At 39.7% G+C, this 72,089-nt stretch overlaps 1 long non-coding RNA gene across 1 annotated transcript; it reads left to right on the forward strand.

The window, feature by feature from the left end:
- Positions 1-18,871: 18,871 nt before the first annotated feature.
- On the forward strand, positions 18,872-25,987 carry LOC125332230. Its single transcript, XR_007206412.1, has 3 exons — positions 18,872-18,913; positions 23,881-24,036; positions 24,643-25,987. It is a non-coding gene; the product is annotated as an uncharacterized LOC125332230 (long non-coding RNA).
- Positions 25,988-72,089: the final 46,102 nt, after the last annotated feature.

Below are 72,089 nucleotides of genomic sequence, written 5' to 3' on the forward strand. Positions count from 1 at the left end.
GGCACGGGATGTTCCCACACATATCCCATTTGCACTGAAGACTGGACAGCAGCAGAGCCAGCCTGGCCTGGACACTGCCAGGGATCCAGGGGCAGCCCCAGCTGCTCTGGGCACCCTGTGCCAGGGCCTGCCCACCCTCCCAGGGAACAATTCCTGCCCAATATCCCATCCAGCCCTGCCCTCTGGCACTGGGAAGCCATTCCCTGTGTCCTGTCCCTGCAGCCCTTGGCAATTGTCTCTCTCCATCTCTCTTGTAGGCTCCTTTCAGGGACTGGGATGCCATCAAAGGATTTCTCTCTCTCAACACATGAATTAGAGATGTTTTGGCTATGTTCAGCCACTCTCATGGTTCTAAACTAGAACTCCAGAAGTCTTAAAAAAAAAAGTAAAAAAAAATCTTTAATTGCTTATGACCGTTCTTAACATGCCACAGGAATACCTACAAATATTGCCAAGATTTTCCTTCCTGAGGGTTTCAGAGTAGAAGCAGCCTGATGATTATGGGAAAATCATGCAAAAATATGGGGAAAGCAGCTGAATTCAGCACATTACTCTGAAGTCCATAGGAAAGGTTTGAGAGACTCCCAAACCTTCTGTAACAAAGGTGACTTTTGTTAATGTTAATCTGTTCTGCCAGACGAGACAAACTCTGTTAACATTTGATTGTTGTTCATCTCAGCACAAGTAAGCCTGTGCTGCAGGGGAGCTTTCAGAGCAGCTCAAGCATCACTGCTTTGGGTAAACCACACCAAAGAGCTGCAAAGGGCTGTGTGCAGGTAAAACTTGCTGCTAAAGGATTCTGGAAATGAGTTCTTTCTCAGCTCCTTGCAAGATTTGTGTCCCATGCCTATTAAATGACAGATAGGAATTTGCAATAGAAGAACAAATGTTGAAATTATTATTGTAGATATAATGGGAGGAGTGTTTGATTATTCAGCTCTCTTACACCATGAGGGGAAATCTTTCCTCTGACAGATTTTTATAGCCATGATATGCAATCTAATGGATTGCTGCAGTGAAAAGCACTAAGATTGAAACCAGATGGAATTAGACAAAAACCAGAAAACTCTTTTTATTAAAAACATACTGCTAAGTCTTATCTTTCATGACTTTGTGCTTTTATTTTTGTTCATTATTTTAAAGCCTCTAAATTATCAGTCCTAAAATGTTGATTCATATTTGTTAATTAAACACTTTTTCTTCTTTATTCTGCTACTCTGATAATGAAATAACAGCTATTGAAGTGGGTTTAATACAACAACCTTATGAAAAAAAAACCTGGGGAAATAAATTTCTCACTTTTTTCCCTTGATTAATATAAAAGGAATTACATTGTGTGCCTGTCCAGTTGTCTTGCACTGAAAAAAATGAAAGACAAAACCAAAGTAAGAATAATTTCATTAGCTTAAAAGGGTTTACATACTACAGAAAGGCAAAAAAAGAAAGGAAGGAGAATACAAATTGTAGTTGGTTCCTGAGGACTTTTGCTGAATCCCTCATCCAAAGGAACTGATACAAAGATAAAATAGGTGTAAGACTGAAGTATCAAGTAGGAAATGGACAAAGACATTATTGGCTAAATTGTTGAGTTCATAGACTAAGGTGAAATCTTAGAGAGGGGTTCTTTTTTTTTTTTTTTTTTTTTTTTTCGTTATTGATAAAGAATTTTTGAGAAATAGATGTAAGACTCTTGGGTAAATATTACAGAATTCAGGATCCAGAGATGGTGATTTATTATTCCACCATCCTCTGCAGGATGCTCTAAAAGAATTTCCTTTGTTTCCTGCCTTTATAAACAAAGATTTCCATAGCATTGTGCCCTTCTCCGTTTTGAATACTGCTCTGACAGATTTCTACTCTGAGAGAAATTTATCCCCAAGAAGTGCTGATGATCTTTCTTACCATGTATCACGATGCTGAGAGCACTCTTGTATTGTCCCAGGCTTTTCCTGTAGCACTTGCCTTCCCTTTGTTTTGACACTAATGTTAAAAACAGTTTGATATATTTTGAATTCCAGCTGTGGTGATATTCCCCCTCCTACCCTTCAGTCCATAGGTCTCTTGTCATGGCACTTGATTTCTGTTCTGCAGAGAAATGTTATCATTTTAAAGCTGAACATTTATTTACAAGCAACCAAAGAAGAAAGTCTTGGTGCAAGAGAATTAATAAAAATTTCGTATGAAGGACATTGGAAGAGGAGATAAAGTTTTTAAAGCCTAAAGTTTTCACAGCAGGTGAAGTTCTTCCACAATGGAGCTTTAATTTGTGAAAACGAGTGGATGCTTCTGCTGCTTTGACTGACAGTTGTTTTTAGGGGGGGAGTTATCCTTTATATAATCTTTTTTGCTTTGCTCTCCTTTATATTTTATATTGGGGTGAAGGACTAAGGCGAGATTGGTCTGTTGCAGAACAAGTGCTCATCCTTTTGTTTTGTGGCCTCACTCTTTGCACTGCTCTATGACATCACACTTGTTTTTCCCTGCCAATCTATTTCTTTCCCTCGGTTGCCTTCAAGCTCTTCCCTGAGTGTTTTTCCCAATCACCACTTTGCAGTACCGCTGTTTACTCCTCCATGATCTCTCAGTCTCTGTTATGCTTCTCTGGTTTTTGCCAGTTCTAAGTTGTAAATAATTTCTCTCTTCCTACGTGATTGAAACCAGCAGCACAGACACCCTCCACCCTTCCCTATCGCTCTATCCTTCTCATCACTAGAATTCCTTCTGGGATTTTGCCACAGGTTAAGTCTCTTCTGTTGCCTTACAAATGCTGACCTGTGGCTTTTCTTGCACCTCCATCACATTCTCCACAGTGGAAACCTCGCTCATGACTTCAGGGGTTTCTTCACACACAGCTTTGTCTTTGCAAGTCTTGTATTTGACACACAGGAGACAAAAGAATCTTATTCCCTCCTTTCTCCTTCTCAGCAAGTGCTGGAAATGCTGGATTGTCTGAATTCAGTGCTTGTTTCCAGGGATGTTTTTCATATGGGATCATCTCTTTCAAGTTGTGCAGTTGTTTACGCTCTCATTTTTTATAGAAAAGGGGATGTTAGAAAAAATGCTCGATTTATTTTCACACTCAACGCCAAAGAAATAATAAACACTTTTTTTTATGCCATGGAGTTACAAGTGAGAGTTACCTAATTTTTAGTGGTAAACAACGATTTACTTATTGTTTACATTAGCAATTATTTATAGAAAGCATATTATGTATTGTCTCCAGTACCACGCTGCTATATACTATGAGATGTTGTGGGGTTTTGGTGTTTTGTGGGGGGGTTTCTTTTGGGTGGTTTCTTGGAGTTTTTTTCCATGAATATATTTTCAAACAACTTAAAATCAGTTCTTCACTTTTCTACTGATCAAGGTAGTCCTTTAATATTTACTTCAACGTATTCTCTGTCAGACCCATGCTGGAATGTTGCATCCTGAGAAGATACTGGATGTTTTAGTCTGTTACACCAGGGAGAAAGAAATAATTATTTTTTTTACATATCATTCAGTAATGATTAATCTCATGTTGAATAATAATTTTTAATTTCAATTGCTTGGATATATTTATTAATTTACCTCCTGCTAATATGCTGCTTTAGATGCCACTATTTTGAATTTATTTCTGTACTTAAGTATGATTTGCATAATGGCATTAAGAGGTCCACTCCTGAGTATTCGTTGGTGGGATGTTGGACAGAGTGAATAGGTTGTAATTAGTGGCATCTGACCTTCAACTTCATTAATATGCAAATAGAAATACCACAGGGTGCAAAAGCACGGTGCTATTAAAGCAGTCTCTTTTGTTTGTCAGATTTCAGTCACGGTGGTTTGCTTTTTATTTATTTTCTATGATACATAATGTTATGTGATTTTATAAGATAAAATACCCATGTAGAGGTGAATATATAAAGTTGTGCACGTGCAGAGGCAAGGAGGGTGCTTGTATTCCATAGAGATAATGAGGAAAGCTAAATAAGCACAGTATGGACAGAGCTCTTTTTGGGTTTTCTCACATGAATCTTCTTTCCCTGAGATCCTGATTAATCTAAAGCCCTGCTATGACTGCAATTCTACCACAGCTTTATACAAGCAAGATTGGGAGTGGATCACACTGGTTTGTTCAGCTTCCCCAGCAGCAGCTGCTCACAGAGGACTGAAAAATGTTTTTTCTCATCTTTATTTTGGGCCTTTCTCTCTGGATGTTTTGATGCCCTGTAGGTAGATCAGACACATATCACAGAGCCCCAGGATGGGTGAGGCGGGAGGGGCCCCCAGGGGCTCCTCTGGTGCCACCTCCCTGCTCCAGCAGGGCCATCCCAGAGCACAGGGCACAGCAGTGTGTCCATGGGGCTCTGCAATATCCCCAGGGAGGAGACTGCACAGCCTCTCTGGCCAATCTGCTCAGGGCTGGGCCCTGCCCAGGGCAGAAGTTCTGCCTCCTGTGCAGGGGGAGCTCCCTGGGCTCAGGCCCTGCCCGTGGCTCTTGTCCTGTTGCTTGCTCTTGATGCTCAGGAAGAATTTAAATGAAGCAGCTAAGGTTATGGGATAAGTATTTTATTTTTCTTCAAAGCAAGTTTCTTAATTGTTTAGCCTATTCCCTTATTTTTCAGACAGCCCCTTGGGTAGGGCATTAAAGGCAGTGTGAGCAGCACATTGAGAGAGGTGATTCTGTTCCTCTGCCCCACTCAGGTGAAACCCCTCCTGCAAAGCTGCCCCCATCCCTGGGCCAGCATAGGAAGGACCTGGAGCTGCTGGAGCAACTCCAGAGGAGGCCACGGAGCTGCTGAGGGGACTGGAGCCCCTCCCCTGTGGAGCCAGGCTGGGAGAGCTGGGGCTGCTCAGCCTGGAGAGGAGAAGGTTGTGTGGAGACCTCACAGCACCTTCCAGGGTCTGCAAGGAAGCCAGAGGGGGATTTTTCATCAGACACTGGAGTTGCAGGACAAGGGGGAATGGCTTCAGACTGAAAGAGGGAAATTTAGGTTACAGATACAGAAGGAATTGTTCCCTGGGAGGGTGGGCAGGCCCTGGCACAGGGTGCCCAGAGCAGCTGGGGCTGCCCCTGGATCCCTGGCAGTGTCCAAGGCCAGGTTGGACATTGGGGCTTGGAGCAGCCTGGGACAGTGGAAGGTGTCCCATGGCAGGGGTGGGACTGGGTGATCTTTAAGGTCCCTTCCAACCCAAACCATTCTGTGATTCTACGATGAGAAATGTGCTATTCCTCAAAATTTCCAGTCCCTTGAGTACTTCATCTCTCATAAACTTATTTAAATGCTGAAAAAGTGTCAAAAAATGTTTGGTTTTCATTTTTAATGACTCTATTTTTGGAGGGCTTAAGTGGCACGTTCACATCCATTCCAGGCATATCTATCAATCATCTGTATATATCACGCTGCCAAACTCGCCCTTATCTGCGTGCACAGCAGAGTCACAGAGAGTTCTTTTGGATCAATAAGCAACTTTTCCCTGGAAACACTCCTCTCCCAAGTGGGTACAGTGAAGTTGCTAAGTGACTGCTCTCACTGCTGTGTAGCTGTACTCACATCAGCCTGGCAGAAAGCAAAGCTTGGAAAGAAAGCAAGAGACAGCACAACCAGAGGATGATGATGTGTTTGCTCCCTGGGAACAATATAATTGCCATTTAGAACTTCTAACTCAGCTCTTGCTGAGTGCACTTGCTCTTTGGCAGGATCCACAGAGGTGTATTTAACTGTTATTCCATGAAGTAGAATCCCTGTGCCTGCTCTTCCAGGCAGTGGCAGCACCACGAGAGAAACGAGTGGGGTTTGACTTCTCTCCTGTGTGAATGAATTCACAGCCCATTACTGGTCTGTATCTGGGATTTTCCTTCTTGCTCTTTCACTACAACAGTAGCTATAATTTAAATTAACTTTAAATTAAACATGCTGTGTGAGGAGAAAGACAAGACTTTAAAAAAATCCCATATTCCTGCTAACAGCTGAGATTCTTTGGAATTCTGAAGGCAGTGTGACATCCATCTGCCTGCACCACTGAGGAACAGCAAAAAACTCGTGTTTGTTTTTCCTCTGACACTCTCTCACCCCCTCCTTCAGATGGTTTTGCCTCTGTGTGGAATTAATATAAATATGGAATCAATATATGAGTGGTAAGATGGGGTAATTATCTTTAGCAACCAGCATGGCAATTACATGGCAATGTCCATTGGAAGTTCCTGGAGCAGCCACACAGCCCGGATCCACAACTAAAACTAAAATACTGCTGGAAGGATCTGATGGAGAAGTTCAAATGACAGATATTAGGATTCACATTGATGGAGACAAAGTCTCTTTACACCTGCCAGATAAGATGTCTTTGGATTAAAGGATTTTGATGTCTCATGATCACAGATACTTATGGGCACATTTTATACCTAAAACATTTTTATGCAGATTATCAAATTATGGTATTTGGCCAATGCCAATTTTCTATTTTCACTACAAACCAGAAATGGAACTGGATAATCTGTGCTGAGCAGTTCTCATGAAATCCAGTTCTTAGACTGGCTGGGTGAACTTTCATTTCCAAGCTCCTCTGGTTTTCACTCAGATGAAAGCAAATTATTTGGAAGTTGTGCTGGGGAAATGGAAGGTCTGCAGGATCAGAGACTATATTTTCAATGCAATTACTTCATGCTTCATTGCATAAAGGATATACAGATTTTCTTGAGACTTTTTCTGTCACTTGATGCCAACTATCAATTTCTCCAAGTTACATAGAATGTGAAAATACAGAGAAAAGCTGAAACTCTCATCTGCATAATGCCTTATTTCTAGGAAATCTTTGCATTTTAGATATGATTTTAATTTTTTTATTTAACCTTGCACATGTCAAACCCAAGGAATTACAAAATTAGTGTAGGAAACTGCTAGGAATCAGAGTTCCAATTTAGAGTGTCTGATTACTCTGAATATTTAATTCTTTTGAACAATATGCTTCAGAAGGATGATTATCACACTGAAATCCCCAACATTGTCTATTATTTCCACAAGTGGCCATTCCTGCCGTGTAACCTCAGGCATGGTGAATGGGGTGGTAGCTCCAGAGTGGATGTGTCCTTTTGGAAGCAGGTGGAAGGTCAGTGCCACTTTGGATGCTCTGAATTCTCTAATGGCCTTGACAAAGTTCATCATTATTGAAGAGATTATAACAGCATTTCTTTTGCAGAAAAGTTCAATAAGGGTAATAAAAAATAAACATACAAGTAGAAACGGAGAAATATTTTATGTTGTTGGTTTTAGACATAGAATGGATTCCTGGTTTTTTTTCCAACTCAGTAGTAAATTCCAGTTGCCTTCAGTTTTTCCCAAGATTTCATCCAGGGGCTCTGCACAAATGCAAACATTATGAAAATGCATAAATAATACTTCACATTCTCTGAACACATCTTGTGGGATTAGAAAGTGGCCATGCTTTTCCTGCCTCCTTGTATTATAAGTGTTCCTCCTGGATGTCTCTACAAATATCTGATCAGTTTTTGTTGTTCTGGAGTAAATCCATATTATCTTTGTTCAAGGAGAATTTACTGTTTTCCACCAGGAATCACTGCTACCATCAAATTTCATGATGCCTTCTCATATTTCAGTGTTGTTTGCCTAATATGACATAGTCCAGAGTGTGGTTTTATGCTTAGAAAAACTTTTTTTCTTAATTTGAAGAATTTAAAATAAAGAATCTGTTAAAAATTTTAAAGTTGATTATTGTAGATTCTGTGTAAAATTCTTATGTTTGAAGCATTCTTTAATATATTAAGAGGAACAAATTATAGCTTTAAAATGTTTGGATTTATTTTGTGTGTCTAGTTTTATCCTATGACACTGGCAGATTTCATATCAGTAACATGGGGTTAGGTAACCAGTAAAACTCTGTTCCCTGATCCTTTAGATCACGAGATATAACTTAGATCATTATATCTTGTTTAAATTATTTTAAAATTAATTATGAGCAAGGCAGTGTGTGGAGTAAGATGAAGTGGTAACAAAATTAATGGGTTTATTCTCCTTCCCCGGGAATTTGGAAAATTTCCTTTTGGCTACGTGTGCCTTTGGTTCATGTAATGGAATTGCAGAAATCAAGGAGGAATTTCTAAAATGTTGAATTAACTTTCTGTTAAAGGCTAGGCTTCCCCTAAGACTTGTGACAGGTCAGAACTAGTGGGATGTAAGTACTAATGTAAATTGTAGAATCGTAGAAGGGTTTGGATTGGAAGGACCTCATCTCATTACAGCCCCTGCCATGGACAGGGACACCTTCCACTATCCCAAGTAAATATGAAAGTGCAGTTTAGAGTTGTTTTTCCACTGTGTTCTGTTCAGGAACAGGTTTCCTAAATTATCCTTCTTGTTACTGATAACGCTCTTCCACATGATGGATATTCTGAGAATGTTACTCCCTCAGCTCAGCCAGGAATGCCAAGGATGACCAAGACTGAGGTCATCCCGTGCCCAGGGAATCTTAGAGTATGTTTGGGAAAGGAGAGAAAGATAACAAACCTATGTTTCATCTTCTGGGAGGAGAACTGTGGAAAAAACCCAGGATTTTTGTTAGTGATGAGAGTTGAAATGCCCATATTCCCAAATTAATTCTGGCTGGCACTGGGCTGTGTGTGGGGAACTCTCTGCAGAGTTGGTTTTGCTAATGGGAGCTATGACAGACTTCAGGGCTGTTCATTAGGAGACAGTTTCCTGCCTTTGATTCCTTTTTTCCTGTAGCAGTCTCCATTGATTTCTGTGGAGCTCCAGCACATGCAGATCAATGACAGGATCTGTGCTGGTGATGGACTCACAAAAAGCAACAGTAGGGAATTTATGGTGGCCTGGCTGCTCCCAGCACTTTTCTTATGCATTTTCAAATTGCAGAGGCTTTAGAAAACAAAAGAAATAAATTGCTTTGAAAAAGCCATCATTGTTTGCTTAGGGAGCCATGAGAAGGAAGCAGTAAAGGAAAAAATAGTTTGAGGGAAGGAATCTATAAAGCAACATAATAAATTTTCCTGAAAAGAAGAAAGAGCTGCTCCTGATTTCCTGAAGTTTCTTGTTTTTAAAGGGCATACCAAATTCGTTATCTGCTTCCTAACAGTTGGTAATGAAGACTTGTGATAATTTTGCAGTAATTTTGCGTTAAACATCTGCCATAAATGCCTCTACTGGACATAAAAAAACTTCTATTATGAAGGAATTGCTGCATGCATCAGATCAGCTGAGGAAAACTGATCTTTGCAAAACAGTTTCACAAACTAAGGGAATAAAATAGTTGTGTTATCTAGAGTTGAACCAGTATAATAATGAACTTGTATCTACTCTCTGTAACAGTGCTGTTCTTTTTGTACCTTCACTTGCTAAATTCCCTAGATAATTTTGGAAACAAGGTGTTTTATCTCTCATATAAACTCCTCTATCACCATGTGTTTTAACTCAGTTTAAAAAAGTATTTTACAGATTAACCTCAATACAACTTTTATGTAACTACTGTTCCACAATGACTGAGGTATTTAAAATACAGGTGTGAATCTCTAAACATGCACTTCTACCTATAGGATCTCCAAAGCAAATATTAATGTGTATTGGCATGGGATCTTTTGAGGCACAAGTTAATTCTCTTCTCAATTTTGCACAATTCTGTCATTTTCTGGTAATATAAATGTGATTCTTGGGGCAGCCCTGTGCAGGGCCAGGAGTTGGATTTCAATGATCCCTGTGGGTCCCTTCAAACTCAGGATATTCTGTGATTCTATCAATTTCATTTTATAGGTCTGTCTTTATTTTGCCATCTTCATGTTCACCTTAAATGCACAGAATCACATATTTAACCAAAATTTCCATTGAAGCCATGGTTGCCACTCACAAAAAAAGCAGTTCTTTGTCACAAACCAGTGCATTGCATGTGGGATGGACACGGATTGAAAACAGCTCCTGGTCAGCAGGGCAGCTGTGCACTGCAAAATTAACCACCCCTGGCCTCAGTTAAAGGGCTGAGATGCAAATTTATTACAAAAACCAGAAGTAGATTTGAGAAATACCTAAGTAGTGCATTTAGAGGGACTCCTTGTACCACAGCAGCCTGAGGTTCAAGTTTCCTGCCGATCTGGCTGCATTAGACTGTACAGGAGGGGGAAACAATGGCAAATTTTGGGTTCCATCTTCTGTATGGGTATGTCCTTGAAGCAGCAGAGTAAATCAGATACAGGTGATTCTCGTTTCCTTCTGGAAACCTAAGAAGGCTTTTCATCATCTCCTCTCCTGGCTGTTAATAGAATATCCAGTTTCCCCTTACAACATAAAGAGGTTATAATACAAGTCTTATGTGAACAATTGATAAGTGACACTATTCTTGACATGAAGAATTTCACCTCCAGTTCCAACAGGGAATTGCTGATGCCAGAACGTTTTCAAATACACCTTATAGCACTGTCAAGCCATCTAACAGATCATTTTCTGGCCAAGAATACAGTGGGACATTTTTACTTCTGTGGGATCTCAAGCAAAGATGCCTGAAAGAAAACTAAATCCTCAAGAGGTGACTATTTGGGAGAGTAAATCCATTGGTAGGGTCAAAGCTATTTCATGTGGGTGGGTTCTTTGCTTCAAACATGTTCCTTTTTCGTTTCATTGGGAAAAGCATCCAAGTGTGTGAGTGCTCATTGTGGAGGAATGGAATGTTCCTGAGAGCAGTCTGCTTACATTTCAAGCTGCAATTGGTTTGCTTAATTAGGAGTTAGAATCATGTCAAGCCTGAGGTGTTGCCCAATCACTTTCCCTCGCCCCTCACTCGAGCGATAACAAAGCACAGACACCTCATTTTGGTTCTACAGCTAAAACGAAATCAAACATCACAGTTTGTGTTAATTGTAGCTTTGGGGGATTTTTGCAGTTGTTTGTCATTATTATTGTCCTAAAACACATGTGGTGCTGCCAGGCTGCACAAAAAGAAACATTTGGGGAGCATTTTAGTGGCAAATGGAATAGGGAGAGCGATGAGAGCATGGACGAGTCTGGCTGTGATGCCTGCTTTGGCCACAGTCCCATGCCTGCCTGGGCCAAGGCTGCCTCCCCTCAGCTCTGAGAGCTGAAAGCATTTGCTGCAAGAAGAAGGAATAATCCAACAATTAAAACTGGGAAAATTGGTGTCAGCAACAATCAGCACAGAGTAAGCAAATTTTTCCTGATCCTATAGCAAAACTGACTGGGTCAGGACCTGAATAACCACAAAAGGATGCAGACTGTTAATTGTTCTCTTCACTAAACTATCATTTATAGATTTAATTGCTGGTGATTAATTTCCCATCTGTCTTTGGGACAAGTGTCTGGGACTAGTTCCTTCATGCTCTGAAACTTGTATTCACTGGATGTCAAAATCTACACCCCAAACTGCTGTTCTATGCTCAGACCCATTTGTATTTCTGGATATGACTTTACAAAGTACAGATAAAAGGGGTTTAGTGCATTTTTTAAACATTTTGCATTGAGAAAATATTGTGTATATATCATGTCTACAGCTAAAGAAAGAGATTGTGTTAATAAGAAAGCCAAAAAATAAAATTTATTTTATCTATCTAACTCTAATGCCCAGAAATGTTCTAAATGAATATTATAATTGTTTTGAGAATGTATCAGATATCAAGGATAAGAAGATATTTTATTAAAAGTATTTGTGATGGTAAGAATAGGAAAAGTAGGAATTGTAATTTTTGTTCAGAAGAGAAATGTGACTTGCTCATACTCAGAAAAAGTAGCCTTGAGGGTAAAAGAGAAGTTGAAGGAAAGTTTAAAAGACATTAAAAAAAAATCTGCTGACATATCAAACTAAAATGAATAAAAGTTTCCCTGAGTATTTTCCGATTAAAGAGAATTAGAATAAATACATAAAAATCCAAGTCTTATCTGAAATAGTTAATAATGGGGATGTTTGTGCTAAGGACCAGCACATTCCAACTAACATTACACATTTCAGGTCATTGTAGAGAGTGTTGGAGGCTGATGTGTGCCAACAAAATACCAACAGACTTGCATCAAAAGGTGTCCAAGGCACTTGTTTGGCCTTGTTAAGGCCAGTCAGGTGCTGAGTTCCAATAAATGCAGGTCTAAACACATGTGAGGCATGTCTTTGTCCTCCTGAACTCAGTGACAGCCTGGAGTCTCTTCCCAGTGTAACAAAGCTGCTCCCATGGAGCTGCCTTTAGGTTTGGGTGGGGAGCTGTAACTCATGGCTTCAGCATCAATTAAGAAGATGAAGATATCTTAAGAAAACTGAAGCAGTTAAAATGCAGAACAGCTAAATAATTTATAAATTGCCATCTCTGTAGCCTTTATTAGGCAATTAAATTCATAACAATAATACTTTCATCTGAGATGCCACATTTGTCTTCAAAGGGTCTGACACTGGCGTCACATGGTAGAATCCTTAACTACTTCTGTCTGTTCCCAGTTACTATTTCAGGACTCCTAATTCCTTGTCTCACTCCCATGATCTGACAGGATAAGTTACATCTCTGTTGCTCAGCTGTTAAGTGTATTCCCCCTGCTAGAAATTATTTGTTTCACTGGCACATGGTACATCATCTGTCATGTCCAAGTGGAGGGAAGATCTTCCTCCAGTGTCTTTCCTGCTCTTTAATCTTTTTATGGAAAGCTCCCGTTTTCCCTTCAGGCTGCTAAAGAGAATGCTTGAAGCTCTTCTTTAAAGCTGAAGGGTTCTTCTTCCCCCCACCACCATGTTGGGTGCACAGGAGTGCTTTTGTGTGCTTTGGTTCTAGCACTAAAAGTCAAATATGAAACTTTTTCAGGTGTTTTGGGGTTAAAGGTAGTAACTAAAACCTGAGCTGGGTATGAAAAACACATCAGTTCAAACTTTTCTGGAGTTCTATTGGAATTATAATTATTTTAGATGTATAACATATTAGAAGCAACTCCCACTCCCTATTCGTACAATGACCTTAGTAGTATCTTGCTAATGAACATAATTCAGTGGGTTTGAAGATGTTTTCTTGCTTTTATTCACAAGTGAATGAAAGATGATTTTGTCTAAAGGCAAAAGATCTCCCAAAGGCCTGTTTTTGGGTTTTTTTGGTGGAAGTTTTGGTGATAATCTATTTTCCATACTAGAATTTTCTCCATAATGCTGTTAAAATCCCTATAACTGCCAGCCCCTTTACTGTAATAACACTGCTTTTGGACATTGTGACATGCTAAAGACATAAATATATTCAGGATATTACTGAGAGTACTATCATTCAGATAGTAGTAAATTTCTGGGCAAGTTAACCTAAAGTTTGGTTGGATTTTCCTGTCCCCTCATGTGTTCCTTTATTCCCTGTGAGTCTGCTTTTAAGTTGCTAACACCATGGGAATTACTGTTTCTATTTAATTAAATATTAGCCTGAAAAAAGCCATTTGTAGTATTTTATAATTTAAGAGTGCTATTTATAGATCAGGGGCTCTCTATGGCCTTTGTCTTGGCTGGTATTTTGGTTTTTAACCCTTACTCCCCAACACACAACTTGATAGAATACATTATCTATACTTTATATTTTCTTTTAGATTGGATAATTTTACATATAAACAAAATGCTCAAATTCCAGTTCAATATCACCACCGGCTAAAAGGTACCTTTCTTTCCTTAAATGATTGAAAATTATTATAAACCTTCAGCTCTTCAGGAGAAGTTGAAATAAGTCTGACACTGTAATACAGATGTTTGAGCAGTTCATTTAATTATATATGAACAAGACATATTTTTAAAAACCAGGTTACAAAAAAAGGTACAAATGTTAGTTTATAGCTGCTGTTGCTCACAATGGATGAGATTTTTCCAGGCACTATTTTTTTTTTAAAGTAAAATTACATGTTAAATCACATGTGTAAAATCTCAAACAAATCAGCAAATGCTAAAGTAACTGGAAAAAAATAAAATCATTTTAATTCAGTGATATTGCATACAATACTATCCTTGCCCAATTTTGACGTGAGTAATTGCTCTGTTTTATGTAATTTTCCCTTTTTGTTTCTAATTTTGTGTGACTTAAGTTTGAAACGTAAACAGTCAAGCATGTTGTTACTCTCTTGACTGCAGGAATTGGTTGTGATGTAGTGATTTCACACAGTGTTCGAGCATTCCCAGGGTGAAAATCTGTGGCTGCAGACTTTGTGGCAAAATCCCTGCATTATTTAAGCATATCTTCTGCCTTCTGTTGACATCTCCAGGTACAAAGTACCTTTTTTCTTTAAAAAATTAAGATCATCAGTGCTTATCTGGATCAAAAGTGAACTTGGTAAAGCATTATACTTGCTAATTTTGCACAAACAAAAAGAAATAAAACAGTCCAAATATTAAAAAATATTTTTTTTTTAATCCCAGTCTTTCCTTCCCTTAATTTCTGTAGTTTTTTTTTAAACTACCACCAGAAGTTCCCCTGCTTCATGAAAATGTGAAATTTCATGAGCTGTTGTGATCAGGTTGCCCACAGAAGTTTTGAATGTCCCATCCCTGGCAGTGTCCAAGGCCAGGCTGGACACTGGGGCTTGGAGCAGCCTGGGATAGTGAAAGGTGTCCCTGCCCGTGGCAGGGGGTGGCATTGGATGGGCTTTAATGTCCCTCCCAACCCAAACCATCCTTGATTCTGTGATAAATGTTTTGCTGATTATGTAATGGCCACACAAGTATGAATTTAGCTTATTCTGACATCTCATTCCAAGAGAGGAGGTTACTGGAATTTTAGGGGAAGAACACATCATAGCTAGGGTCATGTTTTCCCAGCTTCTAGGAAATGTGGGTGTCTTGTACAAGATCTTGCACACAGATATCAGTGTTTGATACTTAATACTAAATCTCCATCCTCTGAACTTCTGTAATTCCTCTTTGAAGCCGTACAACCTTTTATCTCTGTGCCTTCATGTAGCAAATGCATCGGTTGCATGAGTTCTTTGGTTTAAACCTGCTGCCCGACAGTTCCCCTGAATAAACCCAGGTTCCTGTGTTTTGTGGAAGAACACATATCCATTTGCTCTTTGCACTCCTAGCAACTTTCAGACCTCTGTTATATTCCTTTCCCAGCCTTTTAGGAAGGAGAGGTTGTGTAACCTATTTAATTTCCCCTCATAGTGAACCTCTTGCGTGCTTCTGATCACACCACTTGTGTTTGTCTGGACTTGTTCTTGCTCTCTCCATTAAACCCGTTGGCCAGTAGTGAAAATAAAGTCACTCAGCAGTTCAGTGACAGAGCCAAGCAGAGTGTAGACTTCGGAATCATTCTTTCTAAATGTGTTATATATTTGGAAGAAATGCAAAGTAAGCACCAGTTAGGGCTTTGCCTGCAGTCTTCAATCTGTAATTATGTCCTGCTGGGGTAGATTAGATACCTAATTTGTATTCTGATCACTGGAGTAGACATACATTTCACCAGGATTTGGGGTTTCTGTGGTCTGGCATCTGGTTACTCAGTGAGAAAATAAAGCAATGAAAGTTAAAATACCCCTAGGAGTATCAGCAACATCTGCTGAAGTGAAATAGATGTGTAGCGCAGGTGAAAATTCACAAGGTGCCCTATTATGAATAACAAGACACATTTCAAAGATTATCTTTGCACTGGCCTAATTTTTTCTTGGTGATATTTTATGTTCTGTAAAATAATGGTGTAATACACAACAAAACTAAACAAAAGAAGCGGCAGTGCCCTCAAGGAGAAGCAGATTGCAGAGTAAATCACAGGCACCAAAGGAATGCATTTGGAGAAGACTGTATTGAGATTAACTTTTTTTAACTGTACTACTTATGTATTTTCTCCAAAGACATAAACAGACAATAAAGCAGCAGCATTCTGGAAGCCATAAACTGAATTAATACCATTAACCCATGTAGTGTTTTTTCATCTGAGTGTGTAGAATGAGCCACACCGAGCAGCATCACACATCTCTGGGGTATCAATGTTTCTGGTCTCTGAGATGATCATGCCGTAAAATGCAAAAATCCATAACTTTAAACAAAGTTTAGATTGTTGAGCTCAGGGTGAAGGGAGGTGAAAATAGTGTGTTACTGTGTTCCTGGTACTGCAGTGCCAACACTGTGCCACTTTCATGTGACCTGGGGTCACTCAAGGCAAGGCACCCCCACGTGAGCTACTCAAGTGCTGGTGAGTTTCCAGTCCCAGTGCTGAGCCATGCCCCACATCCCAGTGCCCTGTTCATCTCCCTGCGCTATCTTATGTCAGTCCACTTTTGTAATACCTACTGGCTTTTCGGTGCTGAACATCTTTTGCCTAAAAGAGCTGGATTTGCATTCCCAAAAGTGTCCACGTGCCTCCTGCACATCTGCAAGGCCAGGCTGGACAGACTGTCAAGTGTACCCAGGCACCCTGGTTACACCCACAGCCAGACAGTGCATATGGTCAGATATTACACAAATGTGGATCCTGGCTTTTGGGAATGTCTCCATTTAAATCCTACCTTCCCCTGTGAAGAGCAGTGTGCTGAGCACTTGGTGTTCCAGGCTTTGGTATTTCCACTATTTTTTTCACCTGCCAACCACCTCTGAGTGATAAAAGTAAAACTTTACAGGGCAATTAACTAGGAAAACTGGTCAAATATGAGAATGATTTACACTTATAGCAAGTGTAAATTTACTTTCTGAAGAGAATTAAAAATACAGATTTCTCCATAATTTGCTGTCAAACCACTTTGGAAAGGTTTAGCACACACAGAGTGGTGAATGCCAAGTTGATCTTGCAAAGATCAGATTTTGAAAATATCATTATTGTTTTTACTTTTAAGTAAGTGAGATGATTAACAGAGCACTACAGACCATTTCTGTTATCAGAAAACCAGACCTGTGTGTTACAGCTGCCCAGAAGTAATTTACTCAGTATCAGAAAACATAATTAGTTACTGTAAATTTGTAATAATTACAGCTCTGCTATCAGAGAAATTTAAAAAAAAACAAAGCCCCAAATTCTTCAAATGAAAGAAAAAAACTCAGTAGAATGATACCTGTTCTCACTCTGCTGTGGTCTCAATGATATAAACACCTCTTGTTTTCCTACAGTTATCGACCATATTTTCCTAGAGTTGCTAAAATTCTACCTGCAATTTACGTGTCCTGGCTTGAGTGATTCCAATATACATCAATGGACTGCATGTGTGGCAGGAATTAAACAGTGATGGAAACTCAGTGTAGGAAAGCATTTTAGGAGAAAGGCCAAATTTTAGGCAAAGAGGATTTCAGGTGAACTTTTCACAATTTACAGTAGGACAAATTATTGAAAAACACATCACATACTGAATTATTTTCTGCAATAGTCTGGGCACAAACTAACCTGCCTGACACCTTGGTTTTTCCTTGAGTTCATATTGCTATGAATACTTGAATTTTAGTGTTCTACCATTACAAATACAGTGCCCAAAATATTTGTCTCTGATGAGAACAGATCTGGGGGAGGAGAGGATTTTTGGGAGGGAGAACAAGTAATTAGTATATACCTGGTAAGTGTTTTAGAAACATAATTCTGATTCCACTAGAACTTATGAGTGGTTTATCATTGAATTCTTGAGGATTAAGAAAGAGTTAGACCAAGACTGAATGCTTTTTGAAATCTCAAACTCTAATTACTTTTGTATGACATCTACAGCAAAATCCTGCCATTGGATTATTTCTGAGTTAACTCAGTAGTGACCCTGTAGTACCCTGTGATTTGGCTCCAGTTAATATTGCAACTAAAATTCTTTTTTTTTTTTTTGGTGACACTAACTTTTATTTCTATTTTTGTTTTTTATTTTTATTCTTATTTTATTTTAGTTCTAACATCTATTCCATTTAAAGAAGCCTGTACTTTTTAATTAAGTATTAAAATCACATTAAGAAAAACAAGTACTTTCAAAGCAAAATATTTTTGCTGCAGGGAAAATAGATTATATGTCCTTTAAAGGAGGGGAGAAGATAAATATTTCACAGTGAGATAAATATGTTGCTCAGTACTTTAACATGGGCTGAAACCTAAAGGATTATGAGGAGTTGTATCAGTATTCTGTTTATTACTGTAAATATTTTGTACCACGCAAGTACAGTTTGTGTTTATTTTTTAACTTGATTCTATTATACTGAGTTATACATAATGCAAAATAAATGTGGATTTTAACTGGAATGTGGGAGTGATTGGATCAGGCTCAGTATTCCCTTCTGGGACAGAATTCCAAAAAACAAGAGGCTCAGCTCTGTTCCATATTGCTCAGCCTGAGCATGGGCATTAGAAGGGTTTTTTCCTGCCTTTTCTGGCCTCCATCCGAATGTATTGGCAAGTCGAGCAATATCAAACAACACACCCAAAGGAGAGAATATTTTCAATTGTTGGAAGGTCTTTCATTTAAAGTAAGCTCGTGCTTTTAGATGCATGTCATCCTGACAGCCCTCTTATTTTCTGTCCTGCAGTGAGACAGATAATATCACAGCCTGCCAGAAAGATAAGGGACTCAGGGGCAACAAAGGACCAAAATATGGGACTTAGATTATTGATGCATTTAGAAATCACTTTTTTCCTGTTACAAGGAAGGTGAAATGGATAAGTTTCATAAGGAGGGGGCACCCTGGATTTAAAGCTTTCTTCTCCCCACACTTCTGTACCTGACTGCTGTAGTAGCCAGTGTTTTGATTGTTATTACTGCAAAAAAAAAGTAGAAATAAAAGTATGAAAATGCTTATTAAATCAATGTTTACCTATGTTCTTTCAAGGAAAAAATGTTGCATTTTTTTTCCTTATGTTTTTTGTTATTATGCTGTGTTTTTGGTGTTAACAAGTTCCTATTTACCACTCCAAGTCCCTAATTAATCACAGTGACAAAAAGAACCTTTCTGTGCAGGCAGGGTTTGCCAAGTGGGACTGCTCAAGTCTTTTGCATTACATCCAGCAGCCTGCAAACCCAAGGTAAGCTGAACTTTCACTGCTATTCCCAAATGCTTTGGGGTTTTGCATTATTTAAAATTCCCTAGCACTTCAGGAAACATGGATTCTATCCGGGAAAGTGAGCCCTGAGTTTGGAACTTCACACTAAAATGTGGGATTTTGATGCAGTACATCTGAGTCAAACTGATCAGGAGCACATCAGTGTAAATGAACTCAGTGCTGTTTAATTAAGTGAAGTATAGAATTAGGGCTGAGGGGGATTAGATCTTTATATATCACTGCAGTTTACATTGCCAATGGTCCTTGATTTACAATAAAAGAAAAGGCAGCTTTTTCTCTTTTTCTTGTCCAGATCCAGAGTATAAATTTTGCAGGTTTCAAGTGGTTGTAGAATTAATTTTGTGCCACATGGCTTTTGCAGTCTGTCAATCCCCTCAGATAAAAAACCAAGGGGAAAAGTGGGGTTTTAGCACCTTGATAGAGGTGTTCACCTTCTGCCACGTTACATTGTCAACATTCAGTCCCAGAGAAGGTCACCAAGCACGAAGAAAATGAAACCAGGACTTTGGTAGCTTTAATTCAGAGCTTCTTCATGGAGAGTATTCAATTACAAATAAGTGTTTCTAATGCAAATTGATTTTACCCTTAATTAATCACTAAGAAGACAATTCTAGATTGCCATAAGCCCAAAAGAAGTCTATTTTAGTAGCATTATACTCTGAACTCTGTAGTCTAGTGTTATTTACAAGTTCTGCCCAACAATTTTTTTCAATTCAGATCTCCTCTGTTGTATTTAGAAGACTAATAGATAATTTACTCTGAAATTTCAGTTTTATGGCATCTAAGAGACCAAAAATAAAGAAAACACAAAGTTGCAAAGGGCTTGAGAATGAAAAAGATTAATGAAGTTAATCCACACATAGGAAATCAGAAGTCTCCAGATATCACGAAGGCTTAGTTTCTCATTGTCCTTGTATAAAGCAATTAAATAACTTTAGAAAAAAAAGAAGTGTGGGAATATTTCCAGGAACAGTCTAAGACAGAACTTCTCTTTCTTTGGTTACTCCTTATTGCAAGTCAAATTTTGTGATTATTTCTAAGTTTGGACACAGATTTAAGAGAAGATAAATTTCATACCTGAATCAATAAATACATTTCCTGGAAAGCATTGCCTTATTTTAGTATATTCCTGTCTTTTAGGTCTTCACAAAAGAACTATTCTTGATACCTGTCTCATGAAAGAGAAATAGCTTATCTGAGCACAGACATGACATTCTCCTGAAAACAGAGCTGGGCCTAAACCAGCACAGCTGACTGCGTGCTTTCATGTCTAAATTAATTGAAAATGGCCCGTTTCCCTACTGACTGTGTGGTTACTGCGTGGAGACAGCTTGCAGCTGACTACATCAGACCTTAAAGATGTGTTAAAAGTCCCTGATCTGCCTTGTCCTCTCATTTGTGCTGCTGGAAAGCTGGGCTGGCTCTGTCAGAGGCAGTGGAACTGTGCAGATACAGACTTATCAAGAACAAAGGAGGTTTTACTATCTTTGAAAGTCAGTAAAATGACAGGAACAAAGATTTGCATGTGTCTGGAAATCAAGATGGGTTCCAGTTTGTAACACATAATTCAACTGAATGACAATCTCCTCTTTGGACACCTCTCATAAAATTAAATTAATTTGAAACCTCTTGCCTGAAAATTGGAAAACCCAAACTCTCTTTATCTGTCATGTTTATGGGCTATTTAAATATGTATTAGAATATATATTTTGTGCATATCATCTCATAAAGTTCATTCCACCAAAGAGTAGGTGGTCACAGTTTTTTCAACCCTTTTGGTGACCTCATTACTTCTACAAAATTATTTCTCCCTAATTTAGTCCATGAAAAGGTGCTTAAAGCCATTGGCATGATTGAAAACATGGAAGAAAAGGAGCTGGCATAGCAATATTCGAAAGTCATATTTCACATTTACCTCTTCAAGTGGCTCCCCATGCTTTGTCACTGAGCACAGCTTGGGCAGTGAAGCAAATCCATCGCCCTTGCCCAACGAGACTGAAGAGGGATAACCAGCTGCCTTACTTCACTGTGAGAAGTCTGGAATCTGGTGCAAAATGTGATGATGTGAAGGAAAAAAAAAAAATACCATGGCAACCTACAGTAGTTTAGAGATATGGAAGAAGCATATGGAGGGTGCAGATTCCATGCACTAAAGCTCATAAATCCCAAATTACCCATAAATACCTAATTGTGTGTAATGACAACCAAGAGGGCTCTTTTAGGGGTTACAAAAAGCTTAGTAATTATATTTTGGTTGCTAATAGCTTAAAACAATATGCTGTGTTCACCAACATTTATTTAAGAGAGGTATGTGTTATGTTTTTTATCACATTTCCTTGGAGGACACATTAATGCTGTTCACAGTAACGAAGTGCAAATAATGAATGTGGAAGTCACACAACTTATTCTAAAGACAAATAGAAATGTATGCAGCCAGGCAAAGGGAGAGGATTTCCTGAATTTTGCTTGATAATCATAAGTTTAGTGATCATATCTATTCTTCTCAGATATAAACTTTCATTTATGCAATATATTTATGGCCTCTTTCTTACTGTCTTCTGACACAGAAGGTGCTGACAAATTTAAGGGCCAGGAAGGCAGTTTAGTCCTCAGAGCACTGAGCTAATGAGGTGTTAAAGCATTTTCTGCCAGCTTTGGAGAGAGGATGAAAAAGTAATTCAAGATACAAGAAGTGATATAACAACTTGTTAATTTACCTAGAGGAGTATTTATTTCTTTCCTTTTCTCCACCCAGTGTCAAGTTTTATTTACAGCTTAACCACTGATCAAGGCAAGTACATGATAAATGAGAATAATTTCAAAAAGGATATCATAGCATCATAAAATGTATTGGAAGGGACCTTAAAGCCCACCCAGTGCCACCCCTGCCATGGCAGGGACACCTTCCACTGTCCCAGGCTGCTCCAAGCCCCAATGTCCAGCCTGGCCTTGGACACTGCCAGGGATCCAGGGGCAGCCCCAGCTGCTCTGGGCACCCTGTGCCAGGGCCTGCCCACCCTCCCAGGGAACAATTCCTGCCCAAGATCCCATCCAGCCCTGCCCTCTGGCACTGGGCAGCCATTCCCTGTGTCCTGTCCCTGCAGCCCTTGGCAATTGTCTCTCTCCAGCTTTCCCGCAGCTCCTTCAGGCCCTGCAAGGCCACACTGAGCTCACCCCAAAGCTTCTCCTCTGCAGGCTGAACAATGCCAGCTCTGGCAGCCTTTCCTCCCAGCAGAGCTGCTCCATCCCTCTGCTCACGCTGCTGCCTCCTCTGGGCTCTGTGCAGCAGCTCCAGGTCCTTCCTGTGCTGGCCCCAGGGCTGGGGCAGCTCTGCAGGTGGGGTCTCAGCTGAGGGGCAGAGGGGCAGAATCCCCCCTCCCCTGCTGCCCACGCTGGGGCTCAGCCCAGGGCAGGGGGGTTTGGGCTCCCAGCGCACACGGCCGGGGCAGGGCCAGCTCTGCCCCGCAGCTCCCCCAGGGCCTCTCCCAGGGCTGCTCCCTCTGCTCAGCCCCAGCCTGGACTGATCCCGGGGGCTGCTCTCGCCCAGGGACAGCCCCAGCACTGGGCCTTGTTAAACCTCAGGAGATTCCCAGGAGCCACTTCTGGTGCTTTTCCAGGTCCCACTGCCCCCTCAGCTCAGTGTCATCTGCAAATGAACTCAGACCAGTGAAGGAGTGGACACTAAGATTCATTTGCTCATTTTAAATCCTGTATTGCACAGTGTTTTCACAGCTTTGGTCAATCATAACAGACAAATGGACAATTACCTCAGTGTCCAGTATCAACTAAGGCCAGATGGTTCTGTGCTATTCATGAATCAGATGATTTGAGGTGGGAAGGTGAAATAATGGCACTTAAATTCAGTAAACGGAATTCTCACCACCCCAGTTCCCACCCCTCCTCCTGAACAGAGATCAGATGAAGAGGTGAAAAGCCACGTGGGCTGGGGGAGGTTGAAAAGATTCCTGCAGCAGGAGATTTTGAAACTGAACTTCATTCTCTGCTGCACCTCAGTTATTGAGAAATGATCCATTCTTCGTGTTCCTCTGCAGGCTTTTGGAATGCTGCTCCTGTTTGTAGTCTTCAGCTCTGGCTCCACTGTCTGTGAAATCTCTGTGTTCATACACTGGAAGCAAAGTGCAAAATGCTGAAACTGTTTCAAAAAATACTTTAGTGCCTTTAAATCTACTCATGTCCTTGTCTAATACATCTTAAAGCTTTAATTAAGAACATACAGTTAATGCCAGCTTTATTATAAACACAGGAAATCAAATTCTCGTCATTAGTGTTAAGCTCTAAAAAAAGAACAAAAGGAAGCAGATGTAATGAAAGTCTTTCTCAAAATCAGAAAACATTGTATTAATCTGTTTTACTGGGTAAGACACAGGTTCTCACTACAGAAGATTAGAAAAAAAATTGTATGAAACTACTCAGCTGGACTTTAGCAGGGTTGTTTCCAGAAGTCGGGTTTGCAGGTCACAGAGGAAGCTGTTATTAGCCATCTGAGTGCATTATTATTAGCATCATTAATTGGCATTATTATGTGTAATATTTAAGTAAGTCATGTCCAGAGGTGTCTACTCTGAGTTTCCCCAGCCTGTTGTTAACCATGATCCATGCTGGGATTCCTCACCCTGTGTTTCTGTCTGCCTCAGTCTGATGCTTAATAAGTTCTAGCATTTGTTTGTGAATGATTACTTCTTGTCTCTCTGTGGAGATGCTACACTAAGTTTTTATGTGCTGAAGTATTCCTCACTCCCAGTCTGTGCTATACCTGTGGTAAAAGAATATTACAGTAATTATTTTGAATATTATGAGTTTCTCATTATTGTCATATTACTCTTCCCATTGCTATTATATTCTTCCCATTATATTTTCAGGATTAAATAAACTGAGCCTACAGTCTTTCTCAATGATCTTCTTGTCAGGTGAAAGTCCATTCTCACCTCATCAGAAAATGAATATACATGGATGTGTGCTGTACCTAAGAGTGACTAGATAATTGCTTCCACTCGCCTGACCACTGGATAAAGTTATCTGCAGAGTTATCGACAGTTCCTGTGAATGCTGAGCAGAGATTAGAGGTATGATTTTCATTTGAAAGGTTGTTTATGGGGAGGCTTGTTCGAATCTATTTTTTCAGAAGATTTGTCTTTTTAAAATGTCAAATTCAAGAACGTCCTCAGCCTTTTTTTATACTGCAAACACTTTGTGGAGTCTCTAAAACTCAGAGAACAGGTGAAGGTGCACATAATGTCTTTGAAATTAGTTTCCACACCTTGTTTTATTTTAAAGACATTTTGACTTTTGTTGAAACATCCTTTGTTTCAATTACTGTATAACCATAATGAACAGGTCCTGTCTGCTCACATCTCTGTTCACTTTGTTGTTCTTTATTCTTCTGTGCCCTTGAGTGGCTTTCCCCCACGTGGCCAGATTCATATCAACACTTGTGATTGAAGCCTGTTTGTTTCTTTGCAGTCCAATGCTCTTTTTGGCTTGGAGTTAAATGACTGGGATTTGAAATCAATCAGGCTCCTTCTCAGAAGTTGTTCAGCACTGGTTAGGTCACGTTCCTTGTGCATAATAAGGCACTGAACAAGTTAAGGTTAAATGGATTTTTAAATCAATAAATACAAACCAAGAGCCAACCAATGTCACAATTTTTCCTTCTATCCCTTTCTTTTTAGAACAAATACTGATGAGAAGCATTTCAATAACAACCCTTTCCGTGGAGAAATTCTTCCTGACATCCAACCTGACCCTCTGCTGGCACAGCTTGAGGCTGTTTCCTTTTGTCCTGTCCATTGTTTCCTGGGAAGAGCCCAGGCTTCACCTGGCTGCATCCTCTATGACTTTTTAATTTTTTTTTTCTAACTTCAGGTTCATTCAGAAACAATCGTTGGCTGAAGCACAGCATCAGCACAAAGTGGATTTGGTGACCATGAAATAATTAAAAGTAAAATAGTGTCGGCTGAGGTATTTTACTTAGAGAAGTAAAATAATTCCCGAGATTACTGCACTTAACTTTATTTTCTAATACTCAGTGTAGACAGTTCCAACTGTGTTGATTTGCTGCCAGCAGTGCTTTTGCCATTTCAGCATCTGGAAGCCTTGCTGTTAAATAATCAATATTTATTATTAAAAATGGAGAAACATTTACTAAACTTTCCTTGGAGATTTTTCTGACATACCTTTGACATCCCTTTGTTAATAAAAACTCTCTGGACTGTTTTCAAAATTTTTTCAATATATTCATACAAAGGAAAAGGCCAGGAGAAGAGACATTTCTAGTTCCAAACTTCTCAAAGTTAACGAGATAGAATAAATAGTGCTTAGCAAGTAAAAAAGTTGAATTTAACATGAGATATTATGGTATTACTTCTCTTAATGTACTTCAACTTTTATTTGTTGTGATTAAAGGAACTGAGGACTGCTCCAATGCCAACAGAAGTTCATGGGAAAAATCCCATTTCCTTTTTTAATAAGTTTCATAAGTAATATTTTTTTTTTATTCCAAAACACACTGAGTGCTTCTGAGTTTTTCTCTGTTCTTTGTTGAAGATTAATAAACTCTTTAAACCTTTCTAGACGCAATCTGATATTTCATAGGCTGGTATTAAGGGACTTGTCATTCCTTCAAATTTCACAATGCAAGTGAAACATTCCATCTTTTCATCTTTTTCCATGAATAAAAAGATTTTGTTTATTAAAAAGAAGAAGGATCATATTCTAGACATCTCTTATCCAGGGCAGATTGGTGACTTTTTAGTGTCACATGAATACTAATATGAGATTTTGTAAAACCGTATTCCAAAATGTGTTAGTAGTATGTGCAGTGTCCGTTTCTTTTTATAAAACTGGAAAATGGATTTTCTGCATAGTCCAAGGGGACACACAGAGTATCCCAATGGCTTTCTGTGAGACTATTTTGGCTATCCAGTTAAATATGTCATTGTGTTTGGGAAAATTCTGGGCTTGACTTTATTTATAGGGAAAAAGAATATATAATAGACTGTTCTTTAACCCGTGAAAAACCCCTTTTGACTGCAATCTAGGTTTCTCTCCTTGTGTGTTGTTTATAATTATATAAATAAAATAATGTCCTGTATACAGATACAGATTTAAGGAGCTGAATTTGTAATGTATGTGAGTCAACACTTAGACTTGTTCTGTCTTTTACATCTTGTAGTGCTGAGGCTCCCGAAGAATCCCATTTTCATCCTTAAGCAAAGGTAATTTAGATAAATGAAGTACAGCTAGATGTGGAGTAGGTTGCATATGTGGAATTCTTGAATAAGTTCCTCATTAAACCAACCCTTTTCAGCTCATGATTTTGAAATCATCTTTCCCTTTATTTTCCCCACCTTGCTCAGATGAAGTTCTGTGCTGGTATCTGCAGGAAGTGAGCAATGATGGGATTAAGAAATGTGGAATTCTAAGGAACCAGCTGGAGATGGAGCTAAATGAAGTATGAGAAATGGCTTTGTGTCCCTACTAAATGTGGAGGGAACCCACCCACTCATACTTTTCATGCTTTTGCTTCTCTTTGCAAGGGGAGTTTTTAAGGTGAGCAATATGGCCTTTGCTGTAAATTGCAGAGAAAGAAGGTCAAAATGTGGGATTGTGAATTTACTAGAAATCCAAAGGATTTAGTAACTTTACTGAGATGTGAAACTTTAAGAATTTGACTGACTCTCCAGTGATCAAGATAACCTGCAAGTCAGTCTTGCAGAACTATCATGAACTCATCCAGCTGAGGCGTGAATTTTGCCCATCTACGCTGTCATGTGGTAGCTGATGGATTTTGAAGAAGAAAACCCATGGTGATATTTTAGTTAGTTCTTGAAAGGAAATCAATTATGGAGCTCACTTGTGGGGGCAGATTATTTTCATAGGATCATCATAGAATCATAGAATGGTTTGGTCGGAAGAGACCTTAAAGCCCATCCTGTTCCACCCCCTGCCATGAGCAGGGACACCTTCCACTGTCCCAGGCTGCTCCAAGCCCCAATGTCCAGCCTGGCCTTGGGCACTGCCAGGGATCCAGGGGCAGCCCCAGCTGCTCTGGGCATGTGTTCATCCATGGAGATACCTCTTAATTTTTGGAAGAGAAGAGGAAGAATTCAAATACCAACAGGTTTAATTGGGTATTTGGTTGCCTTCACATGTGACCAATGGAGATGAGTTTTCTCCAGAATTAAGGTTCTGATTAGAGGGGTCTGGCTGGCAAAGCAGGTTAGTTAGGACAGTGTAAAACCCCGTTTTGAGTTGTAAAGCTTCAGCAAATCCTCTTCATGGATGGGAAACATGATTACCGGAGAAGCATTTTGCAGTTTTTTTTCAAACACTTCAGTATAGGAATGTTTGCTGCCTCCCTTCCTAGTCACAGGTGTATAATGCTGGGATTAATCATTCTCAGGCTAAATCCTCCAGTCACAATCTTCTCTTTTAAAACTGTGCTTACACAGCAGTCCCAACTGAATTTGTCACGAGTATGAAAATTTCCTTTGGGAGCTCCTGCTAATTCAAGTGACTCAAAACAGCTCATTCAAAACAATTGTAGTGTTTATTCACCCAGAAGAACACAGGAAGGCTCATTCCTCTGAGAGCTATGTTAACTTTCCCAGTTTTCTGAAAGTTTAAGAAGCTCAAGCTTGACCCAAATACCTTGAGTTCAGAGCCAGGAGACACAGCATCTCTCTGTATCCATAAAGTTTCCTGGGATATGGCTGTGCATCCGTTCATCCCAGTTTGGGGTTGCTCTGCCCAAGAGACTGATATCCCTGAGAGATGAACCACAATCAATTTCTGCCCAACTGGTAAAAAATAGCATAATTTAGTTTAAGAAAGTCAACAATGGTTGAAAAAAAGTGGTCAGTTTTAGTTTCTTATCAGGTTATTTGTTAGCAGGTTAAATTTAGATTTAGGAGTGAAAAAACATTTTAGACACAGGATTTAATCTACTATGATTACTGAAATTGTGTTTATTTTAGAGAAGAGAAGGCAGAGGCTTATGTCAGCATACTTTTCACATACTGTAATTAGAAACTGCTGAAGCACTTTGAGGCATTTTGGTTGCACCTTTGTGTAATATAAGGGCTTAGGTAAAAGCAAGTGTTGTGGTTTGCTGCTCTCCCAGAGTTCACAAACTTTAGGACATGTGTGTGTGGGTTCATTCAGGAGTCCTTGCTGCAGTTTGTGCTCTCTTAGGAAGTCAGGGCCCATCCTCTCTGGCAATTCCAGTTTTTCCAGGGTTGGAGTCACCCTGACAGCTGTGCCATGCCATCAATCCATCTACTGCTGCCATGTGGGCTTTGTGTCATCCTTCATATGCATCCTTTGACTCCACTATGACACTTAATTGCTTTATTTTATTTTATTTTGCAACCCTAAAGTATCAAAGTTGCCAAATTTCAAAACATGACTGACAGTACCAAGTGTAAACTCTTTAAAAATGTTGTTTCTTCTAGAGAGCTTCTTTTTGATGTGAAATCTTGCACCACCCACCAGGTGCTTTTCTTTCTCATTTTAGCTAAGATCAACATTATTTAAAAGGCAGTGCTTTTAAAGCTTGGGAGTGAAAAACAATTTCATTATACCATTTTATATTTTTTTAAATTAAAAAAAAGAGGTGCTTATCCTTTCTTCTGTCTTCCACACACAAGTCTGGTGCTAGATATAGACAGGAAAATGAGATTTCAAAGATGTTGTAGCCAGACTTACTCTATGGAAAAAAAAATTATTTTCTATTTTAAGTGGTGGATTTGTTTAAGTTAACTTGATAAAAGCTGGAATTGGTGACAAGATGATTTAATACAACCCTTGCTAACAAGTTGCAGCCATTACCAGTGTGTCAAAACAACATTGCCAGAGGCACTCTGGCATCAGGCTGGACTGGTAACTCCAGTGCACTGAAACAGCTTTTTGGCAGCTATTTTATTGCTGAGTGCTGCTGATTAAAGGCAGCTTCAACTACTGCTTTATTTCCCTCCAGACATTTTCATTCACATACACTTTTATTTTTGCTCACAGATGAAAAGGTAAAGATTTTAAAATTAATAAAAAATGAAAATGTAGAAGCCTATGTCTTGACTAGATATGAACTGGAATTTTAGAATTATTTTTTCTTTTACAATTTGTGTGCTGTGTCTGTGTTGCGATCTGCAGCTCAGGTGCACTTGGCAGCTCAGGAATTTTTGGTTATTTGCCCTTTGTCCACTTCCTTCAGGAGATCTGTCTATGATCAAAAAGCTTAGCACTGCTATGGGCATGAATATTCCTGTCACTTAAATAGATATAAAGTAATATTTGCTGAGAGATATATATGTAAATATTTTTTTATGAATAATGTTGGACTTGAATTTTATTCCCTTGATTTTAGAAACCTGTTGGACTAGAATACAAATGCTATGCAAAACCTTCAATTTTGATCTGAAATAAAAGTGCCATTAAATTTTAAACTGTAGTTTGTCCTTTCCCATTTCTGTTCAGGGTGTTGATAATGTCCGAAGATTTCTCCTGTAAGCAAAGATTTTGCAATTAAAACCTATACCTATCCAGTGCTCACAGAGAATGCTTTCTGAAACAATTGCAAGCTTTAGATTAGGTTTTCAAATTATAACAGATTTCACATCAAAGGTGTGATGCTGAATTTTACTCACAAAATGTCCTATTTTGATTACTTTTTTATTTAATTGGGGCTTTATTGTTTTACAAGGGTTTTGTATAGGCAAATATAAGGGAGAGACTTGTGTAAAATGAGATGGGAATTTGTGTCTGCTGGAGCTGGAAGCTTCAAAACCTGAAGCCCTGAGGTCCCTGACAGGAGGACTTGTTCATGTTCTCATCCCTGGAAGAGCACAGAATGGAGAGTAGTGGAATTTGGGACTGTGTCTGTGTGCTTGTGTTGACAACTGCTGCTCATGATGCTCCAGCCCTTGCTCCTGCTGAGCAGGGGGAAATATATATATTGGGTTGTTTGAAGTGTTTCACATCAGAGCTGCTTCCCAAAACTGAGCGCAGCTGCTCTTGAGCTGTGTTTGTGCACAGTGTGGTGCAGCTGCCTGAGCACAGGTACCCGGCGCTGATTTGGAGCACCAGTGTAAGCAGGACATCCACAGCAGATGCAGGGTGGGTGAATCCTCAGCTGGATATTTATGCACCAAGGTGTCGCTGGATACCTGCTTTAGTAATCTCAATTATTTCTCAAAACTCATTCAGAACTAACTCAGGAATGTGCATTAGACAGGTCTGTAAAATATAACTCTTAATAGTCACCAAGTTCTGTATCCAGTTCTGGGCCTCTCACTTCAAGAGAGACCCTGAGGGGCTGGAGCATGTCCAGGGCAGGGAACGGAGCTGGGAAGGGGCTGGAGCCCCAGGAGAGGCTGAGGGAGCTGGGAAAGGGGCTCAGCCTGGAGAAAAGGAGGCTCCAGATGTTGCATCAGTTGTCACATATTTAAAGTTAACTCTTGATATTGTCAAAGGGCTTAATCATCTTCATTTTCCCTTCTCGTTACTGTTTATGTCAAGTAAAATATGACATACTATTTATGTCCCATTTCAACACTGCACTACACATTTGTGTCCTAAAGTTTAACAGATGTGTAATCCCAGAGCCAAATGCAAAAGATGTGTCAATTCTGTGGCATATAAACCCCCCCAACCCCCCCCAAAAAATGAAATGGGCTCTTTACTTGTACTCTTGACTTATCCATTCAAGCATTTTAACTGGCAGACTCCTTCTAATCCCCTGACAGCACCTGGAGGGGTGCTGGTAGAACACCAAAGGGATGGTGGGAGGATATGACATATGACACTGGGGCAGGATCTGAACTCAGACAAATGAAATCTGTCAGCCAGCTCCTCAAAGCCTGCCACAGTTCTTATCACTGCTTGGTTGAGCTGGCTTGATACACAGACTTATTGTATTATTCAGCTGGTTTGATTTTCCTTTTTATGACAACCTTACCCTGGAGACCATCCATCTCCTTGCAGTGTTGGAGAATGACTCTAACTGAATGATATTTCAATATAATTTATAATCCTATACCGTAAACAGAAGTGATGGTTGCTTCTAACCACTGTGAAGAATTCCAATAGGTACAGTTGGACTTTTGTTTTCTTGGAGAGTTGGAAATACTTTGGAATTGGGAAATTTTTCATAGCTTAGGGTACTAAGTCTTATAGCAGAAGAGCTGTGAAATACCCTGCAAAAGACAGGAATTTTTTCCATATATGCCCTGGCAGTTAATGGTGCATGTGAACAACTACAGCTGCAACAAATTATTTGCCAAAAATTCAAACGGTAGCTATTACCAGCTTTCAGCTTAAAAACACAACCACGATCAGACATCCTGAGGGGAACATCCCCCACACTCTGCCCATTCACTGTCGAGTAATTTCAGTTTTAACTCCTCTCCATGAGCAACATCCCATTTTTTGCTCTGATTTCCTTTGGGTCAGACCAATAGAAATAATGATCTTTCAAATGATGAATTTGATTGATCCATTCTTTTTAACTACATAACATAAATAACAGGTTTAGTGTTGATATAAGCTGTGGCTGCCCCATCCCTGGCAGTGTCCAAGGCCAGGTTGGACATTGGGGCTTGGAGCAGCCTGGGACAGTGGAAGGTGTCCCTGCCCATGGCAGGGGGTGGAGTGAGATGACCTTTAAAGTGCCTTCCAAGTCAAACCAATCTGTGGGACTTGGACTCGGAAATAATGAAAAACAAATTTTAGCATGTGGAGTTTTGTTTTACCATAATTGTTCAAGTTTCAAAGTATTTTTGAGATATACCATATAAATATTTTTTTTTAATGAAGCCTGCAGCCTGCACTTCAATGTTTTATTTTTCGTTTTAATAATATAGTTACACATGTAAAGTACAAAGAGAGGCAATGCATAAAGGCTGTAACTGGAATAGAAATGTACAATATAACTCAATAGTAATCCTATTAAGTAATTCTATTTGCAGATGCAATATAAGGCAAGACAAGAATGCACAGTCCTTTTTGTACACATGTCAAATGGCTCTATATTATTTCAAATGCTGACAACTGGCATTGTTCTCTGACTGGCAAACAAAGCAACTATTTTTGTGTTTGATTCATTTTTTTTATTGTGACTGTGTGAAATGACATACTGCATCAAACATTTACATTAAAAAAAGGGAAAAGGGTTTTTTCTATTCTATATTAAAATGAACTAACAAGTGCTGGCACATTCACAGGTACCAACAACTAATCAACAAACACTAGAAACAACTCACATCATCCCCTTGCCTAAATCTGGGAGTTTTATGTGACCAAAATGCTGCCTCCAGCCCTGGGGCCAGCACAGGAAGGACCTGGAGCTGCTGCACAGAGCCCAGAGGAGGCAGCAGCATGAGCAGAGGGATGGAGCAGCTCTGCTGGGAGGAAAGGCTGCCAGAGCTGGCATTGTTCAGCCTGCAGAGGAGAAGCTTTGGGGTGAGCTCAGTGTGGCCTTGCAGCGCCTGAAGGAGCTGCAGGAAAGCTGGAGAGAGACAATTGCCAAGGGCTGGAGGGACAGGACACAGGGAATGGCTGCCCAGTGCCAGAGGGCAGGGCTGGATGGGAGATTGGGCAGGAATTGTTCCCTGGGAGGGTGGGCAGGCCCTGGCACAGGGTGCCCAGAGCAGCTGGGGCTGCCCCTGGATCCCTGGCAGTGTCCAAGGCCAGGCTGGACATTGGGGCTTGGAGCAGCCTGGGACAGTGGAAGGTGTCCCTGCCCATGGCAGGGGTGGCACTGGATGATCCTTAAGGTGCCTCCCAACCCAAACAATTCTATGATTCCATGGAAGGTGAGAGGTGTATGTATTTCCTAATGCATGTTTTCTTTTTCCTAACTTAGTTAACACAAGCACCCCCAAAAACCATATATTTCCTCAAAGACCCCATTCCAGGCTCTTTGCCCACAAGCTGTTCTCATGTGTTAAGCACCCATATGTCACTTAGCTCATGCTGTAATTAGAGAACAAGAGTTAACAATGTTCCTAAATGTCTGATTTCTCTGATTTAGAAGAGTGAAATGCTGCTGAGAGATTTCTGAGGAAAAGATGGTCATGGAATGCTACAAGGTGATATTCCAGCATCACTCTCAGTAGGTTGTGAGCTGATAACAGTCCAGTTCTGAACAGTTAACTCACTGAGGCTCATAAACGAGACAGATCTCTTGATTATTTGACATTTTTACGTATTTGGATGGCAAAGCTCAGCTGTTAGTAACTGCTACGTGCTCATGCATTTGCCTGGTCAGCGTAAATCTTCTTTACAGCTTTCCTCCAAGACCTTTTGTAGTTTCATTCTGGATTTTTTCTCTGAATTCGGTCTGTGCCAGCTACATGCAGACTTCAGCAAGATTGTGTTCAGAGATAAAATAATTAATTAGTAAAGCAGAGACAAAATCAACAAGGCTGACAATTCCCTAAAGATGATGATTCAGATTCAATCTCTTCTCTTACTCTGCCTTAGACTAACTTTTGAGCCAACAATAAAATGCAACCAATATTTCATCTACCCACAGTTCAAAAATTTTACCTCTCTATTTTCTTTGCTTTTCAAAGAGATCCGTGAAACAAAATGGGGCCATTTCTTGTTGCAAATCAAAATCAATTAAACTCCTGAAGTTCTAGAATTGATGAGGAAAAAGTGGAAAGTTTTAGCTTTAATTTGATCTGCATAGTTTTTCTTAGTTTTATTGCCTGGTTCAGTACCTGAATCACAAAATAAATTATTCAAAGACCTCTAATGATACTCTCCTTCAGAACTAAGATTAAGCCATAGTGATCCCTGAAGAGGGACTAACAACTGCACTGCCCAGGAGTGGGAGTAAGCCTCTAAAAATTTGGTATTATTAGAGAAAATAATATGTTAAAGGGACACACCCCCTGTCTACTCTGTCTGGAGAAGAAAATCTGTATAAAAATAAAAATAAAAATAATTGTATTGCTTCTCAGCTGGAACTTATCAAAGGGAAAGTCTGTGTATTTTGTCTTTTTCATAAAAATCCGCATACCATAAAACACTCCTTCTGAGGAAAACTGTTTGCATCTTGTCTGGGAGCACTGGTGCATTCTTGCATAAGCATTCCATACTTGTGAATAAGCAGCAGCTTCTGTAGCCTGGAGTGGTGTCACAGCAGGATGTGTGCAAAATACAGCAAATAAATCCAATTTAATGTCAGCTTTGGGAGCCTTTTCGGACACTTTTATTGCTGTCATGGCTTTATCTGTGGAACGTATCTGAAACTGTTCAATCACTTGATATGTATGGAAGATGATCATGTGAAGAGCTGCTTTATACAGGATGTTGTAGGGAGGGCATTGAGCATGTCAGGAATATTTGAGACAAGGACAGGACTTGCCCCTGGATCCCTGGCAGTGTCCAAGGCCAGGTTGGACACTGGGGCTTGGAGCAGCCTGGGACAGTGGAAGGTGTCCCTGCCCCTGGCAGGGGTGGCACTGGATGGGCTATAAGGTCCCTTCCAACCCAACCCATTCTGGGATTCTCTGATTCTTGCAGAACTTTACTGGTTCCAGTTCTGAAGACTGGGACAAGTTATTTTGGACATCAGAGCTCCAGATAAAGTTGCTTTGATAAGCAATCACAGGCTTTCCTTCCTCTTTACCCTATCATAAATTTTTCTCTGTCTTCTGAGACCACCAGTTAGTTCTGTCCTCTTTCTTTCTCATCAGATTTTAAATTTTTGAGGCAGGGATCATCCCTTTCTCTAGTGCTCTTCTATTTCCTCCCTTTCCTCCCCAAAACTGAGAACAGAGTCAGAACATTAAACTAAAAAAAAAAAAAAAAAAGCCCTGTAAGAAAGAATGCAGTAGCAAATATTCCCTTTTCAAATAGAATCATTACCATAGCACAGCTATCCTTCATCTCCCAGCAGCTGCAAATGGAACAGGGAGATGTTAGTGTTCACTTCCACTGATCTCATTATACAAACCACTAAGAGGAGCAAGGGAATACATTTGGAGAGCTTTCATGTGGTTAAAGCGACAGGGGAAATTCAGGCTTTGATATCCCCTTGTTCAGTATATCTGCCTCACTTTGTGCCTGCCCCTCAAAAGGCAAGGCTGAAAAAATATTAGAGGGTTGTTGAAATGGATTGGAAAAATGAGAAAAGGCTCTAATTAAAAGGACAAAAGTATACTTGGAAAGTGTTTCTCAGTGTTTTTAAGTTCAAAACCGGACCACCTATCCAAATCTCCTCATTAAAAGTCAGATTCAATTTTCATGCTGAGAGCTTGATACCAGGTTTCTACCCAGCTAGACAAATACTTAGTGCTTTGATTTCTATATTACCAAGGTGCCTCACAGGCAACGATTGATACCTGTATTTGTGACCTGATGATCTGGGTAGGCAAAACTCAGCATCCACAATTGCTAATTTGGTACTGAAAGCTCAGAGGTCAAGAGATTTGTCCACAACTGCCTGGAATGCAAAACACAGTCCTTGGCTTTGGAATGTCATGTCACTCAATGGAAACCTAAGAACCTTTCCTTTATTTTTTCTTCCTTCCTTTTTATTTTCTTTTTCTTTTATTTTTAATTTTCATTTTAACACTGTCATCTCTGTGCCTTGCTGACTCACTCCTCTGTTGGCAGGACCAGAATGTTACATGAGAACTGTGGAAAATCTAGGATGGAAAGCAAAGCTGATACTCACCAAAGTTTCCTTGAGTACCTGTGGCAAGGCTTGAGGGAAAAAAAAAAGTATCAAATCCTGTAAAAATAAATATATGTGGAGTCCAGCTAAAGAGGTGTTAAACAACCCAATAACTCAGTGTAATTCATTGCCTTCAGTGTCTGACACTGTATAGGGCACAGCGTATATGAAATGTGGCCCTTTACATTTCAGGCTGCTGCAGAAATGCCTTTCCTTTTGGTTTTGTTTTCTTTCTTCCTTAGGAAATGGAGTTTGTTAAGTCCCTGCACAACTGATTCCTGCTCTCCAGAGAATCCAGATGCACAGCACTTCCTTGTGCAGCGTTCCCAACCTGGGGGGATGTTCTGAGATGTGACAGAACAAGGAGATGTGTACGTGGCCACTGTGATGGGCACTCCAAGGCAGCAGCATAAATAGCTGTGTGCTTCCCTGAAGAATTTAATTAGTCATTTCATTTGAATTATTCACGTGGAAAAAGATGCACTGGGTACTTTTAATCTAATTAGGCTATTAACTAGTAGTAGAAGAGGAACACATCTAAATAGAAGGTGAAGATTGCATTTCAGTCAATCAGGGTACCAGTGTGTGAGGTAATGCACAAAGTTGGGTTCTTCCCATACCCATTAAATAAGGGAAGTCTTAAACCAAAAAACAAACCTGGATGTTAAGCTACACTTTGTGGAATTTAGATTTATGTTGCAAAATTGAGTGAAAACCTTATAGAAGGAGAAACTTTTCTCTAAAGATAAGAATTAAATATATCTATAAGGAAAATATATTGAGAATATATATATATGAATATATTTATGCACTGCCTGAAAATATATCCTTTAAATAGTGTAGCTGTCAGCTCTCATGGGATACAAACAATACCTGCCTGAAAATAATACACCTGCTTGAAAATTCTGTAAGAACTAGAACAATGAGGCTATATTTTAATTTTACTAAATTATTGGGACTTGATGTAAAGATTTCATTTACAGAATAAAAGCATTTAAGCAGGACTTAATATTACTGTTATGTGTCAGTGATAGTAACACTGGGACTTCAGTCTGCATTACTACAATGATTAATTAAAGGCCTTGTTCAGGATGAGTGAACATCATTATTGTTTTTAAATAGGAAAGGCAGATAACCATTACTGATTACTCCTCAATTCCCAGTCTTGCTTGTTAAGGACTAAAGAATACGGAAGTAGGTTGTACAGTTTTCATGAAGCTATAAACGGAGCCAAGAATAATAATATTAATATGCAGCACATACAAAGGTAAAGAGTGAGAGCTGGTTGAGCTTAAAAATTAAGGCTACAAAAATGCTGCACTGCTGTAAGTGCAAACATTACTGTTATTTTTAGTAATAAGGTAAAAGAAATGTGGGCTATAGCTTTCTTTTAAACAATTTTTTGTTAATTGCAGAATTTTTAGAATGCATTCCTGGATGCAGCTGCATTGCTTAAAGCATGTAAATAAACTACATTGCCTTAAGAAAAACATGTAGGGGAATCCTGTAGTCTTGGATACTTTCAGTATATCAATAAGAATATTGAAATACAAACCTGGCTGCCTATTAACTGGCCATTACAATTTACACACGTTGATTAAAATAAAAATCACTGAGAATTGCTGCTGTTGACTTGGCTGAAGTCAGGAATTACAGCCATAAGAAGTTTACAGTCAGGCTTCCAGTGAGCAAAATAATTTTTAGGATGGATTTCTAGGGACATATGAAAGCAGAACTCCAAAACTTTTCTTTAGATTCATCTTGCATGTCTGGGTGGTTGGCTTTGGTTTCCAGGTAAGAGAGCAGGGAGTAGATTTCCTAGCTCAGTCAACTGTACAAGCAGGTGCAAATTGTGCTGGACTTACAGCGCAGCAAGAAATGTATATGCTACACACAAAAGCTTTTAATCCCATGATGCCCAGGATGGAGTTAAAAACTGGGAATTATTGTCTGAGCACCTATGAAATTGCAGGGAATATAAATGAATGTTAGGGAATAGGATTGAAAGCAGCCAAGACAAAGCTGATAGATTTAACTGTTAGAGACATTTGAGAGCTGGGAGAATGTACATTCTTTGTTGTGAGAGCCTTCATACTTCATTTTTTCATGGAAAGGGTGCTCAGGCCTTGGCAGGGGCTGCCCAGGGAGGTTTGGAGTGGCCATCCCTGGAGGTGTCCAAGGAAGGGCTGGAGGTGGCACTCAGAGCTCTGGGCTGGGGACAAGGTGGGGATGGGGCACAACTTGGACTCCATGGCCTTGGAGGGCTTTTCCAGCCTTAAGTGTTTTGCAAAAGTCTGTTGGATCTGGCTCAGAATCCATGGACTCCCATGCTTTACTGAAGAAGGCATTTGTTACTTTCTTTGAGGGAATAAATAAGGAATAGGTAAAAGTCTGAGCTTAATAAGAGTATCACACAGCTTAAATGTGGCCAGAAAGGAAGAATTATGTCAATTATCTGTGTTCTTCTCCAGCAGTTCTTTGACAGCAGGACTCAGAATCTCACTGTTCAGGCTCTCAGCCTCCAGGAGTGCCCTGACTCGGCAATGTAATTGCATATACTGAGTGTACAGCGTCCTGTTGCATCCATTCACCTGAGTCTTGTGTCGTGTTTTTCCCCTACAAAGTCAGGATTTCTTTCTGGCACCGAAATCCTAAATAAGACAGAGAATTAGTGGTGTGGTCCTGTGGTGGTCCTGTGTAACAGCTGTGGAGGGAGTAACTCCCAAAGGCCCCTGTGCCAAAAGAAATCTAATAAATGAAGTGTTTTGCTTGGCTCCAGCCATTTCTGGGAAGGGAAGGGAAGGGAAGGGAAGGGAAGGGAAGGGAAGGGAAGGGAAGGGAAGGGAAGGGAAGGGAAGGGAAGGGAAGGGAAGGGAAGGGAAGGGAAGGGAAGGGAAGGGAAGGGTGTCCTTGTAGTGTAACCAGAGCACAGCTCTCCTCTCCATGCTGTCTTCTGTGGAGAGCCTTCCAGACAAATCACAAAAGCACAGAAGGTCAGGGCCATTTCTAGTTATTACGGTGTTAATTTAGAGCCATCAATAACTCAGAAAAATGCTTCCTGAATGGATCCATTTAAAGCAAACGTGGTCTGAAAAGATGGAATGCCCATTATGGGAGATGCATGCAGCAATAACAAAACCTCTCAAATTGTCTTTTAAACAAACAAGTATTTTGAGAAGACTTTTTGGGCATGTTTTGCAAAGAACAACAAATAACCTTTGTGGTTCACACTGAACCATTATTTCTGTTACTTCTCTTTCATAAAAAAATGAAGTGCAGCTGAGCTGAAGCTACATCACAACAATGTCAGTGACCAAGGATTCAAATTTCAAAGGAGATGTAAGCAAAGAGAAATATCATCAAAAGACATAAGTTCACAAATAAGAAGAAAATAGGCAAGTGATAATGTGTTCTCTGCTGAAGAACAGATTTCAGGACACATAAAATGAAAGAAAGATGCAAGATTCTGGTGGTTAAATGATTCTTCTAATAGGACATAAAAGATCATTAATTGCTCAACAGAGCAATTAGTAATTGGTCCAAGAGAACATTTTTCAAAAAACCCTTAATATTCAGGATCCCACTTGAGTACTCAAAACTTATATCATTGCAAATGAAACCATGAGGTTGCTATTTTGGCATTCTCCTTCCTTCAAATGGAAAAGATTTCCATCCTTCAGCAACACTGAAGAACTGGGAAATAGAGGATATGGACAAAAATCCAGAAATATTTCATCACAAAAGCATGAAATCCTTCAGATATTTGGTATGATACAGGGAAGGATGTTAATTATTCAGTAGCTAAGGGATAATCTCAGACTTGTGTTGGCTACAAGTTTGGCAGCAGATGCAGTTGTCATCCAGTTCTTTTGCTTAATCTATGAAAATAGAGCTGAAATGGAAATTGATGCAGGATTAGGGGAAAGGTCAAGGTCTGTTTTCTGGCTGGTTTTTGAGATGGTGTGTCTCACTACTGACTGGGAGAAAAAATATACTTTTGACCCTTCCTCCAAGTTTCATGGGGAGCTCAATTAATTTTATGGGTTTTATTTCTAGTCTGTGGGGTCACCTCAGAAGGGGAAGGTATTGTATGAATCTCTGTGTGATGGTACTCAAAAATCAACCCTTAAAAGCTTACAAATTATGTCTTTTCCTGACTTTACACCTAATTTGGAAAAGCCATATTTAGATTCCACAACTACTCTCTCAAGACTTCACAGAGTCATGGAATCCCAGAATGGTTTGGGTTGGGAGGGACCTTAAAGCCCATCCAGTGCCACCCCTGCCATGGGCAGGGACACCTTCCACTGTCCCAGGCTGCTCCAAGCCCCAATGTCCAGCCTGGCCTTGGGCACTGCCAGGGATCCAGGGGCAGCCCCAGCTGCTCTGGGCACCCTGTGCCAGGGCCTGCCCACCCTCCCAGGGAACAATTCCTGCCCAATCTCCCATCCAGCCCTGCCCTCTGGCACTGGGAAGCCATTCCCCCTTGTCCTAACATTGCAAGTAAATCCTAAGTTTCTTAAGTTCCTAAGTCTTTATTATACATCTATGAATCTTTGTGAAAATTTATGGTGTATTTTTGGCTTTTTATTATAAAAATTTGGCCATTGTATGTAAATGGGTTATTCAGTGTCCAGTGAAGTCCCTGAAGTCAGTGAAAATAGTAATGCATGTTTAGGGTTTTTTTGTTTTGTTTTGTTTTGTTTTTCTCTAGGTGTTTTGGATTAGATTAGTTGAGTCTGCTCTCTGTTACAATAGAGTTGTTCTTTCCAAGGTGAAATGTCATTGCCACCAGAGTAGAAACTCATAAAATGTGGATATTTTTTTGTTTTCTGCCCCATCCCCTGATATGTTGGATTGTTGGTTTGTTTGGCTTTTCTATTCAGCATCACGTGTGTATGAACAAGATCATCTTTGATACCCAAAAATGAAGCATTTTACATCACAAAAAGCATCTTAATCCAGACAAGTCTGTCCACCTATTTGAGTAGGCATTAGATTAGAATATTCCCTCACACTCTCAGTTTTCAGCACAAGGTGAACACAGTCTGTCACTCAGACTTGTATCATTTGTCCCCAGCAGCATTAAAAAGAGATTTCCCATTAGACTCCAGGATGCTGCCTGGCACATATAAATATTTTTCTTTTTTTTTAGCTTAAACAAAAATCTTTTCATTTTCATTATTGGAAGATTAGGACATTCAGGAATTTTTTTTTTTTTTTTTTTTTTTTTTTTTTTTTTTTTTTTGTGGATTTCTTCTGCCTTGAAACAAGCTCATATTCTGTTGGCACATCAATCAATTACATAAAAAGACATAAAGGTTAAAATTATCAAATTTATATAAAAACTAAAAAGATGAAAGCTGAAAAATGTAAATTCAAAGCCATTTAAGCTCAGTGACTTCCGCTGACTCTAAGTAATGTTTTTTCATCCATTACTGATATATAACCTTCATCATACATATATATAATATTTATATGTCCAGTGATCTTCATCACTCCCCTCAGTTTTCTTGCTCCTAAATAAGAAGGATTTAGTTCTTTTATAAAAAAAATTAGTAAATCTCTCCAGAAATAAGCAAGTGGTTAGTGTTTCATTATCTGTTTCAAAGTGAAATACTGTTATGAAACAATTACCCTTTCAATTTAAGTATATCTTATTTTCTTCCTCAAAACAGCATATTTCAGTGTTTCTGTGCAGTGTTTTTGCATTAAATAGTTTATCTTGTAGTAAATGATGCATTGCAGGCTGCCCCAAGGCAGGGATTTTTTTCCCCTCACCATTTTCTCTCTCCTTTTCCATCCTCAAGTTCTGTTAAAAGTCAACCCAGCCACTCTCCATTTTTAAAGGTTTGGATACAGAACTGAAACTTCCATTATTTTCCCACCTGTAGCAATGCTCACTCTGGAGAGCTAAGTTAGAGCTGCAGAAAAATAGGTTCATTAAATGCTATTTGCACAATAATGCACCATGAAGAACCTATTATTTTATATTTAAATTACTGTAAATTAGAGAAGAAACAGGATTAAAATATTCAGAACAGCTGCCTGGGATGGTTTCAGCTCTGCACTGAGGATGACAAGAGGAGGTGTCTGAGCTGTGCTGTGGTGCTTTGGAGCTGGCAGGAAGCTCTGTGTGATGCCAGTACCATCTTCAGGCAAGTCAGGGCATAACAGAGGAATTTCTCAAAACTAAAGGCCAAGGCATAAATCAGCCCAAAAAATCATTCATTTCACCTTGTTCAAGTGTTACACTTTGTTACAGTCAAAAATGTTGTATTTTGCCTACTCTTGAACCCACAAATGCTTGCACAGCAGTAACAGATTTTTAAATGCATGCACAGTTGAGTAACCTTAATTTTCATTTTTTTTTAATAAGGGGATTAATATTCTATTTTCAAGTACAGACTGAATGCAGACAGACTGAGGGGACAGAGTTGAACATTCCTCATCAGTACTATAATATATTAATTTAAAGTATCTTAAAATTTAACATTTACCTTGCTAAACACTGAAATCCTTTGCTGCAGGATGTACAGTAGCTAATAATTTATTTGGATTTCAAGGTGACTCTGAATTGTGAAGAAGAAACCCATCAAGAGCTGTGAAAATAAAACCACACCTGTCTGAGGAAAGCCCCTCAGTGTGAATTGTTGAGAGAGAACTTTTCAGCTACTTACTCTTTTTTTTTTTTTTTATCCTCTTTCCTAAACAACCAGTTGGAACTAGGATAGTTGAATATTTATTAAAATAAATGGGGCCTTGACCTGAGCCAGCACCGCGTGGGAGTGCTGCTGGTAAGAATATTTTTGGAAAGCATTTGGGTAAAATGGTGATTTATGCATTTTTAGAAGGATAATTGGACAACACACTAATATTGGAAAATTATACTACACAATTTCCTGAGGACACACTAGGTTTAATTCTGTCAATTCAAATATCTCAGGTCAATTGCAGAATCAATTTTGTTTTCATGCTCCCTGTGAGGAAAGCCTTTTTCTACTTAAGGCTTTTTAATTTCGTAATATTCTGTTGTGCCTTGTCTTAGCAACTTTCTCAAGTTTCAGTAAAATGAGTGTTTAAATACTGCTTCAAGAAACAGTCTGACCTTGCCAATCACTTTTTTTGCTGTTGCATAGTATTGGCACCTTCCAATTTCTGCTTATGACTTGTTTTTGAAATGTTCAGGGGGAGAGTTACTTCAAATTTTTGTTCTCTACCCCTCAAATTCAATATTTACTATCAATGTGCTGTGTGCTTTAGGACTTTTAGTACTCTGCATGAAAGAGAACAAGTTTTAAATATATACTTTTTTAAAGATTAACAGTAAGAAACGTTGTACATAAACCATATTGGATCTTCTATGGCTAAGGCTTTATTCTAATTAAGAATTATGGCTATGATGGCTGTTGTTGCTGTATAAAAATGCACTGTCATTCCCTGGAGATTTAGAGAAGCTTTTCAACAGTTGGATCTTGAAGTTTTATTTTCTGTTTCAGAAAGGGAAAACTCATTTGACGCTTTCAGGCTTCAGCGATTTTGAAATTAAGCTGCTATAGAGAACTATCACAGCACTTCTTATCCATGTGGAAGCCCAGGCCAGATGATCCAAGCTGGAATTGAGGTCTCATTTCTCAGTTGCTGGTGTGTGGATTAATATGTCAGAGAGAAACTGTAGCGTCAATATGAACTGCCTTTGTAAAGGCATTTGCCAGCCCTTCCCACTGTCCAATGCAGAGCTGTTTCCTGAAATCCTGATTCATTTCTCCTGCACACCTGAGAACTCCTGGGCTCTGAAGCAACTCCATGCAAGCTGACTTGGAGCTTCTTAAAAGTTTGAAGGAGCCAGACCTCTGCTAAGGGAGTATTTTGCTTCTGTTGGCTCCCTGAGCTTTGTGTTTGAGCTCTGGTGAGGAAGATGAGGAAGTGTGTTGTCGATGTGATCCTTTCACTGTCAGTGGTTTTGGCAGCTTGCTAACCCTCTCTTCCCTACCAGCGCTGCCTCTCCTGCAGCACCAATTGCGTACAAATTTGCCAGATCTCACCAGGCTGTTGTGGATAGTCCTCAATTTAGGTCTGTGTCTAAACAATGGAAATTGCAGAGGGAAGCTGGCAAGGAAGCCATCAGCTACTGCCACATCTTTGACTGGCTTAGAGGAGGACGAGGATGGGGAAGGGTCTGGAGGGGAAGCTGAATGAGGAATGGCTGAGGGCACTTGATCTGTTCAGCTGGAGAAGGGGAGACTGAGGGGAGCGCCCAGCAGGGGCTGCAGCTTCCTTGTTGAGGGGAAGAGGAGGGGCAGGCACTGATCTCTGCTCCGGGCCAGGGACAGCACCGGGGAGCGGCTGCAGCTGGGCCAGGGCAGGCTCGGGCTGGAGACAGGGAGAGGTTCTGCTTCCCCCAGAGGGTGCTGGGCACTGCCCAGGCTCCCCAGGGAATGGGCACGGCCCGAGGCTGCCAGAGCTCCAGGAGCGTTTGGGCAGCGCTGCCAGGGATGCCCAGGCTGGGACTGGTGGGGTGTCTGTGCAGGGACAGGGGCTGGATCAATGATCCCTGTGGGACCCTTCCAGGTTATTCGGATATCCAACTCATGTTATTCTGTGAGGCTGTAAAATGATGCAGGAAGATATCGAAAACAAGGCCTATGTAGTTTCATTGGATTTAGGCTGGACTTTGAGTTTTTCATCCATATACACTAATTTAAAATTCACTTCAAACTAGGATGAATCTGGCTAACCTGTGCCAGCTGTGTCCTGGACACCAGCTTTTGATATCATGTGCTTGATTCTGCTCTGTGCAAACAAGTGTGTCTTGTCCTCCTTTCTGGATAAGCACAGATGTATGTTGAGAAGTTTGGGGCCAGGCTCCCCAGGTATTTGTCTGGGCACTGCCATGTGTGGATCATGCCATACTCTGCTCTGCTGGAAGAGAGGGAAAGGCAGAAGCAGTTGTCAGAGGGACGAAGTGGCAGCAGAACAGACATTTAAGGATCAGCCAGCACTGACCAACACTGAGGCATCAGCTCAAGCTGTGCTTTTGTTATTTAGTTGTTGCACCAAGATTAAATTATTTTGAGGATCAGGACATCTGAGACGCTGCCATGGAAATCCTGGGGCTGAGCTGGTGAGGAAACCTGGTGTGGGTGTGGGCATGAGTGTGGGAGAAGCAGCTGTGGAGGGACCTTGGTCCCAGCTCAGGTGCTGCCAGCAGCACCTTCAGAGTGGGTCCTGCAAGGCTGGAATGAGAAGTTTCCTTAAGTCAGCCCATGGGTACATGGCAGCTTCTTTCCAAAATCTGGGTGTCTTATGCCTTTGTGAGAGCAAAAGCCTCTGCCTTTAGCAGAAAGATCCCCACCTATTTTTTTAAGACCATCAGTTTCAAGCTCCTTAGATATTTATCTGTAGCTAAAAGTGACTGAAAGTAATAGGGAAATATGTCACAATTTGCCACTGCCTGGAGAAGGGATCAATGAATTTAAGATTTACAATGATTACATTGGAAAAAATAAAGCACGCAGTAATTTCCAGCACTATTTTTTTGGAGCAGGTGGGAGGAGAAGGAAAAGGCCACTGTAATACTTGTACATAATGATTTACTAAAAAATAAGCTAAGCAATTGTCTTCCTCAAAATTCGCTAAGAAAGCCAAAGGGAAGAGGATAGGGGAATTTGAATGGAGAACAGTGTCTCTCCATCTTTCCACAGTGCTGGGTAAGATAAGAGAAATCTGACAGTGATGGGTGAATATTTCCATCTGGCCAAAGGTAAATGCTTTCACATTGAGAACACTTCACCTAAGGCACTCGGAGGTGAACTGCAATGACTGAAAATAAGGCTTTTGGAATAAAAATATGGAACAAGATTGACACCCAAGTCTATGACATTACTCACCATTTAAGGTTACTAACACCATAATTTGTCTTAGAATGTTGATAGTCTTAGAATATTTCCTGATTTTAGATGATGCCATAGCTAAACTAAAACAAAGATGCCCTGAAGCCAAAACTAATTTTTCCTTTTCTCTTTTGGTTGCGTTTCCCTTCTCCTGTAGAGAGGAGAGCTAATGGATGAAGCTGCAGGTTTATTTTAATACAGCTCATTAACTGGGGAAATATTAAGGATGACTATATTCTATTCATAGTCCAAATCCAGTTCCTCAGCCACGCTGAGCAGTGCAACTACATGGAGTGCAGGGCATTTTTTTCCTAAAAAGAGAAGCACTTGAATAAAGTAAAATTTCAGAGTTCTGTGATCTGTGTGAGTATTACAAAGAGTAAGAAAAGGCTGTCCTTTGCTTTGGGTCAGTAAAAATGGGTGCCCAGTGCTGGCTGTACTTCAGAAATCCTGGATGACAGTCAGAATAGCTGCACAGCACTGGCTGTCAGAATTTATTTACCAGCAGCATTTCATATTGCCCTGGATCACTGAGACAGCAGAGGACACATCACAACTCTGAGTGGTGTTCCAGTTTAAACAGGGCTCTAAACATGTCCCGTTGCTACAGATTAACAAAAGGATTGTCTTCGGTCTAAAAAAGAACCTTAAATGTGGTGTGAATCCTTCTTAGATGGAAACTAGCACAAAGAATTAAGGTATGGACTGATGCAGGAGGTATTCTTTGTCAGTGTATATTTAAATTTATCAAAAGCACCCTAATGCTGGGGAAGGTTTATTCCTTCAACAGGGTGTGTTTCTTCCCCTGTTGAAGAGAACAGGCTGGGACTTCATTCCTGGTGTCCCTACCTGCCACCAGTGTTACAGGACTGTCTCTGGATCTCCTGGGCTCAAGCCTTGTTCTGAACAGGCAGAGACCATTGGCACTCTTGGAAAGAGTCAGGTGTCCAGTTCAGTTAATTATCAGACCTGCTTTTAGCATAAACCCTGGTTTGAAGGGTAATAGTTGGAGTCTAAATTAACAGATCTGAGGCTGAATATCTTTTTGTATGGGAGGTCTGTCTCACAGATGATATAAACTCTGCTGCAAAGCTCTTTGAAGTCACTAGAGTTTTCTGTTGATGTCAAGAATCTTTGGTCCAAGCCTTTAGAGTCAAGGACACTTGCACTCATTTGTGTAAGGGCACAATAAATCTGTGTTAATGGGCAAGTACAAGAACAGATTGTGTGATAACTGTGTGGTTTTTCTATTAATATATTCTCCCATGACTTCACATGTTGTTTCATTAATCTAAATCTTCCTTAACACCACTTCTAATCTAATCACCAGGCGCTGCAGTAATGTCTAAACACAGAGAAAAGGCAGTCAAGTATTTGGTCGTTTCATTAAATGCCTATTGCAGTTCTTGGTCATGAAGGTATCTTAGTTAAAACCAGTCCTAATTCAAATAAATATTCTGTGGAAATATTGTGAAAGCTCTGATTAATTTAGCAATGGAATGTTTGTTTAATCAAGGTATTGCAGAGATACTTTTACAAAGCCTGATAAATTACACTGAAATCCAAGGTGGTAGCAGCTATAAATGATAGCAACCTAAATATTCAAATGCTGTTATAAGAGACGTGTATACAGAAAATAAGTAGAGCTGTTTCCTTTTTCAAGCCACTAAAACTGTTATTTAATGCAAATGAATTATACAAAGTTCTCAAATGTGAAACTAAATTATTTTATGAATAAACATTTTTAATCATGAGAAAAAACTGTCTAGACTAAAATTCATTGTGATGAATATTGTGATGATACAGAGAACAGAAGTGATGACTCTTGCTATAAATGCTCACTAAATATGCAAAGAATTATTTCCTGTTGTATGTGTGAATGCCTTTGAAGAAATTCAAAGTTTTAGTGTCATGTGCCAAAGCAGGGCTTTTTTTCGGTCTTTTAAAATGCAGACTTGCACTAGAACTTTAATTCATGATGTGAAATTTTCAGAGTTTCAGATACAAACTCTCTCCTTTCTTTGTAGCCTCTACAATACAGCTATGAGGTCATTATTGCTCTTGCTCTGCTTCTCCTAATGACCCTGAGCTGCTGCACTCCTGCAAAACAAACTTATAATAAGTAGAGGCTTGTCAGAAGAGTAAAGGAAAATAATTTTGTTAAGCAACTCAGGGTTCTGTAAATCACACAACTTGGCCAGGCTGCCTTTCTAACAAGAGGAGAATATTCCTGTTTTTATCCACCAAGCTCCTTCTTGTTCTTGCATAAGACCTGGAGCTGCTGCACAGAGCCCAGAGGAGGCAGCAGCATGATCAGAGGGATGGAGCAGCTCTGCTGGGAGGAAAGATTGTGAGAGTTGGGATTGTTCAGCCTGCAGAGGAGAAGCTTTAGGGTGAGAGTTTGCTTCGGTCCCAGCAGTACTTGATAAGTGTTTTTTATTTGGCCCACAAGTTTTCCCACTCTAGTTCTTCCTATTTTCTCCCTCATCCCACTGTGGGGGTGGAGGACAATTAGCAAGATACTAAAATACCTGAAGTTACCTCTCTAGTCCTTATTTTCTGGTACCAAAACTTTCTTGGCCTTTTTGCCATTTTAACTCATATATAAATTGAATTTAAATACATTATTCTGATAGAAAATTTGAAAATTCATGGAAGCAGGAGTTATTTTGTTGTCAAAATCTTCCTTGTGCAGAGGGGAATTTGGGGCTCCTCTTGTTTGTGTATTCTGTCGACCTGGTGAGATGCAGCATAGGAACTCCTCATTCCCGTTAGGGGAGAAGGTCTGCCTCTCTTCTCAGTGGTTAATTCAGTCTGAGCTACAATTCCATGGAATAGGAGGAATTGTTGTTCACCTCCAGCCCAGAGGAGCCTCCAGCCTGTTTCAAGTCTGCAGGCAGTACTGCTATGTAAAATTGCTCCATAAGAAGTAGAACAAATCAACGGAGCAGGAAGAGGCTAAAGCAACTGAAATTCCAGTTATTTTTTTTTCTTCCAGTTTATCCCTTGCTGATAGCAATTGTGAACATTGCAGGAGTGTGCAAATACCTGACAGGGGTAGAAAGGAAGATGGAGCCAAACCCTTCTCAGTGGTATGGAGTGGAAGGACAGGAGGTAATCTGAGCAACCTGAAACACAGGAAAGTCCATCTAAACCTAAAAAAAACCCCTTTTCACCGTGAGGACAGCCAACCTGGAAAAGGTTGTCCAAAGGGGATTTTGGGTTCTCCATCCTTGGAGATACCAGCCTGCTCTGTCTGACCCTGGTCTGGGCAGCAGAGTGGATTAGAAACTCTCCAGAGGTCGCTCCCAGCCTTGCCCAGGGTGTGATCCAGTGGTGGCCCCTCCAGCAGGTCCACACCTGTGAACAGCAGCACAGAAATAAAAGAAGTAAATATAGTGCCTGCAATTAATGCAGGGCAATGTCATTAATGTCCATAAAAAGCCATCTGAAAGTGCCTGAAATGATGTCTTGTGAAAATAAATTGCACTCCAATCACCCAGCTGCAGACAGTTTCAGCAAAAACATTGCTGAGCTGCTATGTGGGTTGATGGTGCTTCCACTGGCCACGGTTTGCAGACCTCCTATTAATTTCTCAACTGAGGCTGCATAGTCATTCATCTTTAGAAAAGCTATTGCAAGGATTTATGGAAGTATAATATGAAAATAAGACTAATGGATTACCTGGAAAGGGCACTAATGTTCCTGTTACTCACAGCATAAATCAGAGGTCAAATGGTCACTCACCTCAGCATGGCTCAGGCTCCCTCATGCCCTCATTCAGCTTCTGTTACCTGTTTTCAGAAATGAGACAAAGTACAAATTCCTGTGGCCTGAACATGAGAATGTTATCAAAAATAACAGCTCACAGAAGGACTGGAACAGAGGAAGGCAAATACACTGAAGAGAATACCTCATGTCTTCCCGTGGGTTTGATCACCTGGAGGAAAATGCTTTTCTTGTACACAACAGCATTTTGTCAAAAATACTTTTTGTTGTGAGACAGTGGAGCAGCAAGAGTTTCAATAAAACAGCTACTAAGAATGTTTTGCATTCCTGGGAAGCAACTAAAATACAGAACATAGCTGATAGGAGTATCACGGTGGTAGAAAAAGGATGAAGCACTCCAAATCCCAATTAGGTGAATCAGAAGAGATTCCTGACGCAGACTTTATTCCAGGTCTGCTGTACATTAAATTGTTGTAATTATGCTGGTCTTGTGCTTTGTAGAATGACAAGAATGAAAATAGTTTGATCATTTATTTTATAGAGATGAAAAACTGCCTCCAGTTTTATGTCTCTTTTGTTTCGATGATTTTGAGGGGTCGTTGCTTTGTGAGTGCACCAAGGGAAGACTGGTTCCAACGTTACAGAAATCCAGCCACCTCTAAGGTGAAATGCAGCCACAGGAACAGTGATTAGCAAAGCCACAAAATGATTGTTGATGGGGAGTTTAAGAATATCATTAAAAACAGGAGATGTGCGATGGTAGTTACTTCAATTGCAAGGAGAGCCAAGCAATCACAGAAGGCAAGAAACTTCCTGAGCAGGCTTCAGTTTTCAGATTTCCTGTGAGAAAAATGCCTTTATAAAGAATCTTTGAGATATCCGGGGAAGAAGTAGCAGGTTAACCTGGACTCTGTGTGGTGTAATTTTACCTGTATATCACTACATTTCCATGAACAATGCTGTGTGTCCTTTGATGCCTGCAGAGAGCACTCCTCCCATCTCCAGATCAGGAATTATCTCTCCTGACAACAGCTTGTCAAGCAACTCTTCATGGCCCCTTCATGTAAACTGAACTATTAGTTTGCTTCTTGGAAAAATAAGTAGTTCAGTAAATAAATATTAGGTGCTTCTATTTCTGGAAATTTCCTTGGAGATCTCATCTTAATGTTCTGTGAGCTTCCAAGTCACTTTGTTCGTTACATATAAACACCCTGCACACACATCCAAGGCTGTTCTAACTTCAGGAGTTCCTTGTTCTAATAACAGGATTATTGATTATTTGTTGGTTATCCTTTTGACTGTCACATACACTTTTCCAAATGCTCTTGCCATTTCTGCAACTGTGAGTTATCCAAAAGGCCCTTTTTTAAACAGACTCAAAAAGATTAAAAATGTAATTCTGCAAAGGACTATGAGATTCATGCCATAAAGTTGGTATGGATCTGTAATTTTACATGTTGAAAGCTTTAATTCTATATTTTTCAAGTATTATTCTAAATTTGACCTGAAATTAAAATAATCTCCCCCCAAAAAAGGTTAAGCTCCTTCATCTTGAGTTATAGAATAACAGAATGGTTTAGGTTGGAAGGAACCTTAAAGCCCATCCAGTGCCACCCCTGCCATGCCCAGGGACACCTTCCACTGTCCCAGGCTGCTCCAAGCTCCAATGTCCAGCCTGGCCTTGGACACTGCCAGGGATCCAGGGGCAGCCCCAGCTGCTCTGGGCACCCTGTGCCAGGGCCTGCCCACCCTCACAGGGAACAATTCCTTCCTAATCTCTAACCTAAACCTACTTTCTGTCAGTTTGAAGCCATTCCTCCTTGTCCTGGCACTCCAGGCCCTTGGAAACAGATTTGTCATATTTCTGTTCTTTGGATTGTAGCTAAAAGCAGCAGAGTCCATAAAAAAAAAAAGAGTCATCAAGATGGTCTTGATAATATTAAAGTGAGGAGTACCAGTCAGAGAGACTTTTCTTATTAAAATTCTTAGATGTGGCAATTTACGTAGCTCAGTGTTCCTCCATGCTGTGCAGGTAAAAATTTTCAGCCCCAGATGTATTGATTTTTAAATTTTTTTGATTTGGTACAAACTCGCTATTGTACTGACGTTTCTAGCAAGGTTATTATTATTCTGATGAAATCATTTTCATTCTGGGAATATCACTTAGTGATAAATCCTATGCCATTTAAATAATCATGAGTCTTTTGAGAAAATAATTACAATATAATGATTTCTACAGAGAGCAATTTAAATTTTGATCAGAGGTTATCGGGGTCAAACATGATGTATTGCCTATCAGCATTTTCCTGATATGTCCAACCAGGAGGGATTTCTTGCTCCATTTTCTAATTTTCTTAATTTTTTTGAAACATTTTCATTTAAGATTAGGACAATTTCTGAAGTAGGAACTGCTTTTCCTTGTCAAACTGTGACTGATACTGATGTATGACGGGTTTGTTTGCTTTTCAGGAAGGTATTCTATATTCACCTGAATATTGATGAGGCTTTTACCAGTGGCTTTAGAAGTATCCAATTTTTATTGCCAGAGATTTTTTTTTCTTATTTAAATATTTGCCTGTCTGAAATTCAGGCAGCAGTGAAATTTCTACAAGTGAAACAATTAATCTCTCCTTTGGTCAACAAATGCATAAGAGACACTCCAGGAAGTGTGAATTCAATGCATGGCATTGGTCTTTTATTCATTTCTACACTCATACTTCCATCAATGGGAATCTGATTTAAGGCTTTCATTCCCCCGAAGTCAGGAGAACTCAAGGCCATGTGTTTAAAGCTAAGCAGTCTGTTATTTGCTCCTCAATGAAGGAAAAATGTGCATTTTCAGATGTTTTCAGATGTTAATTTTTTTTACCCTATTTTTAGGGAAAGCAGATACACCATAAGCTTTCTTCTGCTTGCTAAAGGCAGAGCAAAATTTTAGCCCAAGGATCACTTTTTATGACTGTGAAGGTCAAGGTACTCTGAGAAATTTCCTTTCTTGTTATGAAACCAGTCAGAACTGGGAAACCTTTTTCTTCAAGTTGTGTATCTCAGAATCCCAGAATGATTCAGTTGGAAAAGCTTTCCAGGACCATCGAGTCCAAGCTGTGCCCCATCCCCACCTTGTCCCCAGCCCAGAGCTCTGAGTGCCACCTCCAGCCCTTCCTTGGACACCTCCAGGGATGGCCACTCCAAACCTCCCTGGGCAGCCCCTGCCAAGGCCTGAGCACCCTTTCCATGGGGAAATTCCTGCTGCTGTCCACCCTGAGCCTCCCCTGGCCCAGCCTGAGGCCGTTCCCTCTCCTCCTGTCCCTTTATGTCTTAATCAGCAGCACAGACTAGGTAGAAAATCAGTGTAGGACCCAACAGAATCTTGTTTCTTGTACCATTGGTATATAATGATATCCCAGAATACTTATGATGTGTTGATAACTCCTGATTTATGTCAAATAGGCAGCCTTGGTTCCCTTTAATAGAATTTTTTTTCCTTACTCATTTCTTTTTGGTCCAAAAAAGTTTCACAAGAACAACAACCAAACAAGCATTTGGAGAGGAAATATGAAGTGAATTCTTGCTTTTTGACTGAAATCCCAAACCAGCACCTGCCTTGTGAAGAGATGTAAATTTATTTATTATTTATGTAAATAAATGTGAACACAGTAACCAGGTGTTTAAAAGTTCATATTAATTGCTAAAAACAAACAAACAAACAAAAGATGGATTTCCCAAAAGAGAAAATAATAACATGTTCATGCCAAATTAGGGGACATTTTTCAGTTATTTTAATGGAAAAAATGCCAGGAGGTTTGCAATCTTTGAAGCCCCTTCCAACTCAAAGCATCCTGTGATTCTATGAAATGTCCTGGTCCTGATTTGGTTCTGGACATCAAAAATATTTCTGCCCTTTGGCTACTCACAAGTCTTAATTATCTGGTAACTGACTTATATTTTATGTCCATGGATTCATTAAAGCAGCTTCTCACATTCAGACGTGGGCAGACTGTTCAGATGTATATTTTATAGTTTAGCAGACCTCTCTTGCCTGAAATTACCTTTTCAAGTTTATCATATGCTTACCCTAATGACTCTGCCTTGATCATATGAATTTCTGTGTGGCTGGATTTCTCTTGGTATGCAATCTGCATTCTTGAAGAGATGGAAAATTTTCTCTTTCCCTCAATAGTTTGCTGCTGTTATTCTATCACAGTCACTGTTAAAGCCAATTGTTTTTAGCAGCTTTTATTTGCCAGCCTTCACTTTTCATGTTGTGCTGTTCTTTGCTTGGTTGTAGAGCCCTTTTGTAACTGATATTTTCTCCTCATAAATGTGCCTCTACAACAACAATTTTAATCACTTTCAATCTTCCTTTTGCAAAGCTGAGTAGATTGAACTCTTTCAATCTTTCACCACAAGGATTTTTCTGCAATGTTTATATAACATTATGTCTCTCTCTGAGCCTTCTCCATTCTCCAAGCACGATTTTAAACATGGGAACACCCAATCAACGAGAAATATTCCTTGGCAGAGGAGTAAGATGTTTTTTTTTTTCCTTTAGGTTTGGACTGTGAATTGCTCAATCAGTGTGACATTAACATAAGGACCAGGCAGGGTCTGTCTTTCCCGAGGTGTTCCCTTTCCATTTGTGTTTCTTGTATTTCCTGCCCATGGATGCTCAGCTCTGTTAAAATGCATCTTGTATGAATTGGGCAGTTTTGTCAGACGTCAGGATTAACCTGTAAAAAAACCCTGTTGTAGTTGTTTGCCATTTTGCTGCTTTTTGTGTACCCTACTCATTCTGTCAGTGGTGGCTTAGATGTTTCCAGGTGGCAGTAACTAGAATAAAGTCATAAAAAATAAAGTCAACCCACCTCTTCACCTCTTCTCTTAGCACAGAGACTGGAAGAAATAATGCCTGCACAAACATAAGGCTTTAGGAGATTTTTATGGGAGAAGCAGTGTTCCTCTTCCTTCTAGATCTGGAGGATGAAAAACCTGGTAAAAAGTCTAGTCAGGGCTTACCTTCTCAGGCAGGTTCTCAAAACCCAGCAGAAAACAGGAAGAAGCAGCAACCTGATTTCAAAATCTTTTGCCAAACATGGGTAGAGAATTTTATCTCCAGTTTTATCTACTAAACCACTGTTTCCTCATTTGAATTTTTCATCTGATCAGCTTTCTCAAGGCATTCCTATCAATCTTTCCAAGTGAATTACACATCTGGATTTCCCATTGTACTCTTCTCTGTAATGTTGCATTTTTCTTCTACTGAATAAACTTCTATGCAAAATCTCTTAATTTTGCCTTGGGCAATTCATTCTCTGATATGCAAATATTGTAAATAATGCAAAACTTGGGACTTGTGGATTGTGTGGGGGTTTTTTGTTTGTGTTTTTTTTTCTTGATTCATTCAAAGATAACACTCAGCAGCTTTTATGTTGGAAGCCCTTTGCTGAATAAACCTTTGCAGGACAATCCTGTCTCTAGGGTAGAAAATTTCCAGCTGAGTTATGCATCCAGAAGTGTAACAAGTGCTGAAATCTGAGGAAATCTGTGGTTAGGTGGTGCTCTGTTGATGTTTCAGCCTCCTCCACTCTGTGTCCCTAAAGAGACAGTTATTGATCTGCTGACATCTCAACCCTATGGATAATCTTCCCATGCTCTGCTGGCCAGGTAAGAGTTTTGGAGACAGACAAAGGTGAAACAGCAAAGCTGCCATCACTGTAGAGAGAGCCCTTTGTAGCTACAGGAGAGAAGAAAAAATCAGCTTCCCAGCTAATGAACTCTTTGCTGAACAATTAGGCCTTCAGAATTGGGAATAGGTTTTGATTTTTTATGCAGTGAATCCAAATAATATTATGTATTTAGGAGGAGATTACAAGGTTAGTCATTTGAGTACACAGTGCTGTTGCTCTATTTTGGCTTGCAAAGAAATTTTTAATGTGATTTAAAATTTTAAAATAAATGTCACTAATCTGTGAACTTGTGTTCTGAGTTTCCCTGGTCACTCTAACCAGTGCTGCCTCAGAACTTTTTCCAGAGCACTCTGCAGGGCCAGAGAGCAAGGAACACATAAACACATTAAGTAGGAATATGAGATACAAATTTAATCTGAGACTCTTGTGTTGTGACACATCTTTGTGTGGCAGATTGAACAAAACCAACCCAAATCGACATCTCAGTCTTTAATTCTTCTGCCTGTCTATTGAATATTGTTTGTAGCCAATTAGTTGTGGTTACCTTCACTGTGCTGTTCTAGAAGCACCATGTTCTCCTTGGTCACATGAAAATATTCTTTACCACTGTTTCAGTTTATGGGGTCAGGTTAAAATCCTGTGACATTCAAATCCTGACTTTGCTCTAGGGACAAATGAAGGGTGATTTAGTTTGATTATTTATCCATCAGCAGCCAGATTTCAGCCACTGCATCAGCTGAGGTTGTTACCAGGGAAGGTTTTAGGTGTATGACATGTAATATGAATAATCTAAAGTAGAATCCAGGGAATGCCATTTGGTCTTCCATAGGCTTTCAGCAGGAATTTTAACCTTTCAGTCAACCTCCAATGACACAGTCTCTATAATGAGTTAATTTCTTTATTCAATTTCTTTATTTCAATTTCCTCAGCATAGAAATGTATGGTATGCCCTAAACCAAACTCTAATGAAATAATTATATACATACTGGATCATATACTCAAATAATGTTAAAGTCTACATGCACTGTTACCTTAGAATTGAAAGAACTGTTGCCTAAATAACATTTCCTTTTTTGAAGTAAATGATAATTAAGAGATTTAACTGGACTGATTCATTGATGAAAAGAAAATTACCATGAAGCCAAGATTCACTTTGAGATGAATAATTAGAATTGACAACTGTGATTTTTTTTTACCAGTGTAAGTTGCATTTTTTGGATGAGGCTGAAATTGCTTATAGCGGGTGCTTATGAAACAGTTGGCACTTTGTGTAGCCTTGCTATGCGTGAGCTCTGTTCCTTGGAATATCTCCAGGAACAAGGTATCAGCAAAAGTAACTTGTCTCTAATTCCCATATTCTAGCACATAAAATACTAATGTGTAGTGGGACTGCACAGACAGCTTCTAAATGCAGTGTTGGCTACACTGAGTTACAAGGAGCAGGTACAGAGCTCTCCAGAAACTTGAAGCTCAAAGGATTTCAGGATATTCCTCTCTTAATGGCCACTGGAGTTTAATTGCCAACACAAAAGCTGATGATCCTTTGCCAAGATCCTTTTAAGCGCATAAATGAGATCCATGAGAGTTGGGCTAGGCCACAGGGGTCTGGGACAGCCTCAGTGCAGAGGATTACGGGTTGGATGTGTTACAGAAACCTGTGACACACACCTAGAGAGCACCTTTTGCATCTACAGCAGCTGTGCAGGGAATTCCCAAGGCCTTTTAAGTTATACGTGGTCACTTAAGTCTTCACTATCACAGAATCCCAGAATCATTCAAATTGGAAAAGCCCTCCAAGGCCATCCAGTCCAGCCTGTGCCCCATCCCCACCTTGTCCCCAGCCCAGAGCTCTGAGTGCCACCTCCAGCCCTTCCTTGGACACCTCCAGGGATGGCCACTCCAAACCTCCCTGGGCAGCCCCTGCCAAGGCCTGACCACCCCTTCTGCCTTTTGTACAAAAGGAACTTTTTGTATTAAAGACATTCTTGTACCTCTGTTATCACTTGTCCTGTTCCTGTGCCTGGAAAATTTCCTTACCCTGGTTTGATTCAAATAGTCCCCAATTAAAAGAAAATGTCAAAGCTGCTGATTCTTTCTCTCTTCTTCTTCCATCCCCCTTTTAATCTTCATCTTCTGCATGATGCTCTTTGTTTTCCTCTCCATCACACACAACTCCTGTTTCTTAGTATTTTCAGTCATTTCTGTTCCATATCTATTCATCAGCAAGAGGTAGGAAAGAATAAATGGAACTGTGTCTGTTTGGAGCTGTGTAGATTCAAGTTTTAACAGCATTCCTGGTAATTTATTTTCTGTGAGACCATTGCTCATTTGTCAAATTCAACTGAACTGCTGGATGGACAAATAGATGCTGCAATTACAGAGAAAACAGAGCGTTGTCTCCTCCTTTCCTGGTGACTGAGTAGCAAATTGTTTCGACTTTTTCCTCTCCTCCTCACTATAAAATGAAAGCAGGAAAGTGTAGCTCCTTTGACAGGCTTCAAGAACACCACTTCAAGTCCTTCCTATTTTAATTATTTTTTTATCTAATAATACAGAGATTGCTGAGTAGTATCAATGAATTACTCTAAAAATTGTCAGCTTTAATGCATTGTTGTACACACTTGCAATAGCACCATGATCCAGTCAGACTCTTAGATTTAAGCTAAATTCTAGCCCATGTCCAACGTGGGAAGAGGAAGAGTGATTCCCAGGAAGAAAGTTAAACTTCCAAACAAAAAATTCAATATTTGATGAGCTTTCTGACAAAGATTAAGTGTATTTTTAATACAATGCTAATGATCATAGCAGAGCAGGGCCGTAATATATCAAAATGTAGCAGAATGGAAGTCCTGCAGGTTGGTATAATGAGAACTATTATTGTCACTTAGAAGATTGAACTGTTTCATTTAAGCAGTTCTGAATGCCAAAATGCTGAAAGTAAAATATCAGGAGTTGTTAACTGTAACAATTTTTAAATCAGGATCATTAAACAGAAGGATTACTGCAGGAGCTGGTGATGAAAGCTGTGGCAATAATGCATCCATTTAGCAAGCATTCAAGTTGTAGCAAAGAACATGAGTGTTAAAGTTAACAGTTCATGAATTAGAAAATTTTACTTCAGTCTTGAGCATTTTCCACTGTTTTTGTGTATGACTCAAGCAGTCTTTATTGGCAATGTGTGCTCAATATACCATGGTGGGGTGGGAGCTGCTGTGCAGAGGAGGAGAAATTATACGTTCTCACAGGTCCAACTTTTTTCTGCAGTGAACTGAAAATAAATTAAAAAGAAAATACAAAGCACATCCCCAAAACCTCCTCTGTTGTTGCTCTAATTTTGTTACAAGTTTATGAAGCTGTCAAAACAAGGCACTGTCCATAAAGTTTAGAGTTTTGTGGCCATTTGCTCCTGTTTTGCTGAGTTTTGTATTTACTTCCCAAGATTTGATGTGTTAGACTAATGGCTACAGAATTGCCTTTCTAATCAAAGAAAAGCTCAATTTCTTGTTAAAAAAGACTTCTGCTTTTGGGTGTCTTGTTTGCTATACAGCTCCATGCCACAGATCATGTAATTCCAAATCACTCTGTGGGAGGAAATTATTAAAAGGAAGATGCAGCCTGCATAATCAAGGACATAAAAAGCCGGGTTTAAAAGGATTCATTCCAGAAGGCTCTTGAGGCTGTGTGAGCTTCCTTAACAAAATAATTTCTCCATCCTTGCTCCTGTCCCTTCCCTCTGCCTTTCTTTTTTACTTTGTTTTATTTTTTTAAGAAAATACAGTAAATATTCTAAAATACAATGAAAGCATTACACTGTGTTTAGGACATTCAGGCTTCCTTGTGTAGAGGGGCTTGGGATATTTGAAATAGCCATGAAAGTGTAGCAGAAACATTCTGTATGTTGGAAGCTTCCATAGAGGAAGCAAGATGTGATCTTACAAGTCAGAATGAAAAGTTAAAAAAAAGGGGGAAAAAATATGACAGTGGCCCAGTAAAATCTATAACAGGTTATCAGGAGAACCAAAGAAATCAAAATAGAAAGAAGGGAATGAGTTGGAATGAGTTGTCTGGGAAATATGACAAATATTCTCGGGAGACTTAACAATGTGTCCAATTAAGAATCATTTTTGGTGTGCTATGAAAGCATCCAGGAGTCCCAGCACTTTGTTGCCATCAGCAAAGAGCAAAGTGCTGACCCCAGAAAGGATTCCCATCCAGTTACGTGCCCAGGAAACAGGGACACACTGGTTCAAAAAAACGAGGGAACCACTCCAGCTTGCGCTTGGCACTACTAAAACTTATCCAAAGGAAAATTTCCAGTTAAAATCTAGATTCCAAGTAATGCCTGCAGAGCACAGATGTGAATCTTGCAAGGGTGAAGTAGAATGATGATTGAAAGTAAAATGACTCTGCTGTCTATAATGTTTTCCTTTTCATATTTACTCGTATACTTGGAATAATTATCCATAACATATGTAAATCAAATGTTGTTGAATGTACATAGACTCCACAAGCAAACAAATTCACTTTCAAGTGAAGTCTCAACTTCCCTTTTTCCTATTCCAATTGAGAACATTTATAGAGTTATGAGCATATAAAGTCTGGAAAGTGAAGTACAGGCACAGGCTGTACCACAGAGTGTCTCTTTTTTCATTAAAAGAATGAAGTCTTGTCAGTGCCATTTATTACTTTATTTAAGAATGTACAGCTGGTGCTTTTGAGGAGAATATGTAAATGATGGATTCTTTATAGGTTCAGTATTAAGTAAATACAGACTGCTCCGGCATCATCCTATTTGATGCTGCTGAAAGGAACTAATCAAATAGTCTATAAATATCTGCAGTGTCCTTTTCCCTAGGAGGAGCAAGTTACTTTCTGTGAAATTAATTTCCATATTGTGTGTGCTAAACAGACTAAGTGACAGCTCTCCTTTCAAACGTGTCGTGTCATTACCTAGCAAACAAGTTTTGCATCATTGAAATTTAATATGGGCATCGATTTATAAATAGAGGGGTCAGTGGTCTGATAAACCATCTCTGGATCATGACAATGAAGCATTCTGCTTCTTATCCTAAGGATGGAGGGAGGTGAAAAGCTGCAAAGTAGCCAGTCTGATCACTGTGACCATTCCTATGAGAATCTGCATCTTTTTCTTTTGTATTATGTTATTCCTAGAATATCCACAGGCAAAATCCAAGCTCTACTATGCCTTAAAATATAACCCTCTTCAGCTCAACAGGCAAAAAAGGCAACTTCCTTTATTGTTTAGTGTCCTACGGCTGTGTTTGTTAGGGAACACTGGATCTGATGCTGCCCAAGATGGGGAAAAAAGGGGTCCATTTTTAGCTGCTTTCTGTCCTGGATTCCTGCAGCTTTCAGTTGGGTTTGATATCTGAAAAAAAGACATGTGAGTATTTTAATGCTTTCTTGACTGAGCAAGGAACAATCCTGGATAGCTTTTCTCCTGGCCTGCCCTGTTGGAAGGGTGGAATCTTTGCACGACACTGACTGAATCCCGACTAATGGGACCTCGGGGAAGGCACCTCCTGCCTGAGAGCAGCACTTACCAAAGAGAGCAGGCATGGAAAACACATCCTGACACTGCTTTCCTGACCTATAAACTCACTCACTTTGGGTTCCCAGCAGGTACTGGATTATTTTCTGCTGGACTGTGGACATAAAGACACAAATTCTTTCCTTTCATACTTAGGTTGCCAGTGGTATTATTTTACTTTTGAGTCCCAAGTTGAACCAGCTTGAACTGACAGCAAAATATAATTTATTCCCATATTGTGCATGCTGTACGTGTTTGGATGGATGACTCATTTTGAAAATCTGAAAAGAGAGTTCATTCTGTCCTAATTTAAACCTACTCATTTTGCAAACTCTCTTTTACACCCTTGTTCTTTATAAGAAAATATCCCATCTTAGAACAAAACCTCTTAAATTATCAGAAAGATTAGACCTCAAAAAACTGTAAGTTGACAACTAATCTATGGATAAAATTCTCCAAATACTTAATATGGTTGTGCAGCATCTTATTGTTTATATTTTTGACAGGTAGGGTGGCCTTTCCAATGGTTTTCACTACATTTTACATCCTCCCTTTAAAAGGCACTTTATTGTCATCCAGGTGTAGGTTATGTGCCTGCTCAACTAAAACATGACTGTAGTTTAATTCTAGCAGTGATGAATTGCTGGAGTGAATTCATGCAAACAGGGAAATAGAAATTAAATTCATCACACTATGAAAACCATTCCTCCCCACGTAAGTTAGTAGCTTTACTGCTAAAATCAATTTGTTTTGGAAAATTATGCAAAAATTCTCAAAGGACTTAGGTAGATGATTTATTATACTCTTACTGTTTCATAATATTAGAAAATGAAATTTATTCACACAATATTAGATGGCATAAGCTGAGAGATTTAGTGACAATTTCTGATTATTATAATTAATCTAGGTTGTCTGTGGTGACAGAATTCCCACAATGTGCAGGACATAATATTTATGAGAGATGCTTTTTATTAAACTGTACACAAGTGTTCTTCATTTGAATAGAACAGATCAATTACTTCTCTATTGCAAGGCCTTTCAATTGTTCTAATAATCTCTACTGAAATTCAGTGTTTATATGAAAACCGTTTGTATTCTGAATTCTTGAAATATCAGAACTTCACAATGCCCTCAGAAAATAAACAGCTCCTCAGATTTTTTAAGCAATCTAAGTGGGAGATATTTAAAATTACTTTAGACATCTTGTTCAGGGTTCTAAAACTCAGTTTGTAGTTCATTCATGCGAAGAGTCCTGCAGCTGAAATCACTGGTGTTCCTGTTAAATGCACTCGGCTATCACTTGATGGGATCTAAAGAAATACAAAAATACCATGCTAGAGATACTGGGGGTGAGGAGACAGGGAGTGGAAAATAGAATTCAGTCAAGTAATTCATGTCGGGGCAATAAACCATAGAGCCAGAGAAATACATTAAAGATAATAAATAGGCATGTATAAATTTTACATCTTAGTTATGGAATGCTGGGCTGGACAATACAAATTGTACATATGTTTGCACAAGCTCTTTTTCTGTGTCCCTACCTGGGCATTAACCAGTTCTAGCAAGTCCAGAAGGTTTGTCCTCTGTGAGGGGCCTCTGCCCATTTGCCTGCACAGGTTTAACTGGACAATGGGCCCCAGGCAGAAAAGCCATCACCCCAAAGGGAAACAAACTTCACAGACCTCAGCTTAACCAGAATGCAATTAAAAATATATAACAAAAAGGGACCAAAATATTGCTTGCCATATTTCAAGATCTATTGCAAAGAGAGATCCCAGAACCACAGAATCGTTTGGGTTGGAGGGAACCTTAAGGCTCATCCCATCCCACCCCTGCCACGGGCAGGGACACTTTCCACTATCCCAGGCTGCTCCAAGCCCCAGTGTCCAACCTGGCCTCGGACACTGCCAGGGATGAATTTTGTTCCTTTCTCCTAGTAAATCATAATCCCAATGAACTGTAATAACTTTTTGAAGAGGGAGATACAAAACAACTTTTAAAGTTTCTACCACCGCCCCCTTTAATAATTTCCTTTCAGAAGATAACTTTTGACATGAATAAAATACATCATGCAAAATATTGTGAACTTGAACATTCATGTCAGTTTTAAGCACCAGACAACTTGTCTGTGTTACCTCAGAAGTCTCTAAATATCTTTATGTGAAGAATACCAAATTAGTGTTTTCAGACAAAATTTAAATATTTGTTTTAACCAACAGTATCAGTTTTTTAAAAAAGTCTCCTATGCCCGAACTGTCTTACATTCACTAACCTGTGTCTAGGCGTGCTGCACTGAGTCAGGGTAGCAGAGGTCTGATGGGCGAGTGAAGCTTTGTGAACGCTAATTATAATGTCAGTGGGCTGACAAGAGCCCCAGGCCCCAAGGGTGATGTTATATGGTGCCAGGTGACAAAACTTGGTGACTCTGGAGATGGCCCCATGAATTGGCCACTGAAGCTGGCAGGTTCCAGTGTGGTTCCCACCTGTGTTCATAAACCTTGATCTCTAGAAGCTTCATTGTGCAAAACTTAGAACTCTGGGTGTCCACTTTCATATCTGTTGTTCCTCTCCAGGTGTCCTCTGCATCAGGAATATTTCAAATCCATGGATGCAAGGTATAAAACCAGACTGGGACAGAGGCGCAGAGTATTCCAAGTAGCAGTGACCTTCATATAACCATTTTTATAGAAGTGATGTCGTCAGGTACCACATGGTTTGCCCATCTTCTTTATATCTCCCTCTGCCCAAGTGCAGAAGCACTTTTGGGAGGCCCCTTCCACTCAGCAAAATTTGGAGTACTCTAATTCCAACAGCAGTATTGAGGTACTCCACAATGTTTGCTGATTTAAAAGGATTTTCTCTCAGCCCTTCTTTCCCTGAATAGTGTTCTGCAAGCTCCCAGAGTTTGTGTAAATAGGCACTGACTAATCGTGTATTCACAGTGGGAAATTTAGAAATTACTGTGTAGGGAAAACCATATGGAAAAAACTACTTTTGTAATTTATTTTTAATGACAGAGTCTTTTCCTATAATCAGAAACTGTCTGACAAAATATATAATATGATGCCTGACAAGGGGTTGTCTTTTCTATTTTACATCTTTTCTATCTTATGTCTTTTCTATTTTATGTCTTGTCTTTATGTCTTTTCTACTTTACTCCTTGAGTTTTTTTCTAAAGTCAGATTTTTTGTCCTTTGAATCTTTTTATTGGCATATTTCTGTCCAGGTTGTGGCTTTAACATTTATAAAAGCTGCTGTATTTTAATATCCTCTTTCATTTTGTACCAATGGGGTCCACCTTGACAAAGCACTTGTGCTTCTATGATTCAAAATTCTGCTGTGGTGCAAAACACAGAGGCTTCTATCATATTTATAATCATAGCAATTGTATTGTGTATAAGAAACCCAAAACCCAGGGAAAACTTACTGAAGGAATACTTTTCAATGGAATATGATTTTTTTTCCCCAGTTAAGAAATCTGGGACTTGCTTTCTAAACAAGCAGAAAAGTTAAACTGAACCCAGCTACAAACTGTCTTCAAAAATCCTTGAATTTTTCTTGCACTGAAGTGATACTGAAAATAGGTTTTAAGGAGGAGAAAAGAGTTCAAGGAATACGGAGGTACAAGATAAAAAACTGTCCAAGGGTCAAAGCAGGGGGGTAAAATTCCATGTGTCCAACATAACAAAGTGGCCAAGAAGACTGGATTCATCACCACCAGGCATTTGGGCTTCCAGGTTGGAAGCAACTTGCCCAGCAGCTGGAATAAGGCAGGCAGGGAGCCCTGGACGCTGCTTGTAGCTAGAAAAGACTTTCTAAAGATACTAAAAGGTTACTGTGGTACTTCCACTGTAGTTCTTGCCCCAGTGGGAGTGACGTGCTTTGTTCTGATGCCTGTTTTGCCATTAGTTTAACTATTTTGTTTAGTTCTAGACTCATGAGGGCAAATCTGAAAGCAAAGCTGTTGACACTTTAGGCACACAAATCTTTTTAAACCTGGGAATTCCATCATTACATCACATATCTCCTTGCCTTTGGGACTCCTGTTTTCAGGGGGAGTTCTCACATGTTGAATGTGAGACAAAAATAACAAGTCCACAATACTGCTGGAAAGCTTTTTTATATGTAATATAGCTCCTCCCATTGTGAGTTTTGCACAATCTGTTACACATTTATATTTAAAACTTTTATCTTCTAGGCTTTGTGACTTTGAATAGTCTCATGAATCACATGAGCCTTGTGCCTTAAACAATGGCTCATTCTTCTTCAGCACAATGCAGTCATCTAACAAAAAGGGAACTATACAAAGGTAATTAAAGACACTTATGGCACAGCTGATAATTTTTAAAGTTCCAATACTACCACTGTTCAATATCTTACTTGGAAAAAGTAACTCACAATTTACCGAAACAAGCTTAATTTTCTTTAATTGGTTAATTGAAATTAATAGATTCAATTCTTTTGACATAAAGAACTTTGTAACTTTCAGGTAATGGATTGCCATGGCAATGTGGAATATCAGGAAATATTCCTCACGAAAGCAGGAGGGAATGGATGCCAAATGAGCAGCACCACGCTGTGGGTCATCCACAAGATGGCAATAGCAGAATGAGTTCCTGGAAGTTCAGGCCTTTATGAAACTGCTCTTTGCATCTGATGCTTATTTGGAAATTTAACTGGGATCAGAGCAAAGCTGGGACAGAAGCTGGTTGCTTTGCCATCCTCTTGTTCACAGAAATATAATATGATTATAAAATATAAAGCATAGATTTGCATTCAAACCTCTCTGACCTTAATTAAAAGATTTAATTTTTTCAGCTGGTCATTGATACAGTAGAATTTCTGCTACACAAAATGCTGTGAATAACATTTCTCTTCTTTCCCTCTCTCCAGGTTCTACAGTCCCTGAAGGGTCCAAGCTGAAATATTTTGAATATTCGTATTTCTCACAGGTCTGTATGAATGTTTGCTTGAAGTTAAGCACTTGAATAAAGGCCTAATTTTCAGTGATGCTAAACATGTCCCAATATGGCAAACTGAGGCAAATAAGTGTTTCTCCAAAGAATTTGAACTGTGTATTTAATAACTCTCACCTTTAAAAATATATTTCTGAGAGCTTATTCCTGTATGCTGCTACATTTTGAAGCAATTCAATTGCCTCAAAAGCAAAACAAAATTTAAAAAAAATCCACACAAACACATAAAAAAAGAAAAAGGGGGAAATATCTTTAGATTTTTTTTTTTTTTAAATTCTCTCAAATCAAAATTCTTTATCAAATTTGGTAACTAAATGAAATAATAGAGCTGTAGTCCTTCCCTTCTTCTGGTGCCTGAAGCAGATGACAGGAAAGAGGGAGAGAGACTATTGACGAGGGATGGAGGGACAGGACAAGTGGGAATGGATTCCCAGTGCCAGAGAGTCAGTTTGGATTAAGTTTTAGGGAGGGATTTTTCCCTATGAGGGTGGGCAGGCCCTGGCACAGGGTGCCCAGAGCAGCTGTGGCTGCCCCTGGATCCCTGGCAGTGCCCAAGGCCAGGCTGGACACTGGGGCTTGGAGCAGCCTGGGACAGTGGAAGGTGTCCCTGCCCATGGCAGGGGATGGCACTGGATGAGTGTTAAGATCCCTTCAACCCAAACCATTCCAGGATTTTACGGTTCATGATTTTGGACACGGAGAGTGCTGGTAGATTGATGTTCCTGAGGTTTGGATGCCCATCACACCCAATGAGGAGCTCAATCCACCTGTCCAAACACAGACTTTCAGCATCTGGGCCCTCATCCATCTCTGGTCTGCCACCATTTAGCAAAATTAGGTGGAGAAAATAAATGAAAATGCTTGAAAACAACAGCTCCCATAGTCAATAAACACCTTGTGCTGTTAATGAGGTGTATCACCCCTGGAAGTTGTCTTACTCCACTGTCCATACAGGAAGCCTCCAATGACCAGGTAAATTGGGCAGATGCTTTAGCCAAGGAATCTCCACCAGGTGTATTTCCTTGCACAGGACTGCAATGCTGTGCCCGAGTGCTTTCCTGCAATACAGTTTGGCTCTGGAGGCATTTTTGCTTCTTTTCTGGACATGTACAGTGTATTTCACTTATTTGTAAATGTCCAACAAAACCTTAATCTCCTTCACTCTGTGTTGATATGGTAAAGACAGATAAAGTCTATATCTCTTAAAACCCTCTGCTGATGTTCCACAAAGTTGGCTTTTCTTCATACAGGGGAGGTGAAGTTGAAAGTCAATATTGCTGTAGCGAATTTGTGCATTTGCATAGAGACAAAGCAGGCACCTCATTGATGTGGAAAGAGAAGTTACAGACAAAGTTCATATTTTATCTGAACACTTATTTCAGTGACTTCTATAAACACATGGTGTCATTTGGATTTCCACCTCTTTTTGAGGAAGCAAACGTATGATATGGACAGTTACATGTGAATGGGTACACAACTGACTGAAAATCAATGTTCATTCTTCTGCTTTTGTTCTTGACTTGTTCAGTAATCATCTAAAGGTGAATGCCCAAATGAATTTCCAGCAATATATCCTGAAATTCCTTCCTCTATGGACACACATTGGGTGAAAGTTATTTATTAATGCAGTGACAATTACAGTGTCAACCTTGACAAATTATCTATTGCATATATTTTGGTAAATCCAGCAATATTAAAGGTACAGAAGAAGAAGATGAAATCTTAAGAGGCATGGGTCTTTAACGAGAACTACCAAAAGCTTATTAAAAATTATATGGGAATGTAGGTTTTACTTAAATATTTTATTTGTTTTTTATTACTCTGGCTCCAGAGCAGGACAAGGACATCCATGGACTATGCTGATGTTTGGAATGTCCAACGCCTTTTGGGACAACAGGAGGGCAAAAATGACCCATCACTTTGCCTGAAAAAAGTGGAAGGTGACAGTGATCAGCCTGTTTTGTTTCTTTTCTTGTTACTGGGTGTCTGTAGCTCATAAACACTCATGAATTGCTTTCACTTTCACTGACTTTCTTTAAATGCAATCAAAGCAGAGTGAGCAGGGTTTAAAATCGGATCTTATCAGCCAAATCTCAATTCCTAGTTTTTCATAATCAAGAGGTCAGTGCAAGTCTAGGGCATTCCCAGAGAATTAGACCTTTTGGTTAGAAATGGTTGCTAAAGCAGACTCACATTTTGTAACCCTTGCAGAACTGTACAATTTATGGCTCACATTTACCAGGGTTATGCAAGGATTTCTCATTTTCTAAATTCAGGTTATCTTACTCCTACCCTTTAAATTCATGTTACATTTGTCCAGAGGCTGTTGACAGGAATTACTTTTGGGGTTTAGGTTTTTATTTAACCTCATGTCTTTTCTCTAACCTAGTCTAAAACTGGCTAGTTAAACTCCTGTTGCCGTTAAACTAGTGTTTAGGTTTAGTTTCAGCAATTTAGAATGTAGGTGAGATGAATCCTGGGTGTGACCCTGCTATCCCATTCACTAGAAAAACTAATAATATACATTATGGTATAGAAGAGCTGAATCTTTAAATTAGGAGGCAACTTTCAGGATTGCTAGTAAAATGCAGATTTTTTAATTTATATGTAAAAATGTAAATTTTAATTGATATGTAGGTATATATTAGCTCTGTTGTCTTCTTTGCTTGACAGAAACCTTCAAAAATTATGTATCACTCAATGCAATGCACAACTTTTTCTCCTCTTGTATTTTTAACTTGGCAGAAAATATAGAAACAACAGACTCCCAGGTGAGTAAACACAATTAAGTATTAATCAAATCTCCAGTATATTCTAATTTGACACTAATTACTTTGTTATAATTAATTAATAAATATTTAATTTGGCCTTGAGCATGGACTGCTTGTTTGTTCCTGTAAAAACCAAGCATGAAATCTTTGTTTCTTGAAAATTGTTCCCTGGGAGGGTGGGCAGGCCCTGGCACAGGGTGCCCAGAGCAGCTGTGGCTGCCTCTGGATCCCTGGCAGTGCCCAAGGCCAGGCTGGACATTGGGGCTTGGAGCAGCCTGGGACAGTGGGAGGTGTCCCTGCCCATGGCAGGGGTGGCACTGGATGGGCTTTAAGGTTCCTTCCAACCAAATCCTTCCATGATTCATTGATATGACTCCAGATTTTGAAAGTATCTAAAGTTCCATTATCTAAATTGGAAGATTTGGGCATTTCTTGCCAGGAGAGTTGTTTTACCTGGTACCAACTTGAACATCCACAGAGGTTCACACTCACTTCCAGTCAGCCTGGGGAGATTTCTGCTCCTTTGGTGCCCTCATACCATTTTCTTTTTTCAGCAGAGGGATGTAATGTGATTCCCACAGTATCACCCACACCCAATTTCAGATAGACCAGCAGCCATGAATAGGGATGATAAAATATGTACAGGACAGGCTAAAACTGACAATAGTAATCTAGAAATGCAGGAAGCTCTGAATGTGATTTCACCTCATAGACCTGTATCAGTTGCTGGCATTTCTGAGGAACATTCCTAGCCTTTAAAATCAGGACACTGGCTTGTACAAGGTCTTTAACTGGTGCACATTTCTCCTGGATATTCAGTGCCATTGTAAATGACCATACAAATAGATTCGAATTTTATTCATCATCATCATCCTAAATGACCATCCAAGTATATCTGAAGTTTCAAATGGTTATTTTTGTCCTGTATTTATGGTTATGGACTACCTTTTAACTCCTACTGCCCTTGATATTAATAACAGATGTATGCAGAGATTAAAGACAGGTGTTCCTTTTTTCCCTCTCATCCCTCCTGCTAACATCTGAAAGCCTTGTTCACCTCCTCTCTGTCTAATGATTAGATATGAAAATCAGATAAGCTCACTAAGCTTTCATACTTACTTGAAAGGAATAAAAGAAGTGAGTTCAATAATATGAGGCTTTAAACTCAATTCCTTTGGGAATTAATTTTTTCCCCTATTCTGTACTATAGAGGTGGGGTGGAGTTCCTGTAATTGCTGAAGCTGTAACTGGAATCGTTTGCTAATCTGTCGCATTGAATGCAATCCCTACTGGCTTTCATGAGTGATAAATATCAGAAAAATCTGGAACTTATGACTTAACCAAGCAGCCTGGGTTATGTATCTGTTCCTGAGCAGTACTGTTTCTTTAGTGGTACAGTGGTCATATATGAAAATCCTCCTTTTCCCAGAGTCCCAGCACATCCCTCCACACTCAGCCTCCCGTGCCCTGCTCTGTGTGTGTATGTAGGGTTTGGCTTGTTTTTTTAAAAAGGGCCAAAGTGAAAAGATGAATGAGCCAAAAACATCTTCATAATCTATGTTCTATGCCCTTGTAACACAGGAGGAGAAATCACTCTTGTACAGAGCTGCAGGCATTAAATTGAAACTTATTTGTCCCGTGCAAGGCAGTTTGATATTTGTGGGTAATTGACATCCTGTATCTAATATCAAATTCTGTTATTCTTCCTATTTCTTCTGTCCTAGCCAGAGGATCAATAGCCATAGTCAAATTTAAACAGCACAGGAACCACATACACTACTGTAGTTGATCAAAGCTTTGTATAAACAGGGCTAAAAGAGCCTCATTCCATTGTGCTGCCCTACAAGGTGGAAACAAATCACCGGTAGTATGATTATAACTTAGGCTCAAAGGGACCTCTGAAGGTCATTTGACCTGACACCCTGCTCAGAACAAGTGGAGCAGCACATTCTAGTGCTTCACAAAAGGTTTATATGGAAAAAAAACCCCAAAAAACAAACCACTTTAAAAATCTCTTATTGAGAGGGTTTGTGTAAAACTTGAGCATTCCTCTCCTGTAACTCATTATTTCACAAAGAACAAATGAAAGAGTAGCTTTATAAATAAATCCTCAGTGAAAGGTGCTGCTTGTGTGGGCTCACTGCCACGTTAGGGATGGTCTCTGCTGCTTCCAGTCCTCTGGGGGGAGGCAAATTTTGATATTGCTCCACAGTTTCAGTGGGAGTTTTGTTAGGGAGGGTCATATTTTTCGGACAGCAGTTGGAGCAGATGCACAGGATGCACACAGTGTTTAGGGGGTGATTTAAAATGTACTGCACTGCTTATTTTGAGGGTTTGTTCTTATTGCCAGGATGGTTTATCTGCAACAGAAATCAAAATTACTTGTTTCCAAACACTGCCAGTGCAGATGTTTTCCACAGAATCCAGTGCAGAATTTTGTCCTGTATGTTAGATAGCATTTATGTGCCTCAAATATGATTCCTTTGTTTTTCTAGAGCAAAACTTCACACTGAATTACTCTGATGTCTCTGGCTTCCCAGAGTATGTCAGGATATCTTTTGCTTTGCAGTAAGAGGAGCAAGTCAGAGCTACGCAAAATTTGATGAAAGCACAGCCCAGGGTCTTTCTATAGTCTTGAAAAATAGCTTCTGAATTTTTTTCAGGATATTGTTTATTTTTGTGGAGCAAAGGGAGAGCACCAGCAGACGTTGGAACAACTCTGAGAGAAGACTTCCCCTTACCTGCTGCCCACTAACTCCTCTGCCCCTCTGGTACTTTTAGGCTTCCTCAATTTACTTTTCACAAGTAGCACTGCCTTTTGGGCCATCCAGGCAGATTTTAAGCAATGAATAAGTGCCTTTCTAGGGAAGCATTGGTGACTCTGGAGGTTGGAAGGGGAATAGATGCCCCTGAAGCTGGGTGTTGGGGAAGCTCAAGTAAATTGAGAGCTCCTTGAGGAAGAACCAGTGAATTTAGGCACCCACCGAGGTTCAGCAGGGCCATGAACAAGGCTAACTGGATCAGAGACTGTGATTTGGTCAATTCTGTGAGCCTAAAATCCCCTTTAGGGAGGTGGCATCCTAACTAATTTTTTGTCTCCTGTGGTTTCTCTGGGCCTCACGTCTACATAATCTGTTATATTTTGGAAATGCACCAACTGCAGTCACTGTATTTAACACCTGTGGGTATTTGTGCCTGATTTGGCAGGGGAGGGCACAGAAAGGGAAGACAGATTGCTGCATCCATTCGAAGCAAATAAAAGTATGGATTACTGAATACAGAATCCATTTCCCCTGCTGATACCCAGGTGATAAATTGTAACTCAGATGCCAGAGCTGAATAGGAGGGGATTTCTGTGTTTCATATATTCCTCCTAATCAATTATGCATCTCTCAGCTAGAAGGGAAATATTCTTATCCCAGCACAGACTTTGCTCCAAATATTACTTTATTATCTGATTGTCAGACAAACAAGCCAAGTAATAAATTGATTTTCACAGAAACCACAGTAGGTGAAACCAGTGTGTCAACAGAGAGCCTTTTGAAAGCAGTGTGACAAACAAAAGCACAAATTGAGCTTGTGAGGTACCACACAGTCCCTGTGACCTGCTATAGGACCAGGCAAAGAGGGGCAGGAAATGCCAACTGTTTTGGTAAAGTATTTATTTTGGTTAGGACATAGAAAGTTGCTTTAAAATATCTGCATATTAATAACAAGTATGGTTGAGAATTAACCCTCCTCGCACAAAATAAATATATATGGATTCGTCAAGGCTCCCAGTTGTACTTTTTCTTGATGTTGATAATGAGAACAAGTTGAAATGGT

This window comes from Corvus hawaiiensis, chromosome 12 (genome assembly GCF_020740725.1).
Source record: "Corvus hawaiiensis isolate bCorHaw1 chromosome 12, bCorHaw1.pri.cur, whole genome shotgun sequence".
Lineage (NCBI taxonomy): Eukaryota > Metazoa > Chordata > Aves > Passeriformes > Corvidae > Corvus > Corvus hawaiiensis.